This window comes from Anser brachyrhynchus (assembly GCF_964034855.1).
Source record: "Anser brachyrhynchus genome assembly, chromosome: 1".
Classification (NCBI taxonomy): domain Eukaryota; kingdom Metazoa; phylum Chordata; class Aves; order Anseriformes; family Anatidae; genus Anser; species Anser brachyrhynchus.
The window spans coordinates 27,393,836-27,465,924 of NC_137694.1; the positions used below are offsets into that span (position 1 = coordinate 27,393,836).

General features: G+C 39.9%; 2 protein-coding genes across 5 annotated transcripts in view; one reads left to right on the forward strand and one right to left on the reverse strand.

Annotated features, from left to right (window-relative positions):
- Positions 1-5,105: 5,105 nt before the first annotated feature.
- TES (testin LIM domain protein) lies at positions 5,106-34,058 on the reverse strand. 2 transcript variants are annotated; one of them, XM_080557612.1, is made up of 7 exons: positions 33,799-34,058; positions 21,227-21,312; positions 13,463-13,715; positions 11,994-12,329; positions 8,540-8,755; positions 7,816-7,974; positions 5,106-6,611 (listed from the first exon to the last, which is right to left on the reverse strand). In XM_080557612.1, exons 1-7 carry the CDS (start codon positions 33,823-33,825, stop codon positions 6,420-6,422), a joined length of 1,269 nt encoding a protein of 422 aa, XP_080413738.1. In that variant the 5' UTR covers positions 33,826-34,058; the 3' UTR covers positions 5,106-6,419. The 2 variants fall into 2 exon arrangements, with proteins under 2 accessions (XP_080413738.1, XP_080413739.1); XM_080557613.1 differs by lacking the exon at positions 33,799-34,058 and adding an exon at positions 33,487-33,642.
- Positions 34,059-58,776: 24,718 nt separating this feature from the next.
- Positions 58,777-72,089, forward strand: part of TFEC (transcription factor EC) — a 149,855-nt gene continuing 136,542 nt past the window's right edge. For all 3 annotated transcript variants that reach the window (XR_013939641.1, XM_080556476.1, XM_080556478.1), the window contains exon 1: positions 58,777-58,867. The gene's annotated coding sequence lies outside the window, so the exon portion shown is untranslated. The remainder of the gene's footprint in view (positions 58,868-72,089) is intronic.

The window sequence follows — 72,089 nt, forward strand, 5'->3', positions numbered from 1 at the left end:
CAACTCTTAACTGGGGGCTTTGGGCTTAATTAAGGAAGACACAAAGGAGCAATGACTTCCAGAGGGAGAAATAGCACCTGGTCAGCACCTTTTTCTGGTATGTGATGTTTAAAACCAGAGCGGGCAGTGAGATCCAAAGAATTAAAATGCACCCGTTGTTGGAATACGTGGGTCTGAGACTGTAACAGGAGAAGGCCCTGAGCAACTTGATATAGCCTTGAAATTTGTCCTGCTGTGAGCAGGGGATTGGGCTAATGACCCCTCTTCGACCTAAATCTTACAAACTCTCAAACCCCGAATTCACAGCTAGAAGGCATGTAACAGTTTTGCTATCATTTTGCTGGAGTAAAGTGTTACCGTTTCATGAACATTTGGTACAAGGGCTGGATGCCTTTAGGTTTTGGAAAATTTTAATACTTAGTGTCCTGCTTGTTTGAAAACATAGGGATCTACTCATTTTTCAAATGACTTCTGTCACTAGTCCTGTGTTATATTCCTGACCAGATTCCTCAGAATCAGAGCCACTTCTTAGGAAGTGTCATAAAATTAACCTCAGATTGCAAATTTCAGCATGGAACATAGGCCAATATCACTCTACAGATATATATTTTTTATTTTGATTTTTAATTTAAATGGGGCACATCTATTAATCAATGTACAGGTGTTACTGATCTGATTTTGGTTACATCATAAGCTTGCAGCAGCAGTAGCATAGAGCACCGCTGAAGAACCTTTCCTTATCATCTTTATTTTTTTTTTGATTATTGCAAACTGATCCCTAAACTCACGGTCTCTTAAGTTTTCTACCTGTCTATAGTGTCTAAATTATTCCAGAGTACTTCCATAATACGACATTATCTCTCTGAGCTTATTTCACTTCCTTTCCTTTCCCCACTCTCCTCATAATCGTTCTAAAATTCCTCTGTGCCTCCTCCTTCTGTCCAGTTTTGTGATCATATTGTGTTCCACCCCCACACAGATTCCTGGACTTACAGCCCCCTCCTCAGCTTATTCCTTCCTGAAGAACTTCAGAACATTTTCTCTTTCAGTTCAAGTCTTTTTTTTTTTCTTTTTTTTTTCTTTTTTCCCTCCCAGCATTTCCCAGGGTCTTGCCTCGTCCCAGCGTGCTCAGCGTACCACAGACGGCATCTGCTGGGTGACTGCAGAACATCAGGTGGCTGCTGCAAACCTTCCACCACGAAAATAAAAATCGAGACTTGATTCATGTGAACAACTCATCTAGGGCAACCAGGAAATATTTTTATAATTTCTGTGAGATGTTACTTTTTATTTCATTTTATATAAATGAAAAGTTAATAAATATATGAAGCTTGACTAATGTATTATAAACTGGGTACAAAAGTTTCCTACAACAATGCTGGGCTTGAAGCCAAATACAAACAATGCTGGGCTTAATCTGTAGCAGATACATCCTCTTCTTTGGGCCACTTTTCACGTGTAGGAGAGGAGGCAATGCAATCTCTGATCTGCTATTTTTTGTTGTGATTGCTCACGGCAACAGCAAACCCCCGCAGTGCTGCTTCGGCGGTGGCACAGTGCAGCAGGCACTGACCCTAGGTGTGAAGTAAAACCACCTGGCTCAGTTTTTATGATTTAAACAGTGAAAGGAGGGCGGCAACTCACATTCTGAGACTAGACCTGGCTCAGACGATTTTGGACTTTTTTTCCCTAAAGTTCATTCGTCCATCATTTTGTTAATAGGGAAAAAAAAAAGAAAAAAAAAAGAAAAAAAAAAGGACATTGAATATACACAAACACCCTATTTTCATTACTTTCAAACTTTTCTTTCCTTCTTTCCTTTTTCTTTCCTTCTTTCCTCTTTCTTTCTTTCTTTTTCTTTCTTTCTTTCTTTTTCTTTCTTTCTTTTTTTTCTTTTTTCTTTTTCTTTCTTTTCTTCTTTCTTTCTTTCTCCTTCTTTCTCTCTCCCTTTCTCTCCTTCCTTCCTTCCTTCATTCCACCCCCTTCCCTTCCCTTCCCTTCCCTTCCCTTCCCTTCCCTTCCCTTCCCTTCCCTTCCCTTCCCTTCCCTTCCCTTCCCTTCCCTTCCCTCACTTCTCCTGGATTACTGATGATCCTTGGATGATTTGTTTTCAATTTAACACCTACTTCTGGGACCCCTCTGGTAGTATACTTAATTTTATTAAGTACCATTCTTAAGCCATTCTGCTTATTTATTTAAGAAGTGAGTGAAAACAGACTCAAAAAGTATTGGGCTGTAGGCATTTTTGGCCTTGACGTTTCAGAGCAGTAGGGTAATAGTTGCAACATGTGAAAGTGGATGTTCCAGGCTTCACAAGCGTATTCTCCAACTTAGCAAGCAGCTGTTTGCAGGATTGCTCTGAATGAAATCACTGAACATCGCTCTGTGTGACCCTACTCACTGATGACTGCTAATGACACCTGTGGTACAACTTTTATAGGGGAAAAGGATTTCAGCTGACATTCAAAACCAGGCTTTAGTTGCCTGATATTTAGTTCAGGTTGACTATGACATACTTAATCACAAAGACCTACGTCCAACAGCTGCCGCAAAGAGGTCTGCACTGAAGTGACACCACAGGTCAGTGCTTGGGGCATTCTCCCTACAGGTGTGAGGCAGAATTTGGTGCTAACCCAGTCAGGGTTATCAACAGGCTAAATGATGCAGGACTTAACTATAATCCCAATAGCATTTTACTTTGTCTCTAATTTTTGGTCACTAGGCACATTTCAAAATTTCAGGGAGTGATAGAAGCATATATGAAATCTGGTGAATTTAGGGGGTCTTGGAACAGGTTGACCGCTGCTGCCATACATCAGGTTCTCAGATGTCTCTATTAAGTCAGTGATAGAATTGTCTTTTTGATGCTTGGTTTAAGTCAGACAAAAAGATTGCAAGTGTGTGTTATTCTGTAAGAGACAAAAGAGGGGAGAGAGAGAAAAATAAAGAACAAATTACGTCTCTTAGTTCACTCGGGAGTTTGAATAAGACACTTCAAAGAGAATGAATCTGATGCATTGTTCATATTCTTTAACAACTCCCCAGAACCATATCTGTCTACTGTCACTATCAGTCATAGCTCTAATTAAATTGACTTCCATAGATCCTCCTTTACGCCAATATGAACAAGTTATACTTGTATTTCAAATCCTTTACTAACTCTTGAAAAGAATGTAACACAGTAGTGTTAACATCCACACTAAATCATTCAGGAAAAAGGCTGCATTCATAAATGGGTGTGCACAGCTCTGCAGAACAGGCACAGCTCTTGGATTTCATATGTGGAGAATATGCATGCGTCATATTAGACTCCTCAAAACTATTTATCTGTGCTGTAACACGCAAGCACATATGAAGATTAATGTATGAGGTGGTATAATCCACAGATAAAATAAAATAATAGGTACCTACAAATAGATACACATTACCATATTCACTTTATATGTGTAGACACTTGTTGGAAGGTTGCATATAAATGCTGTAAAATTATCCATATATGAGGGAAAAATGCCAAGAATTAAAAAAAAAAAAATGTTGTTTGCGGCTATCAAGGAAGATGGCTCACCAAAGAATTTCTCTATTGCTAATTCAGTCATGTCTCAGTCATGTCATTGCATACCTCCCAGCCCACTTCTGCTCACCAATTCCTATTAAGTTGTTTTACTGTACAAACCTACTTGTTCTCCACAGCCTACTTGTTCTTAGCTGTGTTGCTAAGAACACAACTCCACTCCCAAGAAAACTCAGCTTGGAGTCATAACCTACAAAGTCTCAGTAGCTACATAAAATACAAAGCTGAACATAAAGACATGCAAAAGGCTACATCCTGAAGGTAAACTTGGGCTTTTCCTTCCCAGACGTACTGATAATGACAAGGTGCTAGAGCCAGACTTGTCCTCTAGTATGAAACTGTCTTCATTTGGTAGTCATAATCCAAAGAGTTAAAACCAAGTAAGACACTCTGTCAGTGCCATGACAAACAGCTGCCTGAGTGCCTCTTCATGCTGTCTCTTGCAAATAATTAACTGTTCCTGAAAAGTATGTTTTTACAATAAGTACTTAAAAGGCTTTCTTACCGAAGACGTTCTACTTCTACTCTTAAGAGCAGAAATTCAACTTTTGTATTTGGACTTCAAAAGTTTCATCTGCAAAGTATGCAGTTTTATTCCCAAAGTATTTAGAAGATTCTGGGTTCTATTCTTAGCTTACAAAGATAGATAGAATAAAAGGATCTCCATGATAAAATAGCCAAAAAATACAAAAGGAAAAAAAAAAAAAGACAACTGCCAATAATTTTTTTTATGGTAGTGACAGAATGAAGCCTCCTCAACAGTTGTTTTCAAGCTCCAATGTTTGCCCATCTTTCAGCTACCAAGAGAAGCATTATCCACAGGAACATAAATCCTTTCCTTGTTCCTTAGAAGAACTATTTACTGCTCCTAATTATCTCCTGATCTATTGCACAGTCACACAGCAGTATTTGTCTCCCCTCTATCATCTGCACATTACACTTGACCTCCCTGTGATATGATTCTTTCCAATTGTCCATTTGTGCCCACATACATATATTAAACTTTGGCTACCCCATACCAGAAACACCTAGATGCATCAGATTCCCAAGAAAAGAGCCATAAGGGAGCAAACAAATATATATCTCATGCCGATGTTGTATATTTGCTGTACTCACAAAGCACTTCAATTTCTCAGCACCCAACTATTCTCACGGCTCATCTGTGAATTCAAAACTTCCTGTCCCATGTCTTAAAATATAACCTATCGTTTCCAGCAATAACCTCAGTTATGTGAACAAGAAATGAATGTGAACAATGAATGTGAACAAAAGTTAGTGTGAATTTACTTTTTGTTCAAAAGCTTTTGAAGTCGTGTATCTGTTTGAACTAGACCCATTGTTTTGCACCTAAGTGCATCCACATTATTGCATGCAACAATAAGCACTTGACATTACTTCCAGTAAAACTTAAGGCCTGTAATATTGCCAAAGCTAAACAGATATTTAGGAATATTTCCCTTCCTCTGCCCCCTCCCCCCCCCCAAAAAAAATAAGAAAGCAATTCAGAAAGAACAGAATCAGCAGACAACTCAAGTAAGCAACACTAATTTTTATTTGCAAGTGTTACAACACAGGCATTATAAACCAAAAAACAAACAAACAACCCCCCCCCCCGAAAACTTGCATAGTTTCTTTCTTTCAGGCCAAAGATGCTTTATTCACTGTTTGGCACAGAGCTAACAATTTTCACTGTAGATCTGTAATCTTTAAGGGGAGGTGGAAAAAAAAAAAACACCATAAGAAGCAACTCATTTGGTTTATCTAGTAAGCAAACCTGATACACAGCTTTTTTTTTTTTTTTTTTAAACTCAAATACTGGAAGCTTTCTGGTAGAGAATTCTACCTGCTTTGGTTGGAACTTACAATTCAAAAGCCTAAGTATGAACCTTTTGCAGCATGACTTATCCATATGGTATTGTGCCATGTCCCTCTGAGAGAAGGCACCATGTATGAAAAGCACATTCATGAAAAACAGAAGCCAGTTCTGAAAGGATAAGAGTGACAACCACAAATGGCGGTGGATCATTTTTTTTAATTTGTGTAACACCTCCTTTTATATTTTCCTCTACCCTCTCTCCTCCCCTCCAAACAAACAAACAACAAAAAAACCAGAAAAGACAGAAGCAAAAAAAAAAAAAGAAACCGCTACAAAGTAACTTCTATGTTCATAAAATGAAAACTTCTCCATGCATGAAAAGTTTTAAGAAGGAAACATGAGCTAAAACAGTTTTTCCACTGGTGCAGAGTTACTTTACAAAGTGGATATGAGTAGTCACTACTTCTCAATAATCCATGCATCAGCAACAAACAAAAAACTACATTTTTTTTAAACCCACAAACTTCATTCTCTCTCCCCACTTGAGGTTTAGTGGACTATGTGGCAGTAAAGCTGATCATTTTGTCTAAAGTGCTTGATGAAAGCTGAGAAACTTTAAGACATGATAAATTAATTTGTCAAACCGAAAGTGGAAGAGCTACATGATCATATAACACAAGAAAAATTGGACCACTTTCATGTTTTCTTCTTTCATTACACAAGATACAGCAAAAAGATCCTTCATGGTGAAGAGCTCCCTTAAAGTGTATAGAGTTCATAACACGGTTTTCCCTACATTTCTGATATATGAAGAAATTTGACATAAGACTCAGGAACAAAATCCCGAAGAAGGAAGTATTATAGCTAAGGAATGAAAATTACACAGCAAGTTTTAGTCACTAAAAAAAATCTTTGGGAAAATGCTATTTAGTACTTTCAATATCTTTAAATGCCCAGGTACTATGTATTTTTACAGTAGAAATGCAAGAGCCTTTGGAACACAGCAATGCTTAGTTTTGTGCATGTCTTCTCTTACGACATCATCTTTTTCTTACATTCCACTGAGCAAAAGACCATCCCCTCCACCGGCATAAACTTCTGGCCAATTAAACACTTGCTACAACAGGAACATAAGAAACATTCCTCCGTAGCATGCCAATTGAAGTTGTTGTATGTCACACGTTGAACTTCGGGATCTATAGCATTATGACAGCCTTGGCAGATCTGTTTAGAGAAAAAGTCAAACAAACATTAAAAAAATCACTTAAAGCATGCACAACCTATCTACAACTCCAACAAAAGATGGAATTCTTAGATGTTTTCAAAGAATACAGACAAGTGTCAAAAGAAGCCTTTGAAATAAGTCTTCAGTTTTTGATTTTTCCTTTATTTTTAAACCATAGTTTCTGACCAAAATGTGGTTGAGGAAAAAAAAAAAAAAAACAGAATAAAAACGTACGTAAGAAGTCAGCTGCTGCTGGGACTAAGCTTAAGACAGTTATGGTGGTTATGATTTCCCAGTGCCCAAAGCAGGATAAGGGCTTGTCACACCCAACACAGATCTTCGTATATTAACCCACGCGTTTGAAGAGATCAGTTACAAATATATGCTCCTGTGCATTGGCAGCTATAAAGGCATGCCAAAGAATTAAAGGATATTAGAAAGTCTTGGATGGAATTCATCTTGAGCTCTGGTTGCCAAAGATCATTTTCTAGATCTCAGGGCCATAGTGTTTTAAGAGAGAGAAGCCTCTCTGGAAGAGAATTCTTTACACCTAGCTTAGAAAAAGATATCAGCCACCAGATGATAGCAGTTTTTTTCTCCATTAACTATACAAACAGCCTAAATGCAGAATAGACTAACTCCCAATTAATAGCTAGTTAACTGGTATAGATGGACGGACTATCACCTCAGATTAGAGCTCATAACTAAGAACTGAGAACTAGCATCCTTTCGCAATTTCTTGCCTTCATCCAGTGAGTCAGTCTCCTGTGTAACTCATGGGCTTAGAAATACAGAGAAACAAAGTACTTAGATTGCGGTTGCCATAACAAGCTTTCAGCAAACCAGATGAAGTCATAACCTGCTGGTCACAATGAACTATGATTGACACGAACTAGACGTTTAGCAGCCTTGCTCATTTTCACATACTTTACTTCTCCTATTACACAATCCTGCTTCAACACTGGTAAAATTAAAGGTACTTTCTGAACCACTCCCCCACTCCTAAAGTCAAGTTTATGTATTCACAGAGTGGTACCTGTCTGCTTTCAATGTCTCTTTCAAAGGCAAAAAGAGACGGCCATTTTGGACCTACACTTATATTGAATTTACACATTTCAAATACTCCCACTCTGGGAAGAAGGTAAGAATTTCAAGCTCTTCAAGTTCTCTTCCTTCACAGCATTGTGTCTGCGGGGATCTTACCGCAGCATGGTTCTTCACGTAGCATGGTTTACAGACTGGCTTGTCATTCACCATTACATAGATTTCTCCAGCCAAAACGCAGTCACAGTCAAAACAGCAGAAGTGTTTCAGATGCCAGTTTTGACCTTCTGCTTGAGTATATTCATTGCTGAATATTAGCTATGAGGAAAATGCACAAACATTAATAAAGGAAATGCTATTCAAACACCTGTATTAAAGCTAGCCTCAGGATGTTCTGTAATTTGCAAGGAACTGATGGCTGTTCTCCCGTTTCAAATGACTTCAACAAAAGTGAAAGTATCCACTTGTTTGACCGTTTTCCAAAGCCTCTGTTTCATTTATTAAGAGCCGGTAGATACCAAAAACATCAGGCAGGCTGTTCTCTGTGCATTGCTTAAGGTGTAATTTAGTGAGGTGCTCCCCCTAGTGCACTTCCTGAGCAAACAACTGTGTAACTGGGACTTGATGCAAGACTTACTCTCATGTAGTATACCCATATCCTATGCTTCTGTAGACTACACAAAACCCCCCTCCAAATCCAAAACAAACTATGGAACCTCTTGGAAGCAGTGTCCATATCAGTTGCAGTTCCTTGCAACTACGATCAGCTAAAACTGGTAAAAGGATGTCAGGGCGCCTGTGCTGAAATATTTTAGTAAAGTTTTATTAGCTTTTCAGGACCACAAACTTGTGCGCTGAAACAAAGGACTGGGATATTTCCTACCTCGTCACATCCAGCACAGCGGGGTTTTTCACTATCACAATAATGTCTTCCACAGTACAGATTGCCATTCTTCCAGAAATAGATCATGTCTACTAGAAGTTCACTGCAGGTGCAACAGACAAAACAAGCTGGGTGCCATAATTTGTCATATCCTGCACGTTCCGCATAGACAGCTGGGTCACCTTCTTTCATGCTCAGTTTGCAGCGATAACAGGACTGGAAAGAGGTTATTAAAAATTAAATAATTATTTGAAGAGGTATGTTTATAGAAATTCCACATTACCTAAACATTTAATCAATCCCACTTGCCCATACTGAACCTACAGTATTGATTTACTTCCACAATCGGATAGTGATGTGACATATGTCATAGCACAGCAGCTGTCACATCACGATGATGCATATTATACTGACAGCACTAGTGTTAGTTAGATGTATTATTATATTTTGCAATATTCACATTCTTGTAACTACCGTGAACATTTATAAGTTTTAATTGCCTTGTGGATTTTTGAGCATGTGACACTCACAGAACATAAGAGTAAGAAGCCTCCATCAAAGGTAACCTAGTAGACCTAGACTAGTATACATAACAAAGCTATGGCTGTGTACTTACAGGTCATAAGCAAAAAGTAATCAAGCCTTATCTGCAGTACTGGTGAGGAAAGATCACAAGTGGTGTCCCGCAGGGCTCAGTACTGGGGCCAGTTCTCTTCACTATCTTTATCAATGATCTGGACAAGGGGATCAAGTCCACCCTCAGTAAGCTTGCAAACACCAACCTATGCACAAGTGTTGATTTGCTCGAGGGTAGGAGGGCTCTGCAGGAGGATCTGGACAGGCTGGACTGACGGGCCAAGGCCAACTGTATGAGGTTCAACAAGGCTAAATGCCTGGTCCTGCACTTGGGGCACAACCCCATGCAGCGCTACATGCTGGTGGAAGAGTGGCTGGAAAGCTGCCCACTGGAAAGGGACATGGGGGTTGATTTGGTTGATAACCAGCTGAATATGAGCCAGCAGCATGCTCAGGTGGCTGATGACATCCTGCCTTGTATCAGAAACCATGTGGCCAACAGGACCAGGGAGGTGATTGTCCCTCTGGGATCAGCTCTGTTGAGGCTGCACCTCGAGTACTGTGTTCAGTGTTGGGCCCCTCACTATAAGAAGGACAGTGAGGTGCTTGAGCATTTGCAAAGAAGGGCAACAAAGCTGGTGAAGGGTCTAGAGAACAAGTCTTACGAGAAACAGATGAGGGAGCTGGGGTTGTTTAGTCTGGAGAAGAGGATGCTCAGGGGAGACCTTATTGCTCTCTACAATTACCTTAAAGGAGGCTACAGGGAGGTGGGGAATCGGTCCCTTCTCCCAAGCACTAAACAATACAAAACAATAGGAAATGGCCTAAGTTGCACCAGGAGAGGTTTAAATTGGATATTAGGAAATATTTCTTCACTGAAATGGTTGTGAAGGATTGGAACAGGCTGCCCAGGGAAATAGTTGAGTCACCATCCCTGGAGTTCTGCAAAAAACACGTAGGTGTAGTGCTTAGTGCAGTGGTTTAATGGTGGACATTGCAGTGCTAGGTTAAAGGTTGGACCAGATGATCTTAAAGAGTTGTTCTCCAACCTAAATGATTCTATGAAAAAAAAAAAGTTGTGAACATTTGAAAAACTTATTCTGTTTAAAGCTGCATTTTAGGAACGCTAGTCATTTATGGCTATTATACAATATTTTGTGATAAACAATTCTGGAGTGGGAAAGTAATTATGGAAAAGGGACTACAAAGTTTACAGACATTGGAACTATTTCTGCTGTAGCTATGAGTTCTTAGCTGATCTTGTGTTCGATACCTGCTTAGAGAAAGGGTTTTATCATCAAGTCAAAGAACACAGGTGGTTTATGTAATGGAAACAGAAGTTTTAATCTATGGTTTAATCATCAGTCTGGTACATCCTGCACTCCAGTTGGTCTGTGGACTGGGTTTAACATCCTGGAAAGGTTATCTCCACAATCCACACTACGACAAGTCCAGCCACAAATGGTCTGAGTTTGACTGTGTGTGCATACATATGTACACACACACATCCCCACACTTGCTTCAGATGAGCAAATGAAAATATACACAGAAAGACATCAAAAGTGGAGAAAAAATAGCTTATAGAACATATGAAAGCAGAGGTACAAATGTATATAAAACTTTGACTCTTCTTTCTATTCCAGACTCATAATCCAAAATGAGTCAAGTAGAAGGTGTATTTACAGTACAGACCCAGATCAGTGCAAGATGATCCATTTACCTACCACTTGCAAAATCTTCAGCCTAGGAGGCTAAGAGACAAAGAGAATTGCTGCTTTCGATTATTTTTTTTGATGTATTTGCTGAAATTTAGAATTTACTAAATGTAAAGGTTATTCTGCTGAATACCAGATTTGTAATTCAGCTTTTAATTGTGGCAAAATCATTCTTTAAACAAAAAACACACAAAGGCAATTATTATAAGTAGGTTTACATTAGTAGCGGAGACCTGATTTTATTTTTTTAAAATCAGGTTTAAAATAATTGCAATCTGTTACAGAATAGTAACATTTGTGGACATCAAAGTATAGGAGCTTTTGCCATTGATGTGAAGGTCTAACATCAGAAAACAATGGAAGACTGCTTAAAGAACCACTGGAAAGAAACTAGTTTAATGTTACTTCAGTTATCCGACCCTTAGTTTGTGTTCATAATTGGCACCTGAGCCAGGCACAGCAGAATTTTTTTTCATTGGTAAAGGTTTATCAAGGCTGTACTTTTAGAAATATTAATGAAGTTATGTAAAATTAACCTCATTTTTTTGTTGAGCTATTACATGGCAGAAATCGGATGTCAGTGGGGAAAAATACTTCCGATTTTGAAAAGAAAACTAGTCAAAGCAGCTCTTATATTGTTTGGCTTGTTGGAGATGGGAGGGAGAGGTGTTACTTTATTATTACTTAGTTTCATTTAGTTTTAAGCACAATTTGAAAAGTGGGCAATTTTGATGTTCTTCTAAGAAAGAAAACAGTCTATCACAAACTAAAATTAAACTAAACTCTTCAAGAAGAGAAAAGTGTAGTAGTCAGTCCATAAGATTATACAATTTTCTTGACTGTTATTCTGTAAAAGCCAAGCCATCCTGCTATTTTTCCAAGCTAGCTCCCTCCCCCTGCCCCCCCCCCCGCCCTTTTTTTTTTGTAATGAGCATGAAAAAGTCATCTGGGATCTGGGAAGTTATTTACTCCACCATATTAAATACTGACAGAAACCAGAAGTTCTGAGCAGACATTAACAATGTTTTCCAACTCCCCTTCTTTCTTTCCATCCCCAGATTTTCCCTATACCAAATGAACAAATTCATTGAATTAAAATGACTAAAGAGAACACTCAAATGGTAATCTACCTTCTTGCTGTGTCTTTTCTTTCTTATACTTACATACTGAGATGCCTTCTGATCTGCTGACTTGTCCTCCATCGCTCCCACAGCAGCTGAGGTGCTTCTGTCACCACTGTTCACGTTATTCTTGTCAGTAGCTTTAGTTTCCACCTCACCAGGGAGCTTGACATCTCCTACACCAAGAGCCTCGGTTTTGTACTTCTTCACAAACTGTTCCATCTGTTTAACTTCATTGGGGGATAGCTCGTGGCATTTTGAAGGATCCTGATCGTGAGCAGGCAGCTGCTTAGCCAACTGCTTCTTCCTGTACTGCGCGCCTTCCGAGCCAGCAACAGGCTGTTTCTCCTTTGGTAGCATCTGCATATACTGTCTAGCCTAAACCAGGAGGAATTAGATATCAGATGCCATTTCAACTATAGACCTATCCTTTCAAGCAAGCAAATGACTAAAATAATTTCTACTGTTTTTAACATGTTTCTGTTGCTAGCAACAAGGTCCTTTATACAAACATTAAGCTATTGAAACACAGTAGATAGAGACAAAATACAGCAGAAGCATTAACTGGCTTCTTCCCAAAGTAAAAAACAGGCTTCCTTTTAAGCTTTTTAAAACATGTACAATATGTAGAGTTATTACTTTTCAGGGTAAACAATAATTAGCATTTTATATAGCACTCTGGCTGTTCAAAGCTGTTTAAAACTACTGATTACCAGTACAGCTTTAAGAAGTTGAAGCTGAAATAGCTTGCCTGAGGCACACAGCCCATTGCAGAATTCTAGCAAAGAAAAAAAAAAAGTGCTCTCGTTTTAATAAAGCAAGGACAAGCGTAAAAATGAGAACGGTAACTCAATGTTAAGTAACAGGGTTACACAAGGTTTGATTCATTCATTGAAAGAGGCTATTTAGATAGGCAGGTCAGAGAGAACTTGATTCCAGAATAGATCACACAACACTGCAGTACAAGTAACATTCAAAGCTTGAAAAGCAAAGCAAAAATCCTCAGAAGGCTATCTAACATCTCATCTACTTGAGCTGCAAGCATACTAGAAGAGAGCTCTTCTTTGAGATGTCAACACTGAACTTGTTCTTACCATATACAGTAAAAGCCATATACAAGACTGTGTTCCCCTTAAGTTTACACCGTGACATAAATTGCTTTGGGACACATGTGCGCACAATTCTAAGCACACACTCCATGCAAATTTTTCAAGTTGACTGAAAGACAGGTTTGAGAAATTGCAGTCCAGGGACCTCAGATAGGATTAAGAGTTATCTGCCATTAAAAAAACATCTCCCCAGTTCTCAGGAAGTTCCTCAGAGTAACATGCATACCTGCAAGATTGTACAGGCAAGGCTTAATAAACAGGCACTACATTTTTAGTTTTGAGGAGAAAGAAAAAAAAGAAGAGGTACACACAGAAGAACTACAACAGGCAGATTTCTAGTAAGGTGGACTTCTTCTCTCCCATCAACTCCTTGAACACAAAGAAAAAGAGGGTCTGACTTACAAGTGTCTGATTCTGAACAGGAGGAGCCCACTCATAAGTCACAGTATTGATGGATATGTTCTTCTTGGCTGGCACTGGATTAGTCAGTATCATCACATTACGTTTATACATGGGAATGCCATCATTTTTCAGCTTTGCAATAAGGGTTGTGTATTTTGTATCTTCAAAGAGTTTTCCCACTTTCCGATCTTCCTCATTGCTTGTGAGAACATCGTGCTCTTCCTGGCCACATTTGCAGTTGCGGCATATTTTTCTGAAATTTATGGAAACAAAGTTATAGTCGCAGTTGCAAACTACATCTCACACTAGCTGCATGTGCAGCAACAACATCACCGGGAACCCAAAACCTTGTTTTCAGTGCTTTGATAAAGGATATCCTTCAAAGGTGTTTGACAAATTGCAGAGGAACTTGTATATTCCTTAATTTCTACTGTTATATTATTTGTTCACTGATACAGTAATCAGATATATATATCAGCCAACTACATTAGTACATTTTTAATAAGGTATTATATCATTTCTTCAATTATGTCACAGTACTGACCATGCACATACATGTCCATGATCACCCACATATCAGATTTGTCATGGGTAGTCACGCAACTTATACTGTAAGTGCATCAGCATGACCCCCAGCAATCATTTATTTGTGCTCTTATTTTTTTTTGATTCCCTTAATACATTCCAAATGACACACACTGTGTGATTTCTCCATATGCATATTTGGTTATCACAGGGTTACTACCAAGGGGAAACAAAAGTTTCCTGGAAAGGGAAATGAGCATATAGCCATATACACAGTGCAAACAGAACATGATGCAATTAAAGTTCAGCATTTAAAAGAGAAGGTGAGAGAAGAGTCACTAGCTTATACGGATGAAGTATTTCAGACAGCTCTGAACCAAGTCAGAGGTACTTTGGTGCATGCTGTGCAGACAATTTTCACAGATAACATCCTTAAAAGGTAGGTTTCACTTACTCAGATAAATGGAAATATTCCTTATATACAACAAAACACATCAGAAATCCCTTGATTAAGGGACATTAGATTACCTTAAGCATAACTAAACAATTCACATTTAATACCTTAATTAATTACCTTGGCTTACACAAGCTAGTTCACCATTTATTAATGGCTTTCCCAGAGCTTCCACTCAAAACCATCAGCCATGGTATATGGAAATTAGTGAAGCTGTCTGTTTACCACTGGTTGTTCTTATAACCTGAGAGAACAGATCAACCTTCTGGATCTCTTGAGCCTGAAGAGCGAACAATATTTTACCCCACAACTTATTCTTCACATAGTGAATACCATCAAGTTGCTATCTATAAAACACTTCTCAACTCTGCTTGCCAAAATCCACCTAACTCTCATATCGTTCTGCAACTTACTACCCAAAGCCTTGAAGCAAGATCCATGCCTCATCTTAAGATATATAACAGGTATGTGGCAGGAACGTGCCCATGACTACAAAGGCAATGGGAAAGGGAGGAAGAGGGAGGAGGTGCCTATAACTGGTCACGGGAAGTGATGCACAGCCAGCCCCAAAGTTATGCACTACACCATGCTACCATTTCAGTGTGTGATGGGAGCAGCCCCGGTCACGCAATGATACAACCATCGCTTCCTAAGTTACAAAGCCCACTCCAAACAAAAATTAGTCAGTTCTGCTATAGAAGTGAGTCACTTTGCTCTAAAAACAGCTAGCAAAACAACATGAGGCAAAACAGACTCCTCTTTACAACACAGAAAACTTAGAGATAACTACAAAGTAAAAATGCAGGCTGATTGCTTGTGTGACTTCCAGCTCATTCCCACAACAGGAAAAGGGCACACAATTTTGGTTATTTGAACACCTAACAGACACTAAGCACTTTGAAGTCTCCCTGCTTACCAAAACACTCAAGCATGAATCGGCACTACCCATTAAGCCTAAATACATCTCAAGCATTTGCAACAAAGTTTGATAAAATCTTCAGCATTGTTCTACACAAGTCCCTTAACAAGCTATTACTTCAATCTATTTAATATGCTAATAAAGCACTTAATATTTAATTTGCTCATCTTTTAATGTATAGTCGTATGCATTATTTTATTACCAGCTCCCAGTCATGCCTTCTCTGAGATCTGACGCTGTCTGGCACCTTCCTTTTTGCAGATTTAGTTCATTATTACACCAGTGATGAACACAGCTCTATGCCCCAGCGTACACGCAACTTGAGTTCGAGCTGTTAGCCCACTTAAACAACAGCTTATCAGATATTTTCTCCACTTTTTCAACTTAAGCCTTTAGCAATAAGAAGCCACAGCTTCAATCTTGCCTCTTTGCAGGCCGTGCTTTAGTAACACAGGTGACTGAACAGACACCCTCAGGTGAACTGCACAGTCAGCAAGTGAAGTGTGGTCTTGCTGTCCAGAATCACCCTGCTTCCAAACCAAAACCCACTGAGAGCAATTCATACAGTTGTGCTGCCTGTGTGCTCATGACAGCAGTATGATGGTTTGTCTAGCTCTCCCTGCTCCGCAAGGCATTCACTTACAGAGCAGTAGCAGTGACAGCCTGCAGAGACCAGAGCCATCACCAGCAAGCTGCAGGGGAATTCTTCTCCTCATATTTTTCACAGGTACTAGAAGCACCACAAGGGCATCTTGGTTTTTGCTCACGCTAAGTCATGAACTGGCATATTTATTTTCTATTGCAGTTTGAGATTCTGCTTCTGTTCCCACCTAGGACAATAGCCTAACTCGATTGCTTTTATCTTCAGTCCCACCTTGAAGGCTTAGCATTTCTCGCTAGTTTCAATGTCCTTGAGAGATTTTCTGTTGTCCTGATAAACAGATGAACAAATATTTGCAAAGAAATGAAAACATACAACTTGTTTTCAGGTCCTTCCTGGGCCCTACTGTGCAAACTGTCATAAAGCTACTGTGGTTTATACTTGCATTAAGAAAGGTCATCTTCCTTACGATTGGTAATCTTCCCCTACCACATGCTTACTTACATTAAGAAATGGACTGTGTACTTTTCAGTCTAATGTTACCTTCTTGGGCTTTCAAGGAAAGAATGAATCACTTTTTGCAAGAAGCTGTTAGAGGGGCTACATGACAAGACTAAGTGTGATTGCGCATTAAAACATGGATTACTGGCATGAGAACTTGTGAATAAGTCTCCAAATGCATAAGGAAGTAGTCCAGCAAGAATTTGGAGAACCCTGAGTCACAACTGATGTCAGTCTATTCTGGTAGGTTGCAGGAAAAACCCTGAGGCTGGTGCCATTTCCCCTACTCCCTAAGGCTCCACTGGATCTCTGCCATACGAAGACATCTGTGCACTGTTTAACAGCCAAAAAAGGGTTTCCTGTCCCAATTTATAATCCCTTTTCTTCATTAATTCACAGCACTAAATGTCAACTGGATATCTTTTCCACACACAACTCTAATGCAGAGCACTGTCTACAATTTAGTCATACCTTCTTTCTCTAAGCTACCATATCAGAGCCCTGTTCATCAGTCACTGTCCCTTGTGTTTTCTTTGACTATGATACAGCTATCTTACTGTAGTGACTACAACACATTACCTTAAATTTAGCCTTTGCAAGTCTGTCTGGTAACTGACACTTAATGTTTAGTGTCAGTGTTAAAGCAAGGACCTCACATGTGCTGGGACTGCCAGTTGCTTTTATATATAGACAGACGGAGTTCAATTTATCTCTTCTGATTCCAACTAGAAAAGAGGCAGTGAGACTTTGTTTTCTCCATGTACTTTGTCAATGGTTGACAATAATGGGGATAGCATGGGGGGGAAAATATTTTTCTCTCACTTGAGGGCATTAAGCAGAATCCCCATTGAAGGAGGCACTAGAGATTCCTGCTTATGTGTTCGCAGCTGTCAGGACTTCAGCAGAGAAGCTGCCCCTCCAGTCAAATCTCAGCAGTTTGGTAAGCTTTTCTTATTCAAAAGATGGCAGGAAAGGAGCAAGCTTCAAAATTCATGGAATTCAAAGTCATGAATCATTGTAGAAGACAGATTTAGTGGATCATGTCTTGCTTCCAGGTCTTGGATGGGTACAAAGAAGGAAAGTAGATTGCATGCTTTCCCCCCATCTCATAGGCTTACGAATTCCCACATCTTGTATTTCTGCTAAGTACAAGGTTCCTTCTACAAAACCAGATGTTACCCATCCTCCTCTTTTTCGAAGTTTTTGTGTATGGAGAGGAAGAATAATTCAGATTGTAACTTTCTACACCGGCTTTGTGGTGACAGGAAGAAGCATCTGCAAGCCCAGAGAAGCATCTGCAAGCCCAGAGAAGCTCTCAACAAATACCTGGCAAATCTCAAGGCTTGTGTCCTCCACGCAAAAAGGCTAAGTTCTTCCTATGATTCCTTCTGTTTTCTTGTTATTAACACAGTACTAATTGTATTGGCAGTTACTACAGCTGTGCCCCAGCACTGGCCTGTCAGCCTTAGTTTCAGAGAATGCTGAAGCCCACCTCAAGCTCTCTCTGCCTCCCAGGGGTTGTATCTATGCAAAGAAGCCAGTTGCTAACAATGGTCATTCCCAAGCTTATGATTCTTATCTCCAGAAGCTTTTTGACACCTTGGCAAGCCACGCCAGATAAAATTATCACTTCCTGGTACACACGACTAAGATAAATGTGAACATTTCCTCCCTCTTATGAGATCTGATTCCCGCCCCACACTTCCCTCTAGTGGAAAATGCATTCCCAAAGACCGAAGGTTTATACCAGAAGCAGTGTCTGACAGGTAGCTTGTCCTGCTAATTTTCTGGAGGCAAGTTTTGCAGTCTGAAGGAACTATAACATCTGAACTGAGAAGACATCGTCCTGTTTGTGCTGAACCTGGACAGAAGCACAATTCTGAAGACAGCTTTAAAAGCAAGAGCTATTAGCGCACTGGTATAAAGCAGGTAATTCTTCATCATTTGGTTACCATTGAGGACTACAGCTCTTATTGTATGGATTTGTATTCAGGTCACAACACTGAGGTTTTCAGAACTTCAAGATTTAGGAACAAGTTTTACTAAGGGCTTTGTTTATCATTACTTCTGCACTAGCCCAAATTAACGGTTCTGCATCTGTATTCAGCCAACCCATAGTGCCAAGAATTGTAGCACAAAATGCTTAAAGACTTCAATATATCAGAAGATTATTTTCCAAACACAACCAATATAGAGAAGAAAGGTGTAGCAACTCCATATAAAACTTAGCTAACAGACTGGCAAACTTTGATTTTTTGGGTGCACTTTTCATTTTGATTTCTAACGGCAGAACTGAGGCTCTCCTGTGCAGAAACGTAGAGAAGTTACACCTATCTCTTTGAGGTACGCCAGAGTTTTCACACATGGGATGAGAGAACAAGAATTACGTGACCTGCTGAAGCACCTCAGCTCCATCCACGAGAGGGCACTGTCACCCTTACACAGACGAGCACGGAGTAAAGCCTACCCATGCTGTAGCACATGTGCAAATGCAACTGCTGAATCAGCTACTGTACTGGGTCTGGCTGCCATGGAGTTAGCTTTCTTCCTACTGCCCCTGTGGTGCTGTGGTTTGGATTTGTGGATAAAACGTTGGTAGCACCTGCTATTGTTGAGCAGTGCTTGCGCTTTATTTCTTATTCTGCTTCCTCTTCTGCAAGTAAGGTAGGGGTGGGCAGCAAGCTGGGAAAGGACACGGGGTGGGGAAGGGAATGCTACACCAGGACACTAAGTAAACAGTCATTCAGAATCCATCCCTTTCTGTTCCATTGATGAACTCCTGAAATCCCTGCATCATGCAAAACATTAAACAGTTTTCAAAGAGAAAACGTACTACACAAACCTGATTTCAGACTTCAGATTCACACCCTGTCCCCAGTAGCAGATCCAGTGGAGAAGAGCTACCTTCCAACCCATTCTAGAATTGCCTTAACAGCTCAACTCTTAATACGCAACATTTGTCCGACACCTAGAGGCATTTCCAGCCACCTTGCTGCCTGGACTATCCTATGTCTCTTCAATCCACAAATTAAAACTTCAACCCAAACTAAACAGCTACTGTTTTCATGTCTTCTTACTTGCTTTTTAATACACTGCCATTTACAGGCTCTCACTTTGTAAGAGCTGAAGTAGGGCAGTGAAATAACAAAAAACATACAAAAAAACCCTCCAAACATACACACATGAGCAGACGTTCTGATTTGGCAAATATGCTATTATGTGACTATATCACTTCAGACATTTTATTTCTGTTATTTTTAATTCTTCCCTGTTGAAGAATAAACTAGGAATTAGAAGGTCTCTTAGTAGTGGGAACTAAAAATAAGAGGACAAGGAATGATTGGAAGAAGAAGTTATTTGGACTACTATTTTTTTTTTTTCTTTTCCACAAGTCCCAACTTGCGATTTCCCCATCTATTGAACTGGCCCTAAACAAAGATCTTTCTGTCAAGCAGTAAGGGACTTTTCTCATGTAAGCATGGATAAACAATATCTTAACTTCTGCAAAATTTGTATTGTGTTTCACTGAATTACCTGTACACATACACATTAACCATGTTCTGTTTCCTTTTTCTAGTACCTCTACACAAGTCCTTCCCGTGTATTGAAAAGAAAACTCTTTACATAAATTACTTATATCTTTAGACAACAGATTTTATCTGTTAGTGTATTACCACTTCTTGCTCAAGGTTGTTATTTGTAAGTTGCTTCCATAGTTACATATTCCAAATACACAACTCAGAAGCTATATCCTCGTCAACTTACAGCAGGCTTTTGCTGTGGGCTGCCTGATTATTTGCTAAATTGAGTCTCAGCTGCACTCAAATGCTTGAGCATAGATGCAAAGCCTCCTAGGCCCCACCTGCACCTGATGCCACTCTGGCTGTGTTGTAAAGACTACAGTTAAAAAAAATCATCATAAAATAAAAACCTATCATGGATGCAGTTATGACTGTAGCTAAATAGCACTGGTGAAAGGCAATCGCTTTCATTAGGTAGCACATGCTAGTGCTACTAACAATCATTCATGTTTGTCCTTTGTAGGTTTTTCACTTTGAAACTTTTTTTTTTTTAAATCAGAATCACTAAGCTACATCTTGAAGTGTATGCACCCAGTATGATCTGCGAACTGAGCTAGTCGGAGTTATTGAGCTGTTAAGGTTTCAGTAAGATAAGCAACGTCTTAAGGAAAAAAAAGTCTTCTGCAGAAGTAATGGCATAGACCACTGAAGGCCTATTTACTGCAAATATCATCAACTCTTACTGTTTTAGAAGCAGTGCATTATCCAAGGTGAAGAACTATCTAACTTCTTTGAAATGTAACCCCCTCATCCACTTCCAAGTAATTTGCACATGTATACCAAGTTTCAGCTTCTTTTAGACATAGATAATTTTACCTACGTCTCCATTCAAAGCTTATGTATTTGATGAGAAGCTGAGAAAGCTCTTTGTTACTGAGATGAAGCACTCTTCTTCCCTGTCATCTCTTTTACAATTGAGATAAAGATGTTTTTACAAACCTACTTCAACTGTTTAAAAAACTAGCGTAAATGCTTCAGTAGTAGTACCACTGACTTCAGTGCAGGCAAGATACACATTCATAAGTGTTTAGCTACTTGAACACTGTTGCATCGCCAGTGAGAAACTAGCTCTGAACCTAGACATTCTTTAAAATATTTGAATAGTTTAATGGGTAGAGAGAACAAAACCAGGTAGTACACACTTGCAGACATGAGGCAAGATCTGCAGTGCTCAGTCACTTACCTCCAAAAATGAAGCTCAAATCCTTCACACTTATCCTTGCATTTTAAGCAGGGGGCACCAAATCCTTGCTCGTGGCCCAAGCCCATCTGTTTAAAGATCAACATGAAAACTACTGTCAGCTTCAAGAGTTATGCTGCATGAACCATCTCACCGCTTCCTTTATAGTCACAATCCACAACTAAAGCAGAACATTAAGCATTTGACTAAGCTGACATCAGGACAGCATTTTAGGGTCCACTCACCCTTCTATCTTCTCTACCTAGAAAAGCGACACCGTTTGCACAAGCCTGTTTATAGGGCTGAACTAGGAGACCAGCAGACTCTTTGCAGTCCTGACTTAGGTCTGTGGCACTGCAACCATAGTGTGAGGCTATAAGACATAGAAGTCCAAGCCAGAACACATTTAACACAGCTGTCAGGACAAAGTGATCTGCAATATATGACTTGACAAAATACAAGAGATAAAGTAATAAACATATTCCACTTCTATATCAATAACCTGAGTATCAGATAGGAATAAAGAAAACATTTAAGCAATTAGTATCATATTCCTGAAAATATTTGAAACTACTCTTGACAGTGATGGAGACCAGAACATACCTTTCACAATTATGTTTCAGCTGGACTAATACCAATTTACTTTCCAATGAGAAAGACAAACAGCACAGTTAGTGAGTACAATGACCATAAATGATATGCAGAGAGTTTCACGGTGAAGAGATTAAAAGGGCATATGACCAATTCATAATGTAGATGAACTATGAGAGCATATAAAAACCAGTGCATAATAAAGGCCAACTATTCACACAATATATCAATGTATTAGCAAATTTAAATGGGTAATAGCTCTTGAAAGTTTGAAGTGAAAAATAGACACCAAGCACCGTAACTTATGCATCTATATAGAACATACTAAATTTAAAATGCCTCACTCCAGCTCACCAAACCTTTGGGAAACGTCACTCTTAAATCAGAGTGATTAAGGACCATGGAGCTGTGGTCACGGCTGAGTGTGCAGGTTGACAGCCAACAGGCAGAGAGGGTAACCAGTCCCCATGCTCCCTCCCACTGCTCCCAGACATGAGGAACGCTTCTAGTTACCTGTGGGTATACTCAGTGGGAAGGACAGTAATCATGAAGGAGACAACTCACCTCCGGTTTGGCATGACTTACCATGACAAGAAAAGGAGTTAGAGGCTCCTAAGTTCTAGTGAGAATCTTAGTTTTGACAACAATAACATAACGCATTAATTTGATGTGGTGATACTTTTTTTTTCTTTTTCAACTAAAAAGCTTGCAGTTTAATCTGAGAAGTCATATTGCTATTGTTGCATGTACAATGATATAAACAGTTCATCTTTCAACTTGCTTGTGTCCAAAATGATTACTTGCAAACCACTTGCTCAGGTCACAGCACACGGTAAAATGCAGGGATGACAATGGTTTCAGTCACTTTGCGATTTGAAGGATCACTGCCTCTATAGCAATTACACATCCCTTCGGAAACTACAAAACCTTCCTGCAGATTACGGGCAATTTAGGGAAAAGTACTTTGGCAACTATTCAGCTACTGCTTGCAACTTCAGGGATAAACAGAGGGACATGAAGTTATTTCTTCCTTTCTTATATGAAGAAGAAATACAAGCCTGCACTGATCACAGTAATAATATCTTTATCAGCCTAAGGGCTCAAGAAGTTCACACAACAGAGGAGCTAACCTGAAGCCAGATCAGTAGACATCTAAAACACATAACTTTAGAGATGTAGTTCTTTTTCCATCAACTACATTTTTGCCTGCATTGGAATGTAAAGCTAACATGTTAATAAAAATTTGTCTCCACTGCATGTGTTTATTCCTTTCATCTGGAAGCCACAGATCTGTAACATGCACACCGTACATCAGAAAACAACTAAGTGCTCTTGTCAAGTCATACACATACTGAACAAAGTGGGGGCCAGGATGTTCTCTGAAGAGGAAGCCAAAGCAACATAAAACAAAAAAAGAAAAAACAGCAATTTTTTTTCAGGATATTTTTTAAATCATCCTCCTTAAAAGCTGTTTAACTTGAAACGCGCAATTGCCTTCACAAAAATGTAAAGACTTTATTAACTCATTCTCCCTAGCTGCTACTCCAAACTAGCAGTAATCCCTTATGCTTGGTCTCTCACCTCCTTTAAAAGGGGGGGGGGGGGGGGGGGGGGAGAAGAAGAGGAATAATTATGACTTTATATAGCATTATAACAAGGCTTAAAAACCTAGGACCACTAGCATATGGAGAGCTATTGCTCAGTATACACAGAAATAGCCTTAACATTTCAAGAATTCCCCAAACAAAATCAGAAATGCAAGCAAGAGAAAGAGAATGGTTTTCATGAGTGAATTGTTTCCAAGCCTCGTAACACTTAAAGGTCTTTCAGGCTAAAAATAAGTAAATTAAGTAGAGGTGATTTGTAAATTAAATGGAAGAAATCTGTGGTGCCTAAGCACTCTACCCAAAACACATTCCCTCTCCCAAGTAAGCTGACAGCAGCCAGCCAGCCTGCTTGCATCTTCATAACCATCTCTCGACACTGATTTCTTCAGTAATAAAGAAATCAGCTTCCACGTTCCCTCCCCAGCAATAAAAAGCACATCATTAAAGAAATACTTAAGCAACTTGAGGCACATAAACTGAATTAGTAACCAAGACAGACTTGTTCTCATTCTCTTCCTTAATTTGCTGAGGAATATATTGTAGTGGGTTTACATGGCAAGGTTTTGTTAGCAAGGGGCCATATGGGTGCCTTCTGTGAGATGAATCCAGAAAATGCCCCATGTTAGATAAGGGGCCTGCTGCTGGCCAGAGCCAAGCCAGTAAGTGATGTTGTTTGTGCTTCTTGGAGAACAGATTTAAGAAAGGACAAAAACAAACAAACAAAAACAATCTGCTGCACAACAGCAGCTGGGAGAGTGAGGAGTGAGAACCAGCCCTGCAGCCCCCCAGGTCAGTGCAGCAGGAGGGCAGGAGGTGCTCCAGGCACGCAGCACAAGTTCCCCTGCGGCCTGTGGAGAGGCCCCTGGTGGAGCAGGCTGTCCCCCTGCAGCCCATGGGTCCCACACGGAGCAGATCTCCACGCTGCAGCCCGTGGAGGAGCCCCCGGTGGAGCAGGTGGATGTGGCCTGGAGGAGGCTGCGGCCCATGGAGAGCCCCCGCAGGAGCAGGCCCCGGGCCGGAGCTGCAGCCCGTGGAGAGGAGCCCACGCAGGAGCAGGGGTCTGGGGGGAGCTGCCGCCCGTGGGGGACCCGTGCTGGAGCAGTTTGCTCCTGGGGGATGGACCCCGTGGTACGGAGCCGTGTGGGAGCAGTTCTTGAAGAGCTGCTGCCTGTGGGCAGCCCCCGCAGGCTCAGTTCAGGAAGGACGGCATCCCGTGGGAGGGACCCCACGTGGAGCAGGGGCAGAGGAGATGCATCAGGGACTGACCGCAGCCCCCATTCCCTGTTCCCCTGTGCTGCTTGAGGGGAGGAGATGGAACAGGGTAGATGGGAGAGAAAGTGTTTTTGGTTTCTTTCCTTTGTTTTTCACTTCTCTAGCTTGTTAGTAATAGGTAGTAAGTTTCATTAGTCTCCCTACTCTGAGTCTATTTTGCCTGTCACACTAATTGCTGAGTGATCTCCCTGTCCTTATCTCAACACTTGAGCCCTTTGCACTGTATTTTCTCCACCTTTACCTTTGAGGAGGGGGTGTGAGAGCACAGTTGTAGGCTCAGCTGCCCACCTCAGTAAAGCCATCACGTATGTGGAGGGATGGCCTTTCCATGTGACATCCAGTCACTGTACAGAAAAGGTTTAGCCTAGAAGCAAAGTGCACATTCAGAACTGAATTAGACACTACTCCACATACACTTGCAGACTCTGCCTTTGTTCACAGGGAGAAACCAGGTGGCCACTTGCCAAAAATAGTACGGGATATTAAATAACAGTTGTAGACAGCTTTTTGAATTTTGACTCCATACCTAAACAGCTGGTGTATGTCAAATGTTCTTCTACAGTGCAATAGCATGGTCTGTTTCGGTTGTAAGGAAGCATCAGCCTCAGAAGCGACTGTTTCTTTTCAGAATCTGATCCTGCTGTAACTCAGGAAACTCAGAGAGCCTGAGGTGAGGTGTGTTTCATCACTGCTGCTGACCACGTTTATTCCCCATGCCTTCCAAAGGACGTGGCTGGCTCTGTGCTGGAGCACCCAGAAATACAAAGCATGCTGGGCATGCACTAGAAGGGGAATGTGTGTCTGAAAACAGGATGGAATCAGTTTTCCCCATAAATGGGAGTATGGGAGAAGGAGACAGATAGGTCAGCTGAAATACTGCCAGAAGAAGGTTTCTACTGCCATTAATTTTCATTTTACAGCAAAAGCTATCTAAAACCATCTGGTATTACTAACATAGCCAATATGGACTTAAATAGTCTGAATATGAAAGATAAATGACTGACATCATCCATTGCATGCTGTGTGATTAAATAGTTCTCAAAGGTAAAGAAATTTATATGGTTACAGCAAAGTGAGAGTAGCTGCAAATCTGCCCTATTTCACTTCAGACTAGAATCCAGTATGAAAAGTTGACTAACTTTATGTTACAGCCACATGTAGAAGCTGACTGTCATCTTGAGCTCGAATGGTCCAATCTGAGTGTCTAATAGTTTGTTCACATGGGTAAGAGAAAGATGGCAGTTGGTATAAAGTAGTCAAAGCCTGGATTTTCCAAAGTGGTTAACTGAAATGGTTAGCTTTATTGAACACGACCAAGAACAGAAGTCCAAGAGATCCCTTTTCCCACCCCTACTGAGTTAAATCCTCCAGCAAATGTTAGTCTGGCTTCTTTGCCATTTTAGAATACTAATTTCAGAATTTGTATTCCTTTAAGTGTTGTGGACTTCAAGGAGCATGAGAAGACAAGTATCTCCTTACATAGGATGCAAAAAAGCCCCAAAATATGGACACAAGTAGCCATGCATGTAAAGGTAGATGGCCAGTTTAGTCTGATAACAAGTGAAATTGTGCTACGCTAGCTATAGTTTCTGCTATGCTGAGAGGTATTGATAAGTCTGTATAACAAATTTGTTCCTATGCAGAATGAATTGTGCCACCATTCACAGTGCTGGTAAAAAAAAAAAGTTGTGATGAATGAAGAATTATCTTTAAGTCATTAAAGAAGTGCAATGTCACAGAACTCAATATTACCGTTTTTCCTGTAATTATCAAAGATAAGCCCTAAGAAGTCTTGGCTGAATTAAAATATGAACTCACAGCAGTTAGTTTTTAAAGCTTGCATATACTTGCTTTTAAGGATGATACATTATTTCAAGTTGAAAGGTCTCTCTGGAGGTCATCCAACTACCCAGGAAAGAGGAGGTACAACTAAATCAGTTTTGGCAAGACTTTGTCCATTTTGCAGATTCAACAACCTATTACAATGCTGGACCACACAAGAAAGAAAGTCTGTATGTTTAATCATAATTTCTCCTGTTGCAGCTTCTGTCTACTTTCTCATATTATCACTGCACAGTTACTAGTCTGATTCTGTCTTTTCTATTTCCTCCCACTAATTAGCTAGACACAAGTGGTACCAAGAGTATTCTGTCAAAATTCCCCTGGAAGTCTGGAATTATTTTAGCAGCTTTTTAATAGTCATCATACCCCAAATACAGCCTTCAAATAATGCTAGCTGCACAGAACTTCCTGTCTGTTTAAAGAGGAAACACTGAGGTACAGTGGTAAGAAGGTAGGAGAGGAAGCTGTAAGAAAATGGAGAAGCTCAACTTGATGTTTCTAGGTCTCCCTCCCACATTTCTTTTACATCCTCTGAGCCTCAGCAAAAGAACAGAGCCGAGCAGGGGATTACTTCCTCATCCTTTCTCCCCAGGAGGGAACTCCTGCATCACCTGGCAGACGTTTTTGTCTTTCACCTTGCCATGGACTGTATTTTACAGCACAATAATCTCTGCAGAAGAACACAAGTAATTCCACTGTTTGAGACCTCTCCTGAATTTGAAAGGTTGTGGCTATATGGTGAGCAAGTTGTCATTAGCACACTTGAATAACTAACAGTGGGGCACAAACCAGACCTAAATAAGCTGCAAAAAGGATAGGAAAGATTTCTCCTCTGCCCTTGAACATTCCAAGAACAGAATCGAAGATAATTCTCCTAAAGCCATTCTTGAGTTTACTGTTAAATCCCAAGGCTCATCTGGTCTGAAGATTACCCAGCTATTAATTCATTCAGTTGTTAGTGGGGCCATATAAGATGGTGTTTCCCATCTCCAATACAGACTTGGAAAAATAAATAAATAAAAACAAACTGTACAGCACAACAGGAGAGATTTCTAACGGAGTCTAACGTAGCTTAGAAACTTTCAAAAAAAGTCAAGGTTAAAGCCAAGCATTGGAGTGGGAGGGAAAGACAGTGAGAACAAAACCACATTAAAATGCAGTCTTGGGTTGTGCATGTTTTTTATTGCTGAAAACTGATCTTGCATTTGTGTAACCCATACCTGCAGATATCTTCTCTGGTTGGGAAACACAACAAATTGGAATTTGAAATAGGTTACAGCATTTAACAGCTCTTCTCTTTTTAAAGTTTATTTCTCATAATTCCAGAATGGTAAGGATAAAACAAATATGCTTTTATGAGAGAGCATTGTCCAAATATGAATTTTAAGAGCACTGTATGAGAACAGAGGGGGAAAAAAATAGTGAAGAGAAATATCCCATGGACCCTTCTATATTTGTTATTTCTTAACTTGCCTAATTTTATTTGATGGCAAGTCTGTTCTAGTTATTATTATTTTTAATACGTATTTAGATCTAGGGAAAAGTTGACCAGGATTATGATGCAGAAGCTCTTGTAAGGAAGTCTATTTGCACAGAAAGAAGGATGCCAAGAAGTGTCTGCATCCAAGAAAAACATTTGAAAGATACTCTGAGAAGAACAAACAGAAGTGTAAATCAAGAAGCTACAACAGACTACAACAGTATACAAGTACTAAGATTTTTTTTATTGTGATGTGTTTAGCTGAATATCAAACAGTTCAGAGTATAAATATTTAAGACACTGCTACAGTCTACTGTCAAAAGACTAACAGCTACTAAAGATCTCAAGTAGATAGAAAATAAGTGGTGTTTATTCATAAAGTCCTGTATTGTGCTAAGCTTGAGTGCAGTTGACAGGCACTGTAACACTGTCTACAAATCCCCAGTAAGCACCATTCCTCACCCAGTGCTGCTGAGCAAACTCAGTTACTGTCCTTCCTCTGCTGCTCAGCCCTATGCCTCTTGGAAGGACTGGGCTTCGGAGCATGGATCACTAGAAAAAGCTAATCCACTACAAGAACGCAGGTCACCACCACCTGTTACTTCCAGCCTTACATAGCTTAGTGGCTTATGATAACCTCCAGAACAAGAAATGTTGAGTACCTTAAAGCTCCCCACAAATAACTTCTTGTAATAGATGGTTTTGTAATTACGTCTCCCAGGTTCAAAGCCTCTTCTGATTTAGGCTGCAGAGATTATCTCTCATCTTGCTTAGAAGAAGGGGTAATAATTGAAAAACTCAAGTGTTTGTTTTCATGTTACATGTGTATTTTGCTCCAAAATCAGTGCTCTTGCCCAGCTGCATCTTCTAATATTAGGTTTTCAAAAGCAGACCTGCAAATCTACCCCAGCTCAAGCCAATGCTTTCAGAAGCAGAAGCTAGATAGCCTCAAACTGAAAACAAGGCACAAAGGGAGAGGTAAGCTTAAAAACAAACAGACCAGAGATGTAAATATAAACGTGTCTATTTAAAAATATATCTTACTGTATAAGTGTTATACTTCATAATGTGCATTTCCCATCCACCCCATGACACCTGTGAACTTTGTATTTGTTAGTAAGAAATCATTAATTTGCAGAACACTTTCATTACATTTCCTTGAGGTGAACAGAATGCATTTTTAGCCACTTTTAGCAATAAAAAATGTTCATGGTTACTACTTGCATTATTGTTTTACCTAGAGGAAATATTTTTTTTTTCCAGGAACACTTGCAGAAACAGCTCGTTATGCCTTCAATGACAGAATGTCATAGTTTAAAGCATGCTAGTTTTCCATCTCACCACTTATACTTGGCTTGTGATTATGCCAGGCAAAGAAGTTTTACCTGATCCTACAAGTCAGGCAGTCCTGCATCCAAATTGTTCCTTGGCTTGCTCTCCAGGCATTTCATGGTATTTTACGGTCAAACACCTGGGGAGTACTCTCACCACAGGGAAAAAAAAAGTCAAAGGTTTAATTTAACCTTGCTGTCTTTGTTATTTTTATGTCAGTCCTGGATATCAGCTTGGCAAAGGCGTGCATTTATACAGGTATTCCAGGCAACAATTCATATCAACACAATATTGACACTTTTCCCTGCCAAGTTTGAGGGTGAAAAAAAAAACGCATAAGAAAACCACAACAGGAAGTACTTGCTCCATTTTTTTGTTAAACAAACTTAACCAGTTCTTCTCACATCTCCATACTTGCTTTCATACTTCTCCTCATAGGCAAATAGGTTCATATGTGGATTTTTTTTCCCCCTTGATTTTACTACACTTAAGAAACAGTGAAAAAAGCTCTTGTATCATGGGTTTCCACAGCAGTAACACCAAAACAAACAGTGATGTCAGCAGGAAGTGTAACTCAACAGATATTACTAAATCATGCTTTGCAGAAGATGACAAAGTTGACTTTGCTCCTATGCGTACTTAACTCATTCATGTATCAGAGAGCATTACAGATGTTTACTTAGTGATGTCTACAGAATTCTGTTTGGTTTTCCACAATAACAGAACAAACAGTCTCACACACATAGTGAACTACACAGACATACCACACTTGGGAACAGTTGCACCTCTTCCCCTGAGCTCCTTAGCCCCCTTTCCATAACAGAGTTCTTTCTACAAAGCAAGCATTATACCATGAAAGCTTATACAGAACAGACTCCATGACAGATTCTTATTCTGCCCAGTAAAGCATGAGACCATGCTGCCAGCAGGACTGTGACCTACTGATTCATTTTAAGAAGTTCACTGAGGTGAAAGACAGGGCAAAAATCCACACTAGCCGAACTCTGTTCTAACAGGGTCTCTAAGAAAGCATTAAATCTTCATTTTCCCTATACCCCCTAAAGTGAAGTTCAAGAACACAGTGTATATTGTATTTGGGAGAAATAGTGGTCTGTTTGCTGCACAAGCACTTTCCAAGCTACAGCTACTGTTCTCAGGCTTCAACTCTGTTGTACAAAGTTATCTTCATGCTCCTAAAAACAAAACAACAAATTCAGTTCATTGTAAGGAAAAGAAAGTTAGCCTGAAACTCCTTCATCTTTAGAGCGTAATAGTAAGGAATTGGACAGTGTTTACATCATAGCTAAAAAAGTTACCATCCAACTGTGCTTTTCCTACATTATTCACTGCTAGATGTATGCCAGAGTTCTTATTTTGTGTCTAAGAAGCATGGCAACCAGACTGCTTCCAAAACTTACATATGTATACCCACATGTAGGGACTAATATGTTCTCCATATATTCTCTGTCCCGAAAATTCAACCCAAAATTTTTTTTTCCTGACTGTGGTTGTCCAGAACCCAGGATTCATACCAAAGAGCCATCAGTCTACACGGCAGACTTGCCTCCTCCAGCCACTTGTGAAGACAGTAAGCGGAGTTTTACAGCACAAAGAAGAAACTAAACCGAAGAAGTTAAATTAGAAGTCTGAGCTCAAGCAATCCAATCTCCAGCCAAACACTTAAGCAAGGTATGTTACACATGACTGCTGTTTTTCCTCTCACATGACAGCAAAAATATAATTTATTTACGGATAAAACAATAGGTTTGAAAGTGTGGTAGGTGAGGCAGTAGTTCCTCCTGCAGGACAGGTAAGTTGTTTCAGGTCTATTGCTCTGCTGGAGGGGAAGCAATGCCTGCCAGGTCAACTGCACTAGATTTTTTATCAGGAAAAAAATAGAAATCTGATGTGAACACTGAAAATAGACTCTGAGATACTTTTCTAAGTGTGAGTTTTTTTGTACAATCCCAGACACCTAGATATAGCTACACTATTCACAAAGCTGCACATTTTTCTCCAGTACATTAAGAACCCCTTGAAAGCCAACAGCAGTTGTCCGAAGAGCCAGAGTAGAAGCACACAGCTGAAAATTGGACTCAAGGACTACTGACACTTGAAAAAATCTTAGAAGTGTCACCTTGGAAACTTCATCTGGAAGTTTTCTAGAAGCAGAAAGAGTCCATTATATTACCCAGTTATAATGGAACAGTTGTGGGTGGGGGAAGAAGCTGTCTTGTTACAGAATCAGCTGGGTGTTTGAGCCTCCACACCACACCCTCCTTCACTGGGCACTCAGTTCCCTTTGTTCAGCTGAATCCATGAGTTATTGAACAGCCTGCTTCTACATTCCGATTTTTGAGTTTGGGGAGTAATGGAGCAGCAATGCATTTAGTAACAGTGAGGCAATTCCTGCTTTCCTCTGTTCAGTCTTAGAAACTCCTGCCCACCAGGAATTTATTAGTTTTTTTTCCCCCTTCAGATTTTATAAAAGAACTCAAGTTATTTCTCTCCACGGTGCAGTGCAGAAGGATGGAGGTAGGAACTCTGACCTGTGGTTAATCCTCTGCTGGAGGTGGACACAGAAATCTGATGAGGCCATCTCTACCTCAAGAGAGGCTTCTCTCAGAGTGGCTTTCATAAACTTGACTGAAAGCTTCCCAAAATACTCTCCCACCTTCCAAGAAAGATGGAAGTTGGCAGAAAACAGGAGAGAAGTAAAAGTTAAGGAAACAAACAGGGATAGAATGGAGATTAGGAGATGTAGACTGAAGACATGCAGCTAATGCATAGTTGATGTGACGTATTATTTCATTTCAGCATACAAAACCTGAAGAAACTCTGATTAAGTAAATATCACTAATAAACAAAAAAAAGGATTTATTACAGAACATAACTTTACACTGGAAAGCTTCCTTGTTCATCTTGATGCTGACACAGATCATTGTCTATTCTTTTGGAAAATGTGCTTTACCTACATTATAAAGGAAAAAAACTTGATAAGGAGAGGTGAACATGGGAGAAAGTACAAAGAATAAAAGTGGTTTTCTGAACATGTTTTATAGAAATTAAGCAAACACGAAGGTCTTTATTAATGCTGCTAAAAGATGTTTTATGATGTAAAGCTGAATAGAAAATAATTCATATTTTCTATAAACAGAGCTATGCTCGTTTCTTTTATTGCACCAGCTTCTACATCTGTTTAGGTGCATTCAGAAAGTCTTTGAAGTTGATGAAAGAATGAAGGACAAATGAAGAAAAGTAAGACAAGAGCAGTCAAGTAGACTTTCAACACAAGACTGTCCAATAATTACACTGCAATTTAAAGCATACTTTCACCTGCTGTAAGTTTATTCAACCCAGGATTCTATTATCAGCAGAACTTTATTGATACTTCACACCACCTATTTACTTTCACTTGAGATTGAGAAATTCTGAATAGGAATGCTGCATCTTCCACAAGTACGCACCTCTCCTGGAGTTCAAATAACTCTCAGTGAACAAGCTCTGTCATGCCATCGCTCAGAGAAAGCTGTAACTCAAGGCTAACCTTCTTCAGCAGGGTTCAACCCTGAGGTAACTGATAGCCTTCCATGCCGTACAGCTACTCTGGTATCTGAGCCAGTTCCTAGTTTCTAAGTTGGAACAACCATACAGGTATATATGAAGGAGCATATGCACACTTAAAGTTACTACACTTTAACATAACTTGGAAACAAAGTCATGCACATCAATAAACTGTGTATTTCAGAAGACTAATTTTCATATACCCACAAGGGTATATGACAATTATACCCACAAGGGTATATTTCACATACCCACGAGGGCATATGAAAATTATACCCACAAGGGTATATGCGGGTATATCTCATATACCCACAAGGGTATATGAAAGGGTACAGATTTAATCCATGTACAAGGCTCCTTCTACTTTCACAGCCTCTGTTACAAAACTTTGCTAAAGTGCTTCTTACAAAATAACTGTTTTTACTTCATTTATTACAATTAATTCGCAGCAGCACCCGAAGCAAAGACTCATAGGCGTGCCCTGATGAGCTCAGTGCTACACTGGGGGTTTTAAATAGCGAGTTTTGGAACAAGACCTGGTACAACTGGATTATATGGCAGTTTCTGCTACTTACCCTTCACCGTTTGCCGGTTTGCCTCCAAACCAACTACTCAATACCTCTCAGAACAGCACAAAGAAGGTAAAGAGCCACCCCACTTCCTACGCGGAGGGCTGGCGATGCTCATCAGTGACACACCAGCTCGGAAGTTAGCTCCGGGGACCAGCACTGCGGGCACACCCCCCAGGTCGGGCACGTCTCCACGTCCCCAGACCCCCCCCCCCCAGCAGCCCTGGGGACCCCCACTTACCTGCGGATCCCTCCCCGTGCCCTCAACCGGAGGCGGGCGGCCACGGGGCGCGACCCCCGCCCGGTCCCCGCCCTTACCTTCTTCACTTTGCTCTCCAAGTCCATGCTGCCGCCGCCGCCGCCGCCTGGCCGGACACCGCTGCGCCTGTCGCGATACCGAGGCTGTCGCGACGCCGCCGCCCCTCGCACCCCGCAGCCGCCGCCTCCGCCGCGCTCCGAACTTCCGCTGTGCCCTGCGGCAGCCGCTGCCTCCGAACAAAGGCAGCGCGGCAGCCAATCCCCGCCCGCCCCGCCGGGCCGACGGCCAATCGGGAGCCCCGCCCCGACAAGCCCCGCCCCGCCCGGAGGCCGGCCCGAGGCCCGGCTGCGGAGGCTGGGGAGGGCAGGGGGGAGGCTGGCGGCGAGGGGAGGCCCCGGGGGCCCGGGGGCTCTGGTGCGGGCCGTAGAGGGGGGGAAGATAAATTAATATGGGGTTGGGAGGAGGAAGGAGGGAGGGAGGAGAGAGTGAGCCTCGTGGAGGCCTCTGCCATGTGCCCAGCAGCTGCCAGCCTCCGTTGCACGCCTGTGTAGAAGGGGATGGGGTTTCTCCCTGCTGCCACGGGGCCCACAAGTCATGCAGAACAGTTTCACAGAACCTTACAATAGTTGAGGCTGGAAAAGACCTCAAAGATCATCCAGTCCAACCTGCAACCCAACACTGCCAAGTTCACCACTTGCTTCCACCTGAATCCACTGAACAGATTTTGGCTCTCCAGGACCCGGTCTCATTGTGTGTCACTGCACATTTTATAGGACTGACTTTTGTCCAGTCATTGAACTGAGAAACATTTTTTTTCTCCTGTTGGCTGTGGATGACTGTTCTGAAAAAAATGTAGACTTTGACCCCAGTCTTCAAATTCATATGTGCATGATCAATCCTGGCACGTAACTGCAAATAGAAAATGTAATTTATATATAAGGTGTACATAATATAAAGTGACAGAATAATTACTAATATGCAAGATTGATTACTTCCATAAATATACCCTTCTTTCATATGCCTTTTGATCTTCGTGAAAAATAGCAAACATTCATACAGACTTTATAACTACCCTTGCAAGTGGTCATGAATAATTTGGTAGATTATTTAGTCAGTCATCTGAAGTCTAATCTTCTCTCTCCACACATATCAATGTTTCTCAAGTCTTTGGCTTTTTTTTTTTTCTTCTCTCCTAGAGGCCAAATATACTTCTCTTTCAGTGTTTAATTTTTCCGTGTGTCATTACTTGTTGAAAGATGACTGTTACAAAGGGAAAATGAGACTACGCCTGTTTGCTGTCTGTTAACAGGTAAAAGCAAAATTCTGTTTGACTTTTCTGCTGGAATGGGCATTGTGGTGCATGGATTCCTACCAAAGAATCCATGCAACAGACTTTGACCAAGAAGTTCAATAGAAAACTGAGAGGATGGTCTCAAGCCATAATATTAGGAAAAAAAAAAAAAAAAAAGAGAGGATGGAGGCCATCAGGTGGTACTGTTGTGCTCAGTGTGTTTCTGTTCAGAAGAGGTGGATAAGGGTTGTTGTGTGAATTTTGTTAGGTTTTGAAATTTTGTTTTTCATTTCTTGCTCTCATTCGTCCTGCTCATTCTGGGGTGAAAGGCAAGGGGGAAGTCAGAGTGCCTGAAATGCTGGTAAGCCTGAGATGAATATGGTTTGAATGCCATCCGTACTCCTAACTTCCTCAGACCGAGATCAAAGGACTGAGCAGGAGATCATGCCTGTGCAGTGACTGCACTGATGAATGATCTAAGGTAATAGTGAAAAACGCCAGAAGGACTTGCTAAGCACTGTTGTGCTAAGCAGAGGAATGAAAGTCTCATAGTCCTCTTTTCATATGGGAATATATGTAGAAGCACATTTTCATTTGAGGAAGCTAAAAAAACAAAACAAAACAAAATAAAATCTTGTATGATTTAACTGTATTTTTTCTCTCCTTTCCTTTCTCCCCTCCTCCCCCCTCAGTATTAACTTTCCCACAATAACGTTCATGGAGACAACAGACAGAAGCTGGGAAAAAGCTGATAATTCTACCATACATGCTTTGAGGAACACAGAGTAAGGAAAGTGGACAATTTATCTGACTGTCTTCTTGTTGTTACAATTTTGTTTGCAGATGCTGTGATGTTAAATGCATTTGGAATAGCTATATATCTTCGAACATTAGATTGGTAGATTATATAGATGATGTATAAATTCATCCTTGAATGAGAGGAAGGATGATATCATAATAACTTAGCAATGCTTAATATTTGTTTCTAGGAAAGCTGTTATTTCATAAACAGTTCTTTTGTTTAAACCTTGAAGCAAATGTAACAGACTAGCTTCCAGCTAAATTCTTCTAGTTGCACTGTTTACTCAGTGCTTCAGGCATTATAACTGATGACACTGTGTGCTTTTAAGATTTTTTTGTAAGTATAATCTTAAGTGTAATATAAATATAGGAGTCTGTCTTGCCTCAAAGTGGCTTAATACACTAATTTAGTTTTCAAAAAACATTTCAGCTTGAGAAAGGGATAACATTTACCTTTTTGTATCCATTTGAATAAAACAAGGGAAAGTTATGTGTAATGCCTTGGGGTAGATCCAAAAAAAAACCACAACTAGAATGGCATTTGGGTGTCTAAATCAAAAGTTGCAAGTCTCTCCCCCCTGACTGTCTGCTTCCCAGCTAAGCACATTCTTAGTTCTCCATTTCAAGTTAATTGTTTTACTTGTTGCTTACCTACATTTGAGATTCTCTGAATATTAATAGTGATTGGATAACTTGATATGTCATACGTAGTCTGCTCAAGATCTACAGACAAACTTTCATTATATTTAATGTGTTAGAGAGGCTTAATCTTTTAGGAAGTCTCAGACAATGTATGAAACAAAAGACAGATTGAAGATCCTCACAAAATGCAGTAACAGCTATGGCTTTCTTTAAAGAGTGAGAAAAGCGTCTGCCCCACTTCTTCTGTACTGACCTGGTAGATAGTGAACCTGCCCCCAAGTTACAGTATGAAGTTGTCAGCTTTCTTCAACCTGGTAGGGATTCAAATTGCAGACTCCATCTGTTAGGACAGTAGTCTAGCTACCAGACTTTGGCTAGTTAGATGAAGTATATTGATAGAGGAGTAGATAATGAAGTAGTGCCATCGTATAGAAGAGAAGCAGTCCACTCAATTAGTGAAATAGTAGTATATTTCTCTAAGTTAGTGGGTATGCAGTTATACAGAGCTAGTTCTGCAGAGCTAGTTCTGCAGGAGAGAAGGACTTACTATCCAAAGAACCCATAACATGGGCTACAGTCATGCTCTTTCTTGTTCTCCTTGTCTCTGCCTGTGATTCTTCAGTTCTTGAAACAGTGGCAAAACAAAATGATAGCAAATACGCTGTAGCTTCATGATCATGACACTTGCTGGAAAAGACATAGACTTCTTCAGTAAGAAGAGGAACTTAAACCTGGATCTTCCACTTCATAGACAATGTTAGAGGCAGGAAGAGAAGGGGAGGGGAGAAAACAGTAAAAGAAAAATCTCTTTTAAAAGGAAAGAATTAACTGTACTTTGTTCTTTGAAAAAACTAGGGTAGGAGGAGGAGGTTACCATCGCTATTTCCCAACAAGCAGAGATGTTTCTACCAAGTATAGGTGGTTTAGATAAATTGGGAGGCAGCTGCTTACTGACAGATTCCTTTCTTGCTTGCTGCACTTTATAGTTTTCAGTCTGTTTTGGGTTATGGAACTGCTCCATGACCTCTATGTACTTTAGGTACCCTAGCACAGAAACAAGGCACTATAGTGCATATCCTTTAGGCTTCTAAAATCCTTTACTGGATATAACTCAGGAATTATGTAGTGGAGAATGGAGCTAAGTCTTTAATCCAACTCTGCTCTTTAGTCCCAGTCACAAAATCAGTAATTGCAAACATGCCAATGTGAAGAAGGTTCCCGTGTTAATAAATCTCTAATCGAAGTAAATCTACTTAGACAAAAAAATCCCAACAACTTACTCAAAATATATCATAAATTATGATATAAATAAATTATAAATCCAGTGTCAGAAAACTACTAAGTAAGGAGTTGAAACTGGCAAGGGATGTCAAAAGCAACTGGTTGGGTATGCAAAACACTGAGATACTGAATGTTGCCTTTGCCTCAGTCTTTACTATTAAGACAAGACTTTGGAAATCCCAAGGTCTAGAAACCAGTGTGAGAAAGGAAGATGTACCCTTGGTGGCAGAGGATCAGGTCAGGGAATACTTAAGGAAACTGGACATAAGTCCACAAGCCCTGATCGGTTGAATCCATGAGTGCTGAGGGCATTGGCAGATATCATTGTGAGGCCACGCTCAATAATCCCTGAGCAACCATTGAAACTGGGAGAGGTGCCCAAAAACTGGAGGAGAGCAAATATCACTCCTGTCTTCAAAAAGAGCAAGAAGGAGGACCCAGGCAACTACAGGCCAGTCAGCCTCACTTCCATCCCAAGGAAGGTGATGGAGCAGCTGAACCTGGAAAGCATTTCCAGGCACATGAAATACAAGAAGGTGATTGGTAGTCAGCATGGATTCACCATGGTGAAGTCATGCTTGACCAGCCTGATAATCAACGACGAGATGACTGGCTTGGCAGGTGAGAGCAGTAGATCTTGTCTACGTAGACTTCAGTAAGGCTTTCAACTCTGTATCCCATAAGATACTAGTAGAGAAGCTGTTGGATTATGGGCTGGATGAGCAGTCAGTGAGGTGGACTGAAAACTGGCTGAACAGCTGAGCCTTGTAGTGATCCTTACCAGAAGATCATTCATTGAACGTGAAGGAGTTAGTGATCCACATAACAGTTAACCTGAGTAGGCCCAGGCTGTGCTGTGCCATGCTGCATGTACAGTGTGACCTTCAATCCTGCACTGCTCGGGGCTCCCGGCATCAAAAAGGATATAAGATTGTTTATGTTATTCTCTTTTTCTAGTGTTAGCCATAAAAAATGTGAGTTTAAGTGATACTTTACAGAATCTGAGTGTCTTTCTTACACGGATCATAATGGACCAGCACCTCCTGTTGTAAAACAGGCCCAGAAAGTGCTGATGAGTGGAATGAAGTCTAGTTGGAGACAGGATACCTCAGGGGTCAATACTGGGTCTAATCCTGTTCATCAGATTCAGTAATGGATGATGGGGCAGAGTTTACCCTCAGCTAGTCTGCAGATGACAGAAAACTGTGTGGAGTGGCTGATATACCAGAGGGTTGTGCTGCCGTGCAGAGCAACCTCGACAGGCTGGAGAAATGGTCTGACAAGAACCTCATGAAGTTTAACAAGGGGAAGTGCAAAGTCCTGCGCCTGGGAAGAGCAACCCCAGGCACTAGTACATGCTGGGGGCCACTCAGCTGGAAAGTGACTTTGCAGAAAAAGACCTGGGACTCCTGGTGAATGCCAAGTTGAGCATGAGCCAGCAGTGTGCCTTTGCCTCAAAGAAAGCTAATGGTATCTGGGCTGCATTAGAAGGTATATTGCCAGCAGGTTGAGAGAGGTGATCCTTCCTGTCCTCAGCACTGGTGAGGCCACACCTGGAATACTGTGTCTAGTTTTGGGCTCCTCAATATAAGAGAGGTACGGACATACTGAAGAGAGTCCAATGAAGGGCCACAAAAATGATCAAGGGACTGTACCACCTCACCTTTGAGGAAGGGCTGAGAGAGTTGGGGATCCAGCCTGGAGAAGGGAAGGTTCAGGGGGAATTTCATCAATGTTTATAAATACTTGAAGGGACAGTGTAAGAAAGATGGAGTCAGGTTCTTTTCCATGGTGCCAGTATCACAACAAGAGGCAGTGAGCACAAACAAACACAGGAGTTTCCATCACATATTAGGAAACACTTTTTTTCTGTGCAGGTGATGGAGCACTATCGTGAGTTGCCCAGAGAGGTTGTGAACTTTCCCTACTTGGAGATATTCAAAAGCCATCTGGACATGATTCTGGGTAATGTGCTCCAGGTGACCTTTCTTAAGCAGAGGGGTTGGACCAGGTAGCCCCCAGAGGCCCCTTCCAGCCTCAAGTATTCTGTGATTCTGTGGTTTGATTTTTGACAGTGCTGAGAAGTGTTATCTGTCTCATCTAAAGACGAGAAGAAATAGCAGAAAGGAATTCTGTTATTGTAGTTGCTTCTATAGTTTCCTTATTATGATTCCTGATAGATTCTAATATTTCACTTTGATCTGGAACAGCTGTCTAGACACCTGTGTTTTCCATCTGCAGAGTGATCCAAAAATATTGATGTTTGTCTTGAAGTTATGTTGATTCTATCTCCATCAATTTCTTTAACCCTTTACAGTTGTTTAAAATATGTCAAAGATCTCTTAACATTCAGTAGAAAAACTTGGAAACGAGAATTAGGCAGAATTTTTCTGCCAAACATTTTTTCTCCGTAAGAACAGGCCTTTTCTTTGAAATCAAAACTTTCTGCAGGGATAAAACAAATAAAACACTAGGAGTGGAATTTCTGATCATAGTGAGAAAACACAGGAAGAAAATTTCTGTTTTACCTATGATTGAGTTATTTACATGAGTTACAAAGGACCAATATCTGATCCTGCTCTGGCTGGCTCAGACTAGAAGAATGTAACCATGGTGAATGCTTTGACTGTGGGGGTAGTTAGTTCAGTAAAGGGCAAAGGATGCTTCTGTCAAATTTCTCACTTTGAACATTTTTGGTTTCATTTCAGTGCAATGCCAGAAAATTTTTAATCTCTCTCTCTCTCTCTCTCTCAAAACAACAACAACAAAAGGATAGGAAATAATTTCCTGTACAGCTCTACCAACAAAATAATATTATGAGTACTTGTTTGGCTCCTTTCCCTTGCAACAGAACTCCAGCAAATGTTCTGCAGTTCTCAGATTTTCCATTAGTAATAATTTACATAAAGATTGTATATAATGTCTAAAAAGGGATAACATAACTACCAGCTGGATAGAAACATAGTGACTCTTTTGCTATAATGTATATTTAATAATTTCAACGGAGGCTTGCAGAGATTGCTAACACTATTGAAAGCAAGTAGTTACGGTATATGACATCATGCTTTTATGGCTACAAATGCCAAGGAACATTAATAGGTAATTGAATTCTTTATGTATCCATTCATAATTACAGTCTGTTATGATACTTGCCACCCACATCTGAGAGAAGCAAGCCTGTTAAGACTCAGGAAACAGGCAATGGGCATCAGCTTTCCTGCATACCAGGCTCCTTTTATAGACATAGAAAAACCTTCAGGCTTGGCTCTGCAAGCAGAAGTTTTTCTCTTAAGTAGTTGGAGGTTGCCATTAGGGTTGTGTATCGCCAAACTGCCGCTTTGATAGATCAGATGCTCTTGCTTTTTCTGACACTGATCAAAACCACTCTTAGATTAACAAAAATGGTACCCATTTGAGACCTTACCCGTTTGAGATCTTATACAGTAACTTACAGCTTGTCAAAAGACTAGTCTCAGTAGGAATGATTTCTGGTTTCTGATGATATGTATGGTGCACAGCAAGAAAAATTAAAGTTAGGACAATAATCTAAAATTACAGGAAGCAGACTCTCTCCTTTGACTTGCTGCTTCTCTCTCTCTTTTTCTCTCTCTTTTCCAGTCCTGGAGAACTGTGCGAAACACTTGAATCCTTTTTCCAACTTAAGTGGTGTCATATGATAATATGTTTGCTATTGGTCTAGCACTTGCTACCTCTATTTAAATACAAGTTTAGTCTCACTAATCCATTTGATGGGAATGCCAGTTAAGATTCATAATTCTTCGGTGGAGAGCATTTCCCCATGTAATTCTAATGACTTCAAATGGTGTATCAGTTAACATGCAGTTAACAACAGTGTGTTTTGGGGAGAAAAAAAATATTTTCATGTGTTTACAAAGAAAATTCAGTAAAGATACATATGTAGCTGAGGAACGATTAGAGAGGAAACTGATCATATCTGACAGCCAATTCTGACTAAAGCAGTAGTTCCATTTCCTACCTTTTCCGCCCCCTCTGCACAGTCTCATGACCTTCCTTGTAGCACCTCTGGTACTTTGCTGATTCCTTGGGTAGCCAGTTCAAATCACTAAAACAGGATAAATGTATTCAATGGATCAAGCATCTGGTTCTAATGAAGAGTGGAGGTACTGCTGTCTCAAAGATATTGGATGGAACATGATGCTGAAATGCTGAAAAAAGCAGAAGTTGTTGAAATTATATCTCACTTTGTGTTTTCACTTCTTCATTGCCCATATGGTGTATTTCTTTTTTTCTGTATGAAGGGAAGGCATGAAAAATTGCAGCACAATTTCTGACAGCTGTTTTATATATCAGCTGTATTCCTTTACTGGTAAAGAGTAAAGGATTCACAAGACATTAATAAAAAGAAACAGTACAAACAATACGGTTCATCAGATTAGAGCTTTTCATATATTTTCATTCTATTTTTTTCCACGTCTGTTTTCTCTTACCCTTTGCTGCTATGTGATTAGGTTTACATCTTCCTCCCATTCCCTTATATGGAGTGACTGGTGTCTTAGTTTACCTTTCTCATCCATGTTTTGCCTTCCTTTCTCAAAAAAAAGGTATTTTAATATTGCTTGATAGCATCTTGTATTTATCTGTTACTAAGGGAATATATACAAAAAGGAACACAGGGAAAGAAAGTCAGCAGTCAGTGTGCCCGTGTACATGTCTACTTCCCTATGTTTTTCCTTTCCTTTCTTTCTTTGTGCATTTTTCCATGAATGACAAATTATAGTACCAATAGCCAAGGCTATCCAACACTTTCTGGTACAGAGTCTATTTTCAGTATCTTGTAACTTTGTCAGACACCAACTTTGCCATATTTGAGATGAAAGCTTCTCTGCCTCACATCCTACCCAGGACATGTCTTTTATTTGTTTATTGTCGTTTCTTTTTTGTTTGATTTGCTTGTGGAGGTGGAACAATAGAGAGGAGAGAGAAATGGATTTATTGTTAATGCCAGATAATTCAGGTGTTTCCTAAAACATGAATTGTGGAGAATATTTTGTCGTCTTTTGTTAGAGTTAAAAACTCTTGCCCCTGCTTCACTGGAAATTTTACTGACAGATAAAGGCCCCTTTTGGAGGCATTTCGAATAGAAGTTAATGGCTATATTCAGCAACCAAGTGAAGTGGATGTGCTAATCTCCTCTTAGATAGTCTCGTGGTTAGGGCATCCAACTGTGGAAGTATGGGAGATCCTTGTCTAGTACTTTGTCTTTTTATACTGACTCTCCCACAAAACTCCTTAACCTATAAAGTAAGGAATCATCCTGTCTCACCAAGTATGTACTTAAAATACTCTGAACTGAGCAGAACAGCTTTGATAAAAACCATACCTTTATTTAGATATATCCCTTTTTGTGCAAAATCCCTGCTGTGAAGAACTAGCGCCTGGTTCTGGATAATTATCCATTCCGTTTAAGGTAGGATAGATGCAAGTGTAGCCACATTTAGAACCTATGAACTGGGCAACTTCTATATCCCAGGCATCTTTATTGTGCAGTCGATGATAATGTTGGGGAAGAAAAATGTATCCTTCTGTGCTGTTTTTTTTTTTTTTTTAAACTGTCCCTTGTAAATATGTGTCATGTCACCTGTCCCCCCTCCCCTTCTTTTTTGATATTGTATTTAAATTAATAAAACCTATTTTTCAAGTTCAGCCCAACTTCACAAATGCAATCGGGTCAAGTAAAACTGCATTTGTGCTAAGTAAATTATTCTCCCAGAACTGCAGCAAACTATAAACCTTTTGTTTCTAATCTTTGCAAGAAATATGTGATTTTTTGCATAAAGTAAGTCTGGGTTGTCTTTTTTCATATTTTGTAAAGAATAGGTGAATTCGATTATAACTTGGACATATTATAATATAGTAACCAATTGTGTCCACAAAAACTTGTCAGAATTTGGTAGCTCAGTTTGAAACTTTGTCACTACCATTTAGCTCAGGATTCACTCACTTTAGGCTCAATAAACTGGAATGGTTTCATGACTCTAAATGACATTTTGGAGATAAACATTTCAGAAAAAAAAAAAAAAAAAACGACTCAGTTAAAGTTCCTTAAATCTTACTGATTCTTACTGATTTTTTTTTTTTAATCTGAAGCTTCTGTATTTCACTATTCATGTGTAAAATGAGAAAAATAACTCTTCCTTAGCCCATACAACATTTGAAAAAAAAATCATTTGAGAATCCAAGAGCTTCATATACAGTAAAGTGGTGACTTCATAAGTACCACTTATTTCATATTTTTCCACTTGTTTCATATTTTAATAATTCATGACTGAAGTAATCAAGTAGATTCAGTTCTAACATTTCACAATTTAATGATGTTAGATAAGTCAAAAAACTTGCATCTATTTATTTCTTCTGAACTAGTTTATCTTTCCTGTTAAGTGGGTGCCTTGTTTAAACTAGAGAATTCACTTGAGATTTTGATCCACTCAGATTATTAACAGAAGTATTATTGTTGTCAGCATTCTTTGAATCAGACAGCCAGCTACATCAAATAACAAAAAATTACAGACTTGATTTATCAAGTGCTGCTGTGCTTTTATAGGTCTGCTCAGCACTACAAATAAAGATTCTACCCTTTCTGGCAGAAGAATGCTGCATTTGCCTTTGAATTTAATTTGCAATTCAAATCCTGTCTTCAAAACAGGATTATCAAACATCAAGTCTATGCAGGATTCGTAAAACAGCTTAATGCAAGTTGGCAGTCACTTATCACACATTATTAAACAGTTTTCAAAAATCACAGTGTTGTCACTGTAATTAGAAGCCTCTTTATATTGTACTACATAAGTGGCTTGTTAATCTGAAATGAAAGTTATTAATAACAGGGTCTTAATTACTATAATTATGCTAAAAGTAGTCTTATTGTGAAGTCTGAGAATGCTTTAGTTGCTTTATAGACTTTCACATCTCTGGATTATCATTATAAAATGCCAGAGATTTTGAATTAGCCTTCAGATATAATTATTATTTAAATTGTAAAGCCCATTTTCATATAGTATAGCATGAGTCTACTTTCTACTTTGAAAATAAAATATAACCAAGGATGAAATTTTACCATGGTTGACATCACAAATTTGATTTTTTTTTTTTTGTGGAAGAAATAATCCACAATTTTCTCTTTTGGTGGGGAGGTGAATCTCATGAGAAGCAGATGATCAAGCTACAGTGAGATCTTAGCATAACACAGATTTTAACCTCATGGTACTTCATGGCTCAGTGAAGAAAAAGTGCTACTTGTCTCAAAAGACTACTTCTAGTAAACATTTTAAAGGCTCCCAGCAACAAAGGGAAATAAGAATTGAATTTGGAAAAGCAGATGAGATTTCCAGCATAGCTCCTGCATGGATGGGAATGGGATCTTCCCCATTCTCCTTTATGTCCTCTGTCATTCACAGAGTTACCCATGATGTGTCAATTACATACAACCAGTGGAGGGGAAAAATATTTCACAGAGTTGTTCAGATTGGAAGCATGGTCATCTACGCCAATCTGCTCAGAGCAAGATCAACACTTAGACTGCGTTGCTGAGGGCTTTGTCCTCTTGGGTAGTTAAAACCTGCAAGGATGGAGTTTATGCAACCTGCTCCAGTGCTCAATTATACTCATCATGAAAAATGTTTTCCTTGTATGAAATCAGGACATTCCATCTTTCAATATGGGCACTGCCTCATATTCCCACTGTGCACCTTAGTAAAGAGCCTGCTTCTGTCCTCTCGGTAGTCTCTAAGGTCTCCTGAAACTGACTCTTCTGAACAAGCTGAGCAAACTCAGCTTCCTCAGCCTCTCCTAACAGGGCAAGTACTCCAGCCCCCAACCAGCTTGGTAGCTCTTTGCTGAACTCACTCCGGTTGATGAATGCCTTTTCCTGTACTGAGGGGCCTCCAAGTGGATGCAGCACTCCAGAAATGATCTTATGACTGCCAGCTTGAGAGGATTAATCACTTCACTTTACTTAGTGGCTGCAATCCTGTTTTTACAGCCCAGTACTCTGTTAGCCTGTAGATCCAGACATATTTTAACCCATGTAGTAGTTCATCTACCTATACCTTAACATCCCAGTGAAGATACAAGAATGCTCTGGGAGATCAAAATCTTACTAAGTCAGGTTAGATAACATCCACTGTCCTCCCCACATCCACAGATGTTGTCATTTCATCACAGAAGGCATTTGGCACTGGATTTTTAACCATGGTATACCATTCACATATCCACGTTGGCTATTCTCACTCACCTTCTTTACCTTCTTGTGCCCAGAAATGGCTTCCAAAAGGGCACATTCCACAATCTTCCCAGGGACTAAATTGTGGCTGACTGGATTGTTGTTCCTCAGATCAACAAGATTTTATGATGAATGCACCACTTGTCTTTCTCCAGTTATCAGGACTTCCCCCGATTCCTTTCTTTTGGAAATGGTGTGGAGCAGCCTCACAGTGATGCTGGCAAGCAATCAGATGCATACCATCTGATCTTGCAGCTTCGTACGTTTTGTTATTTTTTGACTCAGTTCCCTTCCACTTCTCATTGTTCTCTTCTTGAATCCTGTCTCTAAACAGAAAGACCAGAGACCTGGTGGTGAAGACCGAGTCAAAGAAGATACTGACTATCTCACGCTCTTTTCATGGCCCGGGCATTGTTTCTGTGTTCTGTTTGTTAGCCGTGTCCTTGCTTCTACCTCCCATATACTGCATTTTTACACTGGAGTTTAGTTGTGTATTCCCTGTTTAGTCAAACCTGGTCTCTTGATACATCTGCTCATTCTCCTGCACTTCAGTGAATGTCAGGGAAGATAAAGCCCCCCATAAAAAACAGATTCTGTCATCTAGAGACTTCCTCAAGTTGCTTATGAAATGGCTCATTCCTCACCCCAATCAGAGGGTATGATTGACAGACTTTCAATGTAGTGTCACCCACAGTGGTCTCTTCTCTGACCCTGATCCACAAGCCCTCACCCAGTCTGCCACCTGTTCAGAACAGAGCTCCACACATTCAAAACTTCTCCTTCACATAAAGGGCAACTCGTGTCCTCACACCTTCACCCTCCCACCCCGTATTCCTCTGCCCGTCTTTTGTCAGAGCGTGTATCCATACATCAGTGAGGTCCCATCATTCAAGTTGTCCTACCACTGACCAGTTGTTCCACTGGTGTCATGGTTCTGCATCTGCATGTGGAGCTTTCGCTCCTTCCAAGCTCTGTGAAACTGCCTACACATGGGAACTCTTTTGATGTCTTTAATTCTTCCTGTGGGGTTTCTTGTTCCCACAGTCCCATGTGCTAACAAATACAAACCTCTGTTTCCTCACTTAATTGCAGGCTCTTGCCATCATCTCACTGAGGTGCATTCCCAAGCCAGCTGCCTTTTCCAAATGGATCCCATCTCTTACCAGCAGTCCTCATTCCTGAAACAGAGGACCATGGTTGTCATAAGAGCCCTTTCTATATGAGTTTGTTTGGATGGACTCTACAAATATCTTTGGGAGTGGATGGAGAAATAATAACTAGAAAACAGTAGGCTGAAGAGAGGAAAAGTACATTCTGGGAAGTAGCATGCGAAGGTCTTCCAGGAGCTTCACAGACTATTGGTCCTGTTGAATCCACAAGAGCTGATAAATTCAGGACATGAAAAGTTTGCTGAATCTATACATGGTTACCAGTATGCATTAGTATCAACAGAGGGCTGTGTAACTCAGTCCACATCCAAAAAGAAGTGATGGCTGCTGCAGACAGATGAATACTACAGGCTTACATATATAGTGACACAAAGGACACTGGAGGGACTATTTTCAACACTTACAGGCATCAATCTGAACCACTGCTTCTGAGTAAACATCTGGGGATGGCCTTTTAACTGTTGCTCTAAATGGCAATTGTGTAGGTGTGTCTGAGTGAACTGTGTGAGGGAAATGTACTGTATGAATAGTCATCAAAGAGCTTGATTAATGAAAGGTGCTCTAACGAATAGTGGCTGTGACCTGTATCTTCACCTGACTTGATCCCCTACCAGGGAAAATGGAATTTACAACATGGTTAGAAAAATCAAAGTACTGCTTGTGCCATCAGTCCTGCAGCCAGCTGGTAACTCAGAGGATGCTCACTCCAACCAGGCCTTTCCCACTCACTTCTAGGACTGAGGAAAATTCCCGTAGGATTCCCATGTCCTCCACCTTTGTCTCTTGACCTCTGTAGGCCCCCTTGATTTGCTCCAGGTCTCCATTGGTGCCTGTATGGATGGTTACTGAGAAATAATAGTCTGAGGTCATCATGATCCTCAACAGTCTCTCTGAAAAGTCCTCAATCAGGTCCACAGTAAGCTGAAAAACTCCCATGGCAGCAGCTCCATCCCTTACATATGGGAATCTGCAGCCGTTATCATCAACCATTTCTTCTTAGTGCTCATTGTGGTGGTTTTACTCAGCTGGGCAGCTGAGCTCCACCACAGCCACTCTCTCACTCCTCCTTGTCCAAGGGAAAGGGGGAGAAAATATGACGAAAACGGCTCAAGGGTTGAGATATGGACAGGGAGATCACTCAACAGTTGTCATCACGGGCAAAACAGGGTCAGAGTAGGGAGATTAATGAAATTTATTACCTATTACTAACAAGCTAGAGCAATGAGAAACAAAAGAAAACCAAAACCAAAAACAAAAACAAAAAAACACACTACCAAGACTAAAAACACCTTCCCCCATCCACCCTCTTCTACCTTCCCCACCCCCGAGTGGTGCAGGGGAAACAGGAATGGGGGCTGCGATCAGGCCCTAACATTTTGTCTCCTCTACTCCCTCATGGTCCCTCTCTGCCCCTGCTCCACGTGGGGTCCCTCCCACGGGATGCCGTCCTTCCCGAACTGAGCCTGTGTGGGCTGCCCACAGGCAGCAGCTCTTCAAGAACTGCTCCCACGTGGCTCCGTACCACGGGGTCCATCCCCCAGGAGCAAACTGCTCCAGCACGGGTCCCCCACGGGCGGCAGCTCCCCCCAGACCCCCTGCTCCTGCGTGGGCTCCTCTCCACGGGCTGCAGCTCCGGCCCGGGGCCTGCTCCTGCGGGGGCTCTCCATGGGCCGCAGCCTCCTCCAGGCCACATCCACCTGCTCCACCGGGGGCTCCTCCACGGGCTGCAGCGTGGAGATCTGCTCCGTGTGGGACCCATGGGCTGCAGGGGGACAGCCTGCTCCACCAGGGGCCTCTCCACAGGCCGCAGGGGAACTTGTGCTGCGTGCCTGGAGCACCTCCTGCCCTCCTGCTGCACTGACCTTGGGGGCTGCAGGGCTGCTTCTCACTCCTCACTCTCCCAGCTGCTGTTGTTTCAAGCATAGCCTTATGCCATGCTTCTTTCCTTCATTGTGTGGCTCAGGCTCTTCCCTCTGTAAGGTGTCTGGGAAGACCCTGCCATTATCCTCTTTCTCTGCCATGATGGTGTGCAGTCAATTACCTCACCCTACAACCCCTTTGGCAGCCTCAAGAACACAGCTCCCACAGATGAAGTCACCAATAACCCCTGTCCAGAGAATCCCTGCATCTTGTCCCCTGGCCACAATATATTCCCTCCAGCCTGCCGTTAGGGTTGAAGTCTCTTATGTGTGAGGGGTCTTTCTTCAGCTGGTATGAGAGACTGCACCCCATGGCACACCACACTCGTTGCTGCACCGTCCCACATCACCTGGAGCAGTTTTTAAAACCCTACCCAAACAAGCTGCCCTACTAACTACCAAGCTCTGCTGCATTCACATTTACCAGCTAAATCTGTCTCCACAGTGGATGAACAACAGATTGTTCCCTAATCAGTAGGAAACTAATGAGTAAGGATGCAGATGATTTTTAATCAAGATACAGCCTAAAAAAACCTCAATCAGCCAGATGCTATTATCTGCGGATGCCCCTAGAAGCTACAAGAAGCAGCAGTTTCAATTCAGGAAGAATAAAAACCAGAATAAACCCCAAACTGGAATAAACAAATAAAGGATTAAACCCCAGCTACCGAGGAGAAAAAGAGCTACCAGCAGAAGATGCATGTGGTACAACAGTAGTACACCCTTTTACCACAGGTCATTGCTCAGTAGAATTCTGTCCAACAGTCATTAGCACTAATGTATGAAAGCAGATTGTAGGATAGCCTGCAAATTCTTGTATTCCCTCTGAAGACAGATACTATTGTCTTTCTTTAATAAGGAAGAGCTTTTCCTCATTGAATTTTAGATGTGTGGGAGTTAAATGTATGAGTCAGAGCTATTCACTCCAACCTTGCATTATAGTCTATGGAAAGAAATAGATACTACTAGTGGGTGATTCATGTGGCTTACTTAGACACCAGTCTTAGGATGACGTGATTCATCATTTAGAGACAACAATTTCTTTTTATCTTTGATGTCTAGTTAATCACACCCTTTCTTTTCACATCACCCCTAGCTATGGTGAGCATTTGCAGTCTTGAGGCCAGTGTAGTTCAGCTCACTTACACAGAATCACAGAATAGCTGAGCTTGGAAGACCCTCTGATCAACATTAGAGCCAAACAAAGGTGGCAGGAAGACTGCACAGATGAACATTTTAATTGGGGGTAACCATGAAATAAGGTTCCAAGAAATGTTGTTTAGTTTGTCCATCTCAGATATTGTTAGGCATGCAATTTTCTTAATGGCTTTTCATTAAAAGCAAGATTATTTGCAGCAACTCAGAAGAAAGTAACATTAAAAGCTCCTCTGAAGGTAGAAACCCAACAAAATAGTTCAAACAAATTACTCATAAGACCTCAAAATAGTCTGAATATGGAGTCAGTAGGATTTTGATTTATCTGGATGTGGGCATAATACAGGTGAGTTCATCCTGCAGGTTTCTTCTTGCACTGATGACTGATTTTTTCACCTCTTGCCAGACTTGGTCTTGCTTAACCCTTTTCCCGCAGCAAGTTTTATTCAATGCTTGAGCCAGGTAGTGATCGCAATACTACTACTTTTTTTTTTTTTTTTCCTTTATACTAAGGGAATATACTGCATTTGACTTTTACAAAATAGTGGAGTAATATTAAATTTTATTATTATTATTTGAAGCAGAAAACCAAACAAATAACAAATAACAACATAACGTGCATCAGTTAGTCATTTACAGTTGATCCTTGGTCTCCAAGGCTTCCCAGCTGGTCAGTCAAAGTGTTGAAAGGCAGCAATTTACAGCTCCTCTCACTCCTAGCCTTTTTCTTCCTTTTGAAAGCTGCAGACCTGTTTTCAGTGAAGTGCTGCCCTTTGAGCTTCCCCTCCCACTTCAGTCTGGTGTTGGCAGGAGGCTGCCCCATGTCTTCTGGCTCCCACTTGCAGCATTTTACCACCTCTGTCATAAAAGGGAGAGGTATGAGGGAAGTGCTGATAGAAGAAACAGCAGTATGAATGGCCCACGTTTTCCATTGCCCAAGATGGCAATCTTGAGAGCTGTGCTGAGCTCTGAGGGCACCGAATGCCTGTGAAAACTGCGGTCCCTCCAGCAGAGAGGTACACGTACCAAGGGTTACAAGCCAGTTGCACTGACATTAGGGAGCGGTTTGGATTTACAGCTCTCACGCTAGTGCCATATATCTTCAGGCCTAAGCCTGAGAAACCCCAGTGGGTTAATTAGGCTGCTTTCAAGGTCTGTTTATCCTAATAACCGTATGACACCAGAGAATTTATTTCTGTCATTGATTCAAATATGTATTGTAAATGCTGAATGAAGATGTCTTCCCATGCCTTGATTTTATTCACTGTATAAATATTTTTGTATTCACCATGTAAAACATTTCAGAATTAGACCACTGTCTTTTTTATGGTTTCATTAAAACATTCCCCAAATATGCCTGTGTTAGAGCAGGAATGTCTTCCAACGCCTGAAGAATGTTACACAGAGAAAACATTTTGCTACTTACTTTGCTTTGCCCCAAGAGTTAAAGTTAGTTTAGCTCTTGAACGAAGTCCAAAGAAGAAAGTATGGCGCTAACTAAAGGTCACAATTCTTCCAAGTAAAAGCTCTGCTGATAAATCTTCTCAGCTAAAGCACTCAATTTGCTGACAAGTTTAGCTCACAGTTGATATCATATTAATTTAATGAGCAGATGTGAGACTTGTTTTATTCTTTCTCTTTTTCCTTCTCTTGATTTAAAGTAATGTATAGTCATTAATATTGGTGCATTAATCATGACAAAGTAATATAAGATTTTATGGAATCAGGAGAGCATAAAAACAGATGGCTCACAGTAATACATGAAACAGACAAAATGAATGTTATACTTGAAGGACAGAGGAATATCCTGACACTGGGAATTTATATATCAGCATAGTGCACACTGACCTCTTTTGTCTCAGCTGAGAAAACGCAACATTTGGTGATCGTGGAAGCAGAAATAGGGAAAATTGTGCCTTCTGAACTGTGTAATAATTGAACTGAGAGGCCTAGAAATAGGAAACACCTGTGGGAAAGTCAGGAAACAACAAATTCAACCATCCCCACTCCTTCACAGGCAAGGAAAATGTGACATTTGTTAAATAAACGTGTAGCTGTTATTCCTGCAGGGTATAAGGCAGTGTGATCTAGTTCCACCAACTGCCTTCCCATCACAGACCTTCCCAAGTCGCTCATTCTCATAGTTTGATGATAGGCCCAGCGACGACTCTGACATCTCAGAACTGTGCATCTTCCTTCTTGTTATGTTTTACAAGCTAAAAAGCTTTTGCTTTGCAAAATTCCAGGCTGAGATTGCCAGTGTAGCAGGCATAAAAATCATCTTTATTTGAAAACTGAAGAAACGAGCTGAGAGAGTCAGCAAGAGCTGCTAAATACAGACTCCAGTAATGTGCTTAGGCTTGTGTGTGTTATGAACAAAATGACTGCTACCTACATTTAACTGTGATTTTTATGTTTGTTCGTTTTTGTTAGTGTGGCTTATGTACAGTGGGTCCCATAGGCTAGCTTTTCTACAGATTCAGAAGCTATGGTATGTCCTGAATTCATAGGATTATTTGTGCAATATAGATTCAGTGAATCAAATACTTTGTAAAACTATCAGGCTAACTATACGTGTGCCAGAGATTAAGAATACACATGCAAAGTAGCCTTGTCAGTATGCTAGACATAACTGTGTTTTGCAATCCTTGAGAAATGTATGGTACCACTTACTCTGCTTGGACATGTTTTTGGTGCAGAAAGATTAAATATCAGGGAAAACCTGCGCATTAAGTAACTTGTTTCCGGCATGAAGCAGATTCAAAAAAGAGCACAGGGCTTGTAGATCAGACTGTTACAGACTTATCAGCACCACAGGTAATATATTGCAGCCCTAGAGTTGTAGAAGCAATGAGAATATTTCATACACATTACAGATTTTCCTTTTTTGACTGTGAACCTCTCTAGTCCTCAGGTGGAGAAATTTTTTAGCAATAAACATGACTATGAAAAGTAAAATATTTTTCATGCAGCTTGCAAATATATGCTTTCTAGTGATACAGAGTATTAAAATGGTACAGGGCTCAGTAACATTAAAACTTGGAGAAAGAGATTTTATGACATTGAACTGCTGCATAAGCCGTGTTGTTAGTTTTGCTTGTGCAATAGCCAGAGCAGTGAAATCAGCTGATCTGTAATGAAGTTACCACTCAGTTCATAGCGTGGCACATTTTCTCTTTTCATTGTGAGAGTATTTTTTTTTCTTCTTGAGGATCTAAATGACATTTGGTTTTTATCAAAGCATCTGATGTTTCTGGTGAAAGCTAATGTGTTTTAAATTAGACAAATTCCTATGCTACTGCTGCATAAAAACTTTTCATGTTAATTGGATGATGGAGGAAAGGTGCTGAAGCACATGAAAAACAACAATTTTGTACAATACAGAGGACAGTAAGTTACCAGTTCTCAACTCCTGCTTAAAAAGGAGTTTGCTGCCACCTTATGGGTTTTTGAAGTATTTTTCCCAATAGAATTTTTTCTGAATAACAAGAAACATTACATGGTATTGTTTGGGACAGCTCTGAGAAAGAGTGGACCTGAATGGGGCAAAGATTTTATGTTATACAGAAGTTTCTTACCTTAAAAAGTCCTGTGCTGTTGTAGAATAAAACCAGAAACTTTAGAAGTTTTTCAAAGAGATTTTATAATAGTAAATATCTCTCTAGGTAGTATATTCACCTCATAAGGAAAGGGAAAGTAACCCTGCTTCTATCAGCATGCATAATTGCTTCTGCAAACTGAAACAGCTTCTGAAGAATAGATTGTTTTGTCCAAGAGCTTCTTAGACGTGTCTCTCAACTGCAATACAAGAAAGCTGGAAAGGAATGCAGAACTGCTTCTCCTTTATTGCATTTCACACTTTTCCTCTGCCCAGAAATTCCATGGAAGTTGAAATTGGGAACTTACTGAATTTAAATGCCTTTTTCATTTCTGCAAAAAAGGATCCTTTAGTGAGACAGCATTTTTGTTAGATTATTTTCATTGGAAAGTTCTCAGATTTACTTGCAAACAGCTTTATGATACTGACAGATTTTTCTGCAGATCTGAAAGAAAATAGGGAAAAGTGGGTTTCAAATGTTGAACTGCAGGTGATCATTAATTTCCAATCTGTAACTTTCATTTAAACCTTAATGTTCTACTTCCTCTCTTTCAATGACAATAGCACACATCTCAGAAACATTATGTTGTTGCTAGTTTTGACAAAAGAATTCTAAAAGGAATATAACCAATTAAGAAGAGGCAGACATTTGATTTTCCTATGTTAATAATTCCAGCATGTACGTGTTCCCTCTAGTGGCTGAATGTGGGTTAGAGATGGATGCCGATGGTGCTTGCTTGGACGAATGCGAACCGCAGCCCTGATTTGTCCTAAAATATCTTCCAGTCCCTAATGTGTTACTGTCTGCATTTGCTCCCCGCTGACCCCAGAACTCCAAGCTGGATTTTGCTTGCAGTGAGGAGGGAGCTCAGCATTTTTACTGTCTTCTTCGTCACGGCCGCTTGTGCCCCTTGAGAACAGTGGTGGTAGGGAGCAGTGGTGGTGGTTGTCACAGGCGAAGTTACCAAATTCTCCCGGAGTCAGGCCTGCATTAAATACACACAGAGAGTTGAAAGGATTGTGGAACTCACTCTAGAGTTAGAAATGTATTAGTTCTTCTCACACTCTTTCTTTCAATGCTTTTCTTTCATGTCTTTACTTGGAAACTCAATTTAATGAAGGTCCAGTGGGTAGATGGTTTATATACACTTATACATCAATTGTGTGAATTGCAGGAATCAGTATTTTGGGGGAATTAAAAAATATCTTTGTCATACGTTAAGCCTGAAGAATACAATTGCAAGCCAGAATTGGACAACATGTATGTTTCTGAATAGCTCTCACTCCGACAGTCTCTTCTTCTTTAAAGGAATAAGTATGGTTCCTGTTCTAGCATGAGCTGTAGTTATTTACCACAAAGAAAAAATAACTTTTTGTTTGTGACATAATTTATCCTTTGTCATAAAACATTTCCTGGTTAATACATGAACAAAAATAGAATTGCCTGAGTACAAAATGACTAATTCTTCCCTTATAGTTTGGTTCCTTCTTCTCCTAGGCTTGGATAATTTGTGTATTCAGATAACAGGCAGTCAAGGGAGATCCTGGGGAGTGGTACATAGCCATCCTTTTTGGTAAGAAACACATATGAGACAAAGGTACCTATACTGGGCCTATACTAATACACTAATGCTAATACTGGGTCTATACCTAATTTCATTGCTGAAATTACATTCTCATCTTCGAGGGAAAGAATGGGACTAGTCCACATAAGGCAAACACAAAGTCAATGTGGACTGCTAGGTACCACTGGCAATGCCCAGCTCTTGCAGGTTGTATCACTGCCTCTCTTTAGCTGGGGAAGCAATAGGATGTGGTGGGTCGGTGCCTCTGCTAGGTTCCTCTCTGCGTATCTCCTTCCTGAGGACACGGCCTGCGGTAGTACCCAACCTGCACTAACTGTATTGAGTTTCAGTGTTCTTACTGATATTTTGGGAGATGCAGAGGCCATCAATACCTTGGTCATCTCCTTGCTTTATATAATAATACAAATTTTTATTTTATTTTATTTTATTTTATTTTATTTTATTTTATTTTATTTTATTTTATTTTATTTTATTTTATTTTATTTTATTTTATTTTATTTTATTTTATTTTATTTTATTTTATTTTATTTTATTTTATTTTATTTCCGTCCTCCTATTTGCTGTTATTGTCATGCATTTGGTTTAGCTTTTAAAATTAAACTAATCTCTCTCTCTCTAGAGCTCTAATGAAATCAGTGTCAAAAAATATTGCACGGCCTATGGTGGTTCTCTACATTGAGTACTTGTCAATTGAGGCTATATGTATAAAGTTGTTTTTCTTTTTAAGAAATGGTATTGTCTAGTGTAAGGATTCTTTGAGGGTGATGGTGACAAGCATACCCACTGAGTGACTGGTAGGAAGCTCAGACACTCCATTGGAGGAGGTCTGCAGTAACTTTCCCTAACTCTGTTTTACAATTGCTATCTGCAAACATGAATCCAAGGCAAAGAACTTTACTACCAGCTTGCGATTTTTCATTTAATTTTGACATAAATCTGTAAATTTAGAACTCATTTTTGGTATGATCAGATGACACAATGACTCAGCAGTTAAACTCCAACATCTGCCGCAACAGCACCTCCTGGGAGTTTCTAACAAGAACTAGGTTGTTATCAGTTTGTAAATTAGTCATATTGAACAAAGAGGAAGTAGCCAGTAAGTAGAGTAGGGAAGCATAGAAATACTTCCTATAACTAAGTAGATAGCAAAATGCCAGTAATATTTCCTTTTTCCTACTTCAGTTTGATTGTTGAGACAAATTGTTCTAGAGTAAGACAAAGTGATCAGAGGCTTTGGCTCTTAAAGGTTGCACTACAACCCCCTGTTACATCATGCTATGTAATATTACGGGCTAAAGAGTCGTGTTCACGTCTAAAAGTTTAGGAGATTTTGCTTTTGATGCTGAATGAATGATTGGACACAAAGAAGAGTTACATTTATTACAGAGAGAAGAGATAAAGCACTATTAAAAGTGACATCCTACTCTTCAGCTTCCCATAATACTTTGTGTGGTATGAGGACTTACTTTGGAGTAAGAGGTTCAACTATGGAAAAGGGAGACTTTTTCTGCATCTTTTCCTTTGAGTTCCTTCAGAAGAGACTGCAAGCAGAAGGGCATACTGAGGTGCAGCATTTGTGTGCGTGGGTGGGGAGCCCGGTATCTAGTCCGGGAATTTCAGGTGAGGCAATATAATGAAACCGTGGGAGTACAGAGAAGGCTAGCGTGGGTGGAAATCAACTAAAATGACATCCTGAGGGTTGGTAACTCGCCTTCGATCAGATTTTGTTATGTCTAATGTTAAGATGGAATGTGGCCTCAGCAGAGGTGGGAGGAACCCAGGTGGTTCACACAGGCTTGGGGGTACCCAGACTCGTCCTCAATGGCCGGTGGCAGGGCTGCAGTTTTGTCCTGACAGCAGTACGGAAACTTTGCAAACTATCAGTGTGCACATTGGCTTGTTGCATGTTACAGGCAAATCTCAGAATTAACAGACAAACTGGTTATAGTAAAGAATTCGGAAACCAAATGTGAGGAAAGACTCATTAATCTTTGTAGTTACGTGCTCGCGGCCTTTGGGTTCACAAGTTGCTAGTAAGGGCATGTCAAAACTTGTTGATCCCTATTTAGGGAAGAGTAGGAGCACTTGAGCAGAGGATTTCATGGACAGATGTCACTTCTTGTGAGCACGCAGTAGTGTTCTTTATGACCCAAAAGTCATATTCCTACATTCCCTGAATTCCCTGCAAATAGTAGGTTCTTTCATAATGTATCCAGAAATTTTCTAATGTGCCAGACGTATCTCATAGGCACAAATTAGCCCTGATCAAACTAAATCTGAGGCTCGTATGCGCTTCTGAAATATTCATAGTTGACTGTGTCTTAAATAAGTTGAAGTGCATCTTAAAATTCTAAATAAATGCAAAAAAAATCCTGAAACTTTTGTCTGGAAAAACGTTTCACATGGAAAAAGAGAACATGCCCAAGACAGAACCATATGCATAATAACTTAGGAAAAGACTGCCTCAAACTCAGAAAAATGTTTTGTAAATCTCTATGAAGTGAACAATACTTTTTCCACTCAGAGATGCCATTTTCTTGTACATTAAGTGTAATATTAATGAAGAAATGAGATTTGACATACAGAGTTCATTTCCTTAAAGCTGAGTCTGTCAGAATAACACCTAACTCAGACAAAACATAAAAGAAAATACATTGCAACAGCAAATTAAATTAAAGTAAAGTTGGATTCAGAGCCATTTTCAGACCAGGGAATATGTTTTGTATTTGAAGTGTTAACAATGAAAAGCCACGTTATTGTCTGCATCCAACCATCACAACCCTGATTAAGTATACTCACAATTGTACAGAAAAAATCTATAAAATATTATGGTCTGTAAAATTTAACACAAACTGTGTGCTGATTTACTGGAACACTTGGAATGAATAAGGATATAAATCATGCACATAAATTAAGATAATATTAAAATATTTATACATATTATTTTTTTCCTAAATGTAGTCAGCATTTCAAGAAAATAGTAATCAGTTTTACTTTTTTGTTTAGCTTTTGGTATTGAGTAGTATTGCTATTCATTAGACTAAGTAGGTATTTTAGTTTTTACCATATGAAGTATTGGACACTGCCATTTTTCAGGGCCTCTTTACTAAAATTGTGTTAGAGGAATAGCAGTTTAGAAACACCTATTGTTTTTATTTTTAAATAATATCCTGAAATTTCTCTGAGAGGCTGACAGTAGTCAAAATAGTTATGCTTCTACATTAGTCACAGATGAAGATTTCTGTTTAATAAATGGGGAATGAGCTTTCTGCAAAAAAGAGGAAGCGACTTTGGTTTATATAGCATGACCTTGTCTAAAGGGAGACACAGTCACTCATATAGAACTGAAGGAGAACATGCTCTGTGTCTGAAAAGCCAATACAGAAAATACACACAGCAAACCATGTGCCTGCAGCATTACTGAAGGTAACGTTTTTGAGAATATTTCTTCAGGAAATAGAAACAAGAAAGCATATGCTTTACTGGTTGTAATGTATTAACCCATTTAAAAAAAAAGAAAAAAAAAAGTAGAAGCCTAACTTCACTGCAGCAAGCTGTGAGAACTAAGATATTTTTAATTATACGTTTGTGTTACAGTGGTGCCCAGGGATGTTCTGAACAGGTTGAGAATCATTTTTTTGGACAAAGAGGAAAATACATTTAATTGCCATGAAATACTTTGTATCATAATTTAAAGGTTATTGGGATGAGAAAAGTAGTATGTTAAGGGGAGAGTAACACTAATAACCAGAGTGTTTCTTTGTTTTATGAAGATGCCGTGAAATTCATTATTATAGTGTAAAATTTTGCATGTGATATACTGGGTGCACTGCCTTTATTGAGTGGCTATTGCAGTATTTCACAAGGTCAGGGCTGAGATGCTTAGACAGAGGTTTTTTTTTTTTTTTTTGGCTGAATCATATTCTTTGATGTATGCTGCTAAAATCACTGTTAGAGCAGTATGTGTAAGTGCAGCAACCATTCGTTGTTGGTGCTGGCTGATGCCCTGGTGTGAGTCAGCTTTTCATCTCTGCTCCAGCTGTGCAGCACTGGAGGTACTGGGAGAGGGCAAAGGGGAGAGTGACAAGGAGGGAGCTGTGGTTTTCCCTGCCCTGCTGTCCAGTCCGTCCTGCAGCTGGATCGCAGCTGATGACTTGGTCCTGCTCAGGCTCTGGTGCCCTCCACGGGGCCACGCTTCTCCAGCTGAGCTTTTCTGGTGGAAAGATTTCCAGCCATGTAAAACTCAATGTGTGGCAGTGAAAACAGCTTAATGATCTGAATTGCATTTATTTATTTATTTATTTTTAATGCAATACAGAGCAGCAAATCTGGTGTGGAATTTTCAGAGATGTAGAATGTGGTATAACCTTAAATAGACTCTTGCACACTGACTTTTCACGTCTCAGTTGCAAGATGTAGGTATAATGGCATTGAACATAAAGTTACGTCATTGCTGCTGACTTTGGTCAGAAGTTTTAGGATGGCACAGTGACAAATCCAGAACTTCAGTTTCTAATTGGAATAGCTGTCCCAGGTGCAAGGCAGTATGAAAGCAGTCTCCTCTCTGACAGGCTGTCAGAGGTTTCTCAAGCCAAGAAAAAGGGAGCTACGTGAAAGAGAGAGAAAGAAAAATATGACAGTATGTTCTTTAAAATATCTGACACTGAAGAGGTAACCATGTCCTGATTTTTCCATCCCTTCTTTGGTCAATCTATATTTAAAACCATAAAAAATAGAAAATAAAGACTGGATGTTTTACTGGCATTCAGATGCTGCAAATTTGATGGAGGCAAGGAGCCTATGCATGTGCTACTTCCCCTAAAGTGTCTGTAGAACTGAATGTCGTGTAAAAATAGGTGTGGTCTGCAATTTATTACAGAATGCTAAAATTACTCTCATAACTCTAAGATATTTTTTCTTTCCTAATAGCAGTCACTTTCCTAATATTTTCCAAAGCACTTGAGACATCTTGTTCAATTAATAATCATAATTAACAGAAAAGTCTTAGCTTTTAAAGTCATCTGTAGATCATTATCTTTTCATGACATAACTAACATTTAAAGGAACCATTTTATTATTTTACTTTGCTAAAAATATATCAGCTTGTTTTGGTCCATTTACCTTGAAAGAAAATTTCTTCCAAAATAAACCCACAAAAATGAAAGGATAAGTTTATATTTGCTTACATTACAAAAGAACAATGAAACAATTAAAAAAAGTCCAGTATTAGAATATGTTTATTTGCATTGCATGGTTGCTACCACTGACATAAGAGGAGTTACTCCAGAAGTAAAGCACTATTAAGCATGAGTAAAGTAATCAAAATCATGCCCCGAATGGATGGAAAATATGCAGTGTCCTGCAAGTGTTCAGTTGCTGGTAATGGCTCTGTGTATATGGAACAATGGGTGTTCAGTGATTTTATCAAAGCTTTTAGCAGCACAGGATGACAATGCTGAAATCTCCCACATCTATATTTGGAACTCGCTTCCTCCTTTCAAATGTCACTATGTATTTTTAGATATAAAAAAGGAGGATGTATGTTCTTTCAACATATTGTACAACATGTGATGCTTAAATGAAGGAGATCTTGCATGCCCTTTTTCAGTTGATCTTAAAGTGCAATTATGCTTCTCTGCCAGCTCTTTCTCTGGAAAGGAGTCTGGAACGTAGGAGTGAGGACTTTGCCTCTATAAAGGACAAGTCTGTGTTGCAGCCCAGGGCTTTTTGGCCTTTCCGTGGAGCAGACAGCTCTAAATGTGTGTGCCGTGGCTTCGGAGGTGCGATGAGCGCTGAGAAGGTGCTGTGTGCATTTCTTCTGCATGTGTGCACATTGTGTGTGTGCTGAGTCCAGTGCCACCCCATTTGCAGCACAGATCATATGCCTGGAATTGTGCAGGCAATATATATGTGCACAGTATACACATACATATCCACATATGAATACAATGCAGGATGCCTAGCTCCCTCTGACTTTTGAAGCAGCCTTGGGTGGGAAGTATCACGAATCCTCATTTTGTCTTCTCTACTTATCCTCAATGATCAGGAGGTTTCTCTTCCTGGTCTAAGAAGGAAGGAGGGCTGCGCATTTATCTGAAGAAGCTCTCCTCTTGGTAGGAGAAGACATTATGGTAGGACGGGATGCTAAAAATCTGATTTAAAAATAAAATTTGCCATATCTTTAAGAAGTTCTCATAATTTAATATATTTAAATTCCAAAATGATTTTTTTTTCTTTCCTTTACGCTGGACTAATTTCTGATATCTTGGCCACAAATTTTGTCAGTATCTTTTTCCGTAAGATTATCCCTGTGTCATGTCCAAATGACTCACAATAGTGTCAGGATCTTTGTGACCCTTTTTCATCTGACTACCATTGTCTAACACATAAAGTTTCTCAGTTTTCTCTGCTTATCTGATCATATGTAAAAGGATAAGATGTCAGATTCTTAATGACTAAGGCTGTTGGGTGATAACGTAATAAAAGGACAAGATAGAAAGGTGAAAGGCATAACGAGTAGCAATATCTAGAGCGAAAAGTGTTTATTGAATGCAAAGCTGCTGCCTGACTTACATGATAAACTAGTAATGCGATAAACTTTGTCCATTTACACAAGATGGGTTTATCTAACATGAAGCAGACTTTAATGTTATTTTATTTTGGTTTCATTTTATACTCAATTTGCATAGATATAGGTATAAATAATTTGCTTATGGAAAGCATTTAACCTGTCTTTTGCATGTCATTCTCTTTTCTGACAGAATACAATTTTATTATTATGTATACTTTTATGTGTTTTGGGATCATTCTCAAAATTCTCAGAGGCTATTCACTAGGTCCTGAGTGTTGTGCATGTGCCTCCTCATCGCCGGAGGTTTTCAAGATGCAATCAAACGCGGTGCTAGATAGATAATCTCATCTAGGCTCCCTTTTCCCATGGAAGGGACCTGTTGATCTTTCGAGATCTCTTTTAACCTGGGTTCTTCTAAATGATGCTATGAGTCCGTGATTGAACGAAACGCAGAAATCAGTGGTGCTTCTTCAGTGCTGTGGATGCTCTAACTCAAATAGAAGAACTATTTACTGGTCAGACATCACTGTCTTTGCTCTTGATAGCAATTGAGAAATCATCCATGACAGTTTTGTTTTAGCACTAGAGCTTAAGGACAATGGCTATATTTGTGCTAACTTGTGGGTTTTTTTTTCAGTCTATCACTTTCACATCATTCTGCCATTTTAGAAATCAGTATCTTGTTCTTGCCTAAATACTACCATTGGCTTTTTTTTTTTTTTTTTTTTAAGCTTGGAAATGCCCTATTATTGTCTCCAGCTTGAGTATCTGAACTTTTTTTTTTTTTCCTTCTTACCATATTTATTTCTGCTGCTACCCTTACATATGCTGATTTACAGTTTTTTTTCCTCTGAACAGTCCTACTGAAAATAAGAGAGAACTCAACTACTGACTTTTCAGAAATGACTCATTTTTCTCCCCTCCTAAATACATCTGTTTTACTGCTATGATTCTTTTCTGTCTCTTCAATTTTGTCACCTGTTTTTGGCACAGAATTAGAGAGAGGTGGCAAAGGTGGCTTTTTGTCAGTTTCTCAGTGTCTCGATGCTGGCCTATTCATTGGAAGCTATTTGTGTATTTGTAGATACTTACCTTTATCATCGTCTTTTGATTTTTGCTTTTCTCATTCCCACTGAGTTAAGCTTTAGGAAAAAGGATAAAGACTATATCCTAGCTCAAAAGTATGTGAGGAATCCCCCATGGAAGAAAAATCCCCTGCTGGAATGGCTGAGATAACTTAATGTCTCCTGAAACAGGTCTGAGGATATGATCCCATGTTTGCAAAATTTCATTTTCAGAGTGTTATATTGACAAAAAGTGAAACCAAAGTGAAATCACTGGTCTAAGACATTTGAGGTATAAAGTCTCAGGAGTAAAAAGTTGTGTATATTATTTTTTTGTGTGTGTGGGCACTTGAACATCATGTGAATGCGAGTGACTCAGATCTGTCTTGAATTTCCTCAATTGAATAAAATGCCATCACATTTACCAGTAAGAGGTGCCATCCCTTTTTGGTAAACTTAGCTTATTAATTTCATGTTGTGACATGTGCTATATTAAATTCTTGTTAGACAGCAAGTATAGTTTATACATGAATAGCATTGTTTGGAGGTCTGTGGACCCTGATAATTAGGATAGCTGAAAGTAAAAAAAGAATTCATTGTATTAAAAACACAATATATAGCATATAAAAACCACTTACCATTTCTAATGGTGAGACATATTTGTCTAAGAAAAGTAAATAGCCAGGAGAGTGTTCATGTTATAAAGTTCATAAATATATTTTATAAAATACATATACAATATGATACTTATCTATATATATATATCCTTCTAAATAGAAAACAAATATAAATATACAGTAAATATAAACGTGGTCAACAGAAGTGATTTCTGATGTGACAAATGATAATAATCAGGTAAAAGTAACATTTGAGTTTATGCTAGGGCTTATACACAGTACCACTGATAAACATCAGGTTGTCTGTGAAGGAATCTTGCTATACGAACACTCATCAGGAATGATGGGTGTAGTGGATATGGGGAATGGATGAGGTGATTTCCTGATGACCCTTGCAGTTGTATTTTTCAATGCATTTCTAGGAGGCTTCAGTGTTGTTTCTGATGTGTGCTGAATTGTTGGAAAATGAATTGGTCTGAAGAGCTTTAGGAAAAAAATAAAAATGACTGTACATGCAAAACAAAGCAAAGGTCAGAAGAAAGTGTAAAGAAAGCAAGATTTAAAGGCTGCTTACATGGACTTCAAGTAGAATTTTAAGCTGTGAATTTTTCGTGTTTATTGCTACTGATCTGTCATCCTGTTTAGGATCTACTAGCAGAAAATGTAGCAGTAATCATATGCATGCTTGGAAAAAATTTGGCAGAGTAAGAACAGTTGGCACAGAAGGGATGCACTACATGTGAATTCAATCCCTTCCTGCTGCGTGCTAGGAGGTTTATTCACTCTGATGCTCTGTGCATCATACCCGACTCAGTTCTGCTGCTTTGCTATGAGCATCACTATTCCTGTACATTAATAACTTATGGGTCAAGATGATCACTAAACTGGCTTCAATCCATATGGGTTCTGTGGATTTAAATCAGCAGGCACTTATTTTTCAGTTCAGTTTGTTTTCCTTTCTTCAGCTTTTTGTGATTCAGGTGTGATGACATTCCCTAAAACCAGTGGTACCCCATGGCACTGGCAGTTTCCTTTAAGTGGTGTTGAAGCTGTCCATGTCTCAAATTTATTTAGGCAGCTCTGCTTACTCCCAGAAGATTCTTTTTCACAAGCATAGCTTGTTGTAACAGAAGTACTATCTTTCATTCATAAGGACAAATAAGCCTATCTCTTTGCATCAATATTCACACTTTGCATAAACCCCTTAGAAGAAGATTTCCATTTTTAATGGTTTTAATTAGCATTTATGAAAAACTGCGGTTTCACATGATATAAAGTGACAGATTAAATTTGTTAAGTGGATAATAATAAAATGTGAGTTGATTTGTTTCACAGGAGTTTAAAAGCCTTTTGCTCAACGGGGCCTCCATGTTAATTCATTAAGCATGCTTTAGACCTTATGGAGATTTTTTTTTTTTTGGATTTAATTAACACAGATCAAACTCCCAAGAGATTTCACGTCCTCCAAAACTGCGTGTGATAGAGACAGTAATTTAAAACCTATTTATAGGTCTTTGTGTTCATTTACTTGAAAAAGGGATTAGAAAAACTCTGTGAAATCATTCTAACACAGTGGAGGGTAGAGAAGTTCTTCAGTGTATGAGCCAAATGCGTTTAAAAGATGGGAGGCTGTGGCTAGGACCAGGCTTCAGAGAAATGTTTTTAACTGGTTGCAACAGTGGCATCTAGTCCCTGCTACCAAAGTCAGTTGTACCTTTTGTCCACTGATGTTTTAATCCATGATGTGTAAACAGACCCTGAGCAGGGTCCCAAGCCCCTGACTTCTAACTCATGGTGGTCATGGTGGTCAACAGTGGTCAACAGGGTCAAACCTGATCTCTGTCCCAGGGACTCCTGGCTGAATTGTGGCCTGGTTTCAAGAAATGGAATGAAAAACTTGTGGTTTGGGCAATCTCCTGGGAAGTTGTGGATTGTAGGTTTCGGCCTTACCAGATTGAGGAGGTCCCCAGGTTTCACGGTTCTTGGAGCACTGTAACCAGTTCTTAATATAAGAAATCACTTCTAGATCCTTCTTTAAATTACTTTCAATCTGACTACTGCCATTTTTTATTGAAGTCAGTGATTCCTAAGCATATTAGATGTAGTCTGAGAATGCTTCACAAATAAGTTCCTTCCTACCTGTTTTTGATAGTGCTGTGACTGGACTGAGGTATCCAGTTTGAACACATAAGCTCTGTCTCAAGATGCTTCGAATTAGTATCAAAGAGAAAAAAAATTGCTTGCAGCAAATAATGATAAATGGAGAAGTAGAGATTAGTGATCACTGAGGAATACAACAGCAAACAACATGATAAATACTGCAGAGCAATATTCTGTAGATCATATTAGAACTATGGAAAGAGATCTCAAGCAGATGTACAGTGTCCTCTTGTCCTGAACCCAAAATTTTTCTCTTATCACATTTACCATTAGACTTCTGCACTAAATAAAACAGGGTCCTGAGATAAAAAATAACAACCTATGATCTCTCAATTAAATAGTATATCCTGTCACGTACATGAAGGATAGAAGAACTGCAGGTGCATACCCCCTTGGCATACAGAATGTAAGTAGTTCTTCCAAGATGGGGACCAAGCTGAATCTTAGAGGAAATAAGTCTGAGCAGAATGAAACTCTGCCTTTCTCAGGAAGTGCCATAATGTCATGCTTTAAAGCCCTCTAAACAAATGGGATTTGAATTGAGATTTGGACACCTACAGGGAGGTGTCCTGTAAGCTAAGTGTCTAAACTCCCTTAAACTCGGTGAAGATCTGGGCAGTACAGTGCATGGAGAGTAATTCAACCAACCAGCTCCTCCAAGGGGAACTGAATTGTTCTTTGATTACTGACTTGATAACCAGTGACTGTAATGGAAGCTTAAGATATCTAACACAGCATGGACTTCTACAGGCAGGCACCCAAACTGGCATCTCTTAACCTTGAGCTGAACCTCAGATAGAAAGAGTCCCCTTGATATAGATGTTTTTTGAACAGTTATTACCTGAAATACTTAAGTGGCAGTAGTGGATTTTCATACATACATTTTGCTATAAAAGTAGGTGAATATTGCTTTTTTACATTTTAATTTATGATTGTAATGCTGACCACTTTATACTCTTCAGACTTCAGTCGATTTTGCATTAGTGAGCAGAATTCTGTGAGTGCTAAAAAGCTAAATGATTAACATTTTACTGTTCCCCTCTCCCAGCAATTCTCTGAGGGGTGCTGATCTTATGAGATAGTAGTCAGGCAGATCTGTAGTTTGGCACTGAGACATGCGGTTGCTGTTATTCAATGTTCATATTCTTTAATAATTAGGCAAGATCGGAGTTCTCACTCCTTTGTTAGTTTAGTCAACAGCCAATAGAAAATGTGTGGGCTTGTGCTGGAGGACTGCTGTTCCCCCAAATAAAAAGTGAGCACCATTCTTCCCCAGTCTGAGTTTACACATCTTTCAGGTTAGTTTTCAGTTATTATTATTATTCTATTCAATTCTATTGTACTTTACAGGTTTTAGCACTATTCCTATGGGATTTTTTTTATGCTGGATTTCTTAAAATGTGCCATTATCATCCCAAAAGATTTGATTTTCCCTGCTCAGAGCTATGCCTTTCAAAAAATATTTATTTTTTTTTCTTTGAGGACTGCTTTTAGGGACTCCAGCAGAATTTCTGTCAATTCCTCTTCACTGCTATTAATTCTTGGGAATTTTTTAATCTCTGCCAATACAAGAAATGCATAAAATCAGCCTCATTTAAAGGTGTGCTCCTAGGATGCAATGATTTGATATGGGTTCTGAGACCTGCCACAGGTATAGTTGAACATCTGAATGGTTGGGCAGCTTCTATGTTAAAAAAGAGAATCATATTAAGGAAGAATGCCTAGCAAGTTAATCAACAGATTTGTTAAAACTGAACTTTAAAGGCAAGCCTTCATTTTTATTTTATTTTTTTTAAATCTTAAAACAATTTTAATAATATATTATATCCAGAAATTAAAATTCAGAATGCTTCAGCTTTCCAAACACTTGAACGTGTACTTAACAGTAGGAATGCAAGTAATACCATAACTTCATCAGTTTTGTTCTGGACAACTGATGAAAAATATTCCTGAATCTGGGCTTGTTATTACTATGACAGGAACACCGTCTGTTCTGAAAGAAGTATTGCATTTGACATAAGAAAGAGTGTTGTGTGACAGAGTCCTCTGTCAGGCTGTATTAACTTTTTTTTCCCAAACACTTTACTAAAATACTAGGTGCAACAAGTTATTCGAATTTCATCTTTCAAGAACATGAGTTACAAAAAATGAAAAGATATGATAAAACTTGAGTTCAGAGGGAATATCACCCCATCCCATATGAACTTTTTGTCATAATGCACTTTAATACTTTATAATTTCAGAAAACTGTGCTATTGCTAACTACAACAACAGTAGCGATTTTAGAAAATACTAGACTGATTACTTGTGTAGTTGGCTATATATATATAAAAGTTATGAGTATAGTTGAGATTTTCAAAACACCTTCTATATAAGTGTTTATACAGAACACAACATGGATTTCTATGACAAAAAAAATAGTACAACAAAATATTTATACTCTGCTTTTTCATATTCATATTTTTATGCCAATTATTTATGCTGATTAAGGATGGTAAATTAAAGATCACTAAGCATGGGAGATATTTACAACAGCCTCTGTAGAAAATAAATAGCCTTCTGGTTAGACAAATTGTAAAGAAAGACCACCTGCATCTCTTTCCTGAGGTCTGGATCTAGTAAAATACTCTATGAGTCTCCTACAGCAAGGGGTTGGGTTATCTATTATCTACTATAATATCTATACTAAATACTATTATTATTATTATCTACTAATAGTAGCATTCATACTGATAGTTCCTCACAGAGGATCCTGAAACTATGTATGTATGTCTGTGTGTGCTTTACTGTAAACTCTTTACAGTGTTAGACATTTGGCCTATACATGGAGTCTTTAATTATGATAATTTGGATGTTCTTTTTGAGAGTGCTACTTAGCGTTTTCTTGGTTTCTAATTCTTAATTTTTGAGCCATGAAATGGTGAGATAGTGGAGGTTCTTGGGAGTAATATATTCCTTTTATCCAAGCATCCCATATTTTGCAGAAGCATGCAACCCTAACGTTTTCCAGGAGAGAGGGCTGTACAATGTTTCCAGTCCTTTTTTTTTTGGCTCAGTGGATCAACTGCTTGGCAAGCTTTATATACCATGACGTGACTCCTTCTTTTTGAGGCTCCTCATGGAGCCTCTGCAATTTCCAAAAATACTAGAGGGTGGAGGAATAGAACAGTTATTTGGGGGGAAGCTTTTGATAAGTGGGATTGAAATTCAGCTCATTTAATTTTCATTAAAGAAATGATAACATTCAGGCTAAGGTTGTTGTTTAGACTTCCCCCAGAGAGAGAGAGAGAAGGGAAGAGGTAGAAGAACTCCTCCAAAGGTGAATAATTTTATCCTCTGAAGTTGTAAAACAGAGATGAAATGAATCATTTTCGGTGTCTCCATTAAGGAGCCTAGATGGCGAGCTTAGACCACACATGAACTTTCAGCAAGATGAATGTAGTCTGGAAAAAGATGAGAAGGATAAATAAGGCAGAGCTCAACTCTGTGAAAGAGCATAATTAGTGAGCTTATGTAGTCCATGAACTTTTCCTGCTTTATGGCACCAGGACACCTGAGGCATGGAGAAAGCACAGGTTTGTCTAACAGGGACAGTTCAAAGCAGAGAAGTCAGGAATGAAGAGGAAAATATTTATGAGTGCAACATATGACAAGGAGAAAAGCTGAGGTTTTTACCTTGTTGACCAGAAGAACTCTGTGGGGTATCTAAGGGGAGTTCCACTCCAGAGGAACCTCAGAGGACCTTAGACAGTCTGCAGACAGGAAAGAGTAGAAGAAAACAGATGATCTGATACATTTGGTGATATTTCCCCTGCTTGAAATCTGCAGAAGGGGAAGCCCCAGAGAGCTTTACTCAGCCCACCACGTGAACTTCGGGGAGGAAATGTTCTCCTTTTACATTGTCAAACACTCCCTATGAGCAAGTTACATTTTGAGCACTCTGAACATTATTTATGCCACAAAAAAAGTCAGAGAAATTTTGCTTTGAATCAATTCAGATACTCTATCCTAATTTTGAAAAATTTTGCTCAATCAATCACAGACCTCCACATCTCTCAGTTTTGAAGGTATTAGGATCACTTTTATGACTTTTAGGGTATTCAGGAGGTAAAACGAACCTCTGCGCGGCGCTCAGGAAACTCTTAACAGTTTGGTAAATTACCTTACTCTGTGAAAGTGTGTCAGTTATTAAGTAATATATACAATAAACATGCAGAATGTATAAAAAAAAGATTAGTTACTAGAAGCTGACCCCCTTCCACAGAGTTTGGTGGAGTATTATCTCTGCTTTGCAGATGGGGATGCACAGACAGACAGCTCCTTAGGGACTTGTAGGTGACTCAGGAAGCCAGCAGTAAAACTGTGCTGTCAGACTGTGTGGCTTCTGGCTTAGTTCCCTGCACACTTATTGCAATTTGTTTGGCTTAATGTGTTTGAGGCCTAAGTGAAGGAGTACTGAAGTAGTTCAGCTTTACCTTTTCTTGAATCACTTCTCACAAGGTGATGCATCCAGCTGGTTGTGTGTAGGATGCATATGGCTCCAGCTGGCGGAGTTGTAAAAGGATTAAACAACAGGAACCAGGGATCTCATCTGATCTTTACTCAACCAGGATGGCTACTTATTTTCAAGATAGTTGTGATACTAATATTTGAATTATCTAATTAAGCAATTAAGCAAGAGATGACTGAGGCTGCATGCTTTTTTTTTTTTTTTTGAGACAGGGTGAGCAGAGCCAGAAACAACTCTGCTGTCACCATCCTTGCCTGGTCCTGCCGCTCTGAGATCCTCAGCAGTCTCCCTTGGCCACCATTCCCAGTCCAGCAAGGGTGCTGGAGGCTGGCGCACCCCCAGACAGGGGCACACAGGAGACCACAGTCCCTAAGTGACCCGGCCGGGTCCCCAGCATGGCCACTTCTTTCTGGGCCACCCACCACCCCTCAGGCAGCTCGTCCCACAGCTAGGGACAGGAAACAAAGACTGCCCTGGGTTATACCCCGCAGGAAGGGCTTGGGGAACTTGGGAGTTTGGTCCTTGTATCGCCATTGCCATTGAGGCAGGAGGCAATGGGATGGCTCAGCTGGAGCCTCCTTAAGTCTGGCACAACCTGGCCACAGAATGGTGGCCCTGCATCAGCACCAGGGATGCCATTCTGTGGTCAAACCCACACATTGGCCTCCAAACCACTGAAAACATCACAAAAGGAGGCCTTGGCTCTGCCTGGTGGCCTATGTGCAACCCACTGGCAAAGTGACAGGGCTTGTATAAGCGGAAAGTTGTGGAAATGTTTTAAGACTAAGAAAATTCAGGTTGGTTCCTGAGGGAGTAGTAACCCACCCCAGGCAAAATCTTCCACAAATGACAGCAATTGAGAACTTCTCATGGGTCAGATGCGCACCTCCTGCTGATGCATATGGATACAGGAATGCTGCTGCAATGGGGTCGGTGAAGATTTTCCCTGGCACAGGGGAATCCCTTTGTTGCTCAAATGTTAAAGAGAAAGCAAACAACAGAAAGTTTTGAAAGTATTTGACTCTCTTCTCTGCAGCTCTACTTTTGATCGCCCAATTTCTGCTTTCCTGAATCCTGTGATATTGTTTTTTTTTTTTTTTTTTTCACCATTTTCTTTCAGGCAGCACTGAAGATCTGGCTAGAGGAAAATAGTTTGAGAGGAACAAGCTGAAAATTAGACACTTCATTGTCTTTTAAAAAACAAACCCTGCACAAAACCTCTAAGATTCCTCTCACAATAAAGCCGAAATAGCCTCTCAGCAGCCTTGTTAGCCAGCTCACTTTTAAGACTGTTTTTCCACTGTAAAATTCTTTAGGGCCTTTTACACACACACACACACACACACACACACACTCACACGCAAGTAATGTCTTTTTTGAGTTCTGGAAGCTGAAATACCTAACTATCTAAGTAGCAAATGTCTGACAACAGGAGCACTAGGCTTTGTTTCAATGTTTCTTACATCTATTCTTTGCTATTATTGGCTGAATTAGGCTTTTTATTGTCGCAGTAAGTCCTGGTGGCTCTGCCGATGTGCTGTGAAGTCACTGGAGGTTGTGGACCCCCAATCAGTGTTTACTATTGTTCCAGGGATGTGTGCTAGCTATCGAGTAAAAGGTCACTCAGAGTACTTTCTTTTTTTTTCTTTCTTTCTTTTCCTTTTTTTTTTTCTCTGGGACAGCAACTGCTCATCTACACAGCACTAACTTTTTACCTGATGCCCTG

Bases quoted from the DNA above. Each gene is read 5' to 3' on its own strand.
- TES (XM_080557612.1), bottom strand. From the start codon at position 33,825: ATGGACTTGGAGAGCAAAGTGAAGAAG. The intron at 21,313-33,798 runs GTAAGGGCGGGG...ATCTTTAAACAG, and splicing joins TGGAGAGCAAAGTGAAGAAG to ATGGGCTTGGGCCACGAGCA. The intron at 6,612-7,815 runs GTAAGATCCCCG...TTCTCTAAACAG, and splicing joins ACGTGAAGAACCATGCTGCG to ATCTGCCAAGGCTGTCATAA.